Source organism: Cibotium barometz, chromosome 15 (assembly GCF_041138505.1).
Source record: "Cibotium barometz isolate CiBa-2024 chromosome 15, ASM4113850v1, whole genome shotgun sequence".
Classification (NCBI taxonomy): Eukaryota; Viridiplantae; Streptophyta; class Polypodiopsida; order Cyatheales; family Cibotiaceae; genus Cibotium; species Cibotium barometz.
In genome coordinates this window covers 31,262,419-31,334,507 of record NC_141060.1, presented here as the reverse complement: position 1 = coordinate 31,334,507, position 72,089 = coordinate 31,262,419, and positions in this window count along the sequence as shown.

Genomic DNA, 72,089 nt, shown 5'->3' with positions numbered 1-72,089 from the left:
CAGGAAATCCAGAAGTTAAAGCATAATCTGTTTGACATGTTTGATATATTTGTGGAACATTTTGAGGACTTGTGGGGCATAGGGATGCTTCCCTTGGAACAGAGCACCAGCCAATTTTACTTAAGAAGGATATGTTTATCCAATCCTTACATATAGATCTGAACGAGAAGGCAGAGTTGAAGAGACCTAGAAGTTTTGAGGAGGCCCCAAGGATATCCAGAGAGAAGGAGTGGAAGTTACAAAGGTTGGCCCAGAAGCAAAGGGAAGTTTTAATTAAGGGCAGAGTAGTGTCCCCTCAGTGACTTTACCCCAGGAGGATAGATGGTTATTGCTTTCATGTGCTATTTAGAAGTTAAGACATATAATATGTCAGGAGAGAAGAAGAGTTACCAAATCAAAAGATGAGGGAAGAGAGCCAACTAAGGAAAGTACTAGATGGATTTGGTATGTTTGATTTGTTTGGTGTACTTCATGGTAGAAGCAATGTGAAGGTTGGGGATCCTTGCATGAGCATTGTGTCAGAAGATGCAAGGGCAATGGATCACTGTGTTGGTGAAGTTGAAGAGAATGTAGGTTGAATGTCCTTAGACCCGAAGTTGGAGGTGATAGATGCTAGCAAGTAAATTGAAGAATTCCTAGAGATTGGTGAGTCTATTGTGACAGGGCAGAAGGTCCCTAGTAAGATGGAGGTCTTACAGGTGCCTGAAGTACATGAATATCTATCAAAGGATGCAAGTCTAGAAATTGCAGTTTCATTTGATGATGTATTGGAGTATGATATGGAGGATTTATCAGAGTTACCTTTCTCTGATGAAACAAGCAACGATGAAGCTACCATAGATCAGCAGGCATGTGTGTTTGAGTATATAGGTAGAGGTGTGGATAGTGCTATGGAATGACACCTTGGAAGGTGTTTGCATTTTGTTTGAAGAACTTGTGGGACTAGATGAAGTTAAGCTGCTTGATGCTTGGCCTGTAGATACTGCAGTGTGTGTGACAATGATGATGAGCAAGTTGATGCCCAGGTTGTTGAAATGTCAAGCTCGTATACAGCTGGAGGATAGCACATGGGTGCTGATAGAGTGATAGTATGGTAGATAGATATCGTCAGGTGTGTTTATGACCGCGTCCAGCTGGTCATGTGTGGTGTGGACATTACATTAGGTTTACTTTGTAGTGTGGACATAACACTATGTTGTGTTCTCCTTTGTGTGTGTGAGAGAGATGGTGACTATGGCTTCTCTCCTTCTTTATGATTGATGGATATGGATTAGGGTTTGATTCTCTTGTGTGTGTTCCCTCCTGCTTCTGTTTTTTATCATGGTATCAGAGCCAAGAGCTCATTAGCTGTGTTGTGAGAGTGAGTGAGAGAAGAGGGAAGAAGAAGAAAAAAGCTGTGAAGGGAGCCATTGGAGCTTGGAGCAAAGGAGAAGCTGTGGAGCACACATCGGCATCAGATCTGAGAGCTAAGGACCATTGGTGAGTGTAGCAAGACCCCCTCTGCGGATTGCAGGTATCAAAGAGCAAGTTCAGTGAAGATTGAAGTGCATAAAGCAAGCATAAAATTTCTGGTTTTGAAGCTTTCATGGAAAGCTTGTGAAGGAATGTATTTTGTCAAAAGTATTGGGGAAAATACAAAGGAAACATAGAGGTTCTCATGTATTGTAAAAGGGCACATGTATTAGCAACACTGGAGCAAACCATTGCATGAAACATTGATGTATTTCAGAAGATTTGTGAAAGAAAAATTCTGTTTTTTTGACTCCTGCAAACCAGAGAATATATGCCCCGTGGAGGATCAATTGTGGCAATTCTACTCAAAATTGGAGCTAGCCCTTCATACCCATGATAGATTAGGTCATTTCTAAGAGACCTATCAACTCAATAGTGATAACCCCTCTTCCCTAGAGCTCCAGGAGCAGGCGGCGCATGATGAAGCAGGTTCTTGGATAGGTTGCATAGTATTTGGTCTAATTCACTCACTACTACTCCATTTGATGCCATTCAAAGCTTGGGGAGTTTATCAAAGACATTGCTAAGGCCTTGTGATGCTTGGTTGCAGCTCATTTGATGTATTTGGAGCTCATTGAAGTGATTTATCAGAGGTGTGCAGGTTTGCAGAAAGTCTGTCCAGAAACAGAGCATTTTTAATCAAGGCATTAATCTTTGTCTATATCAAATTGGCCTAATTCCTTTGGTACAAGTAAAGTCCTATGAGTTGCTAAACTTTTTATTCAAAAAGTTTTGAATTTGGATGAGATTTGAAGGAGATAGAGCACTTTTAGTGAGAGGTGGTACCTGACAGATGCAGAAAAAAGCAAACAAGGGAGCTACAAAAATTGGTGGTTCTCATTCATCTTGAAGAATTTGATCAAACCCTTCTAGGATATGTTGGAGCAATGTGTTGGGAAGCCAATGCAAGTTGAATCATTTAATTTGGACAAGATTTGAAGGATTTAGAGCATAATCTTGACTGGTTACTGGCGAGAAATTACTGGCGAGAAAAAAACCAAATTTTTTTTTGTGAAGGAGTATCATTTGATTTCAACTTTGATCGAGTGTACATTGTTGGTGAATCATTGTGGGATGTTAATGCACACAATTTGCAAGCATTTGATGTGATTTGGAGAGATTTGAAGCCTTACAGGTCCGGCATACAACTTGTCAAAGGGGTACATCTACTATATTTTTGCAACAATGGGAGATGGTCCGATACAGATTGTTGGAGAGAAGCTTGATCGCACTAACTTTCAAGTGTGGAAGTTTCGAATGAAGAGTTTTTTGAAAGGCAAAGGTTTATGGAGTCTCGTCTCGGAGGAAGACCCAGAGCCATACCTACCTCCTCAACCAAATAATGCTCAATTACTGGCTCACAAGCAATGGGTAGAGCGGTCTTCGAAGGTGTTGCATTATTTTTCCATATGTGTAACAGATGCCTTGCTTATTCACATCCAAGATGCAGATACACCGAAAGAAGCATGGGGTATCTTGTGCCGAATGTATGAGACAAACAGTGGTGCAAGGAAGATACAACTAAAGCAACAGATTCACAGTGTAACACGAAGGAATCGGAGTATACATGAGTATGTTTAGGAAATCAAGGGTTATGCAGATTCCTTGTCATCAATCCATGCCCCAATGGATGATGATGATTTGGTTTCTCTCACATTGCGTGGTTTAGGCAAAGAATACAAATCCTTTGACACTTCCATCTCAGTAAGGTTGGGAGGAATGCCAGACTTTAATGAGCTTGTGTCATTGCTCATTGTGGAAGAATTGAAGCTTGGTCTTGGTGGTATGAGTGTTACAGGTGGTGCATCCTCGTCAAGCAATGATGAACATGCAAGGAATCAAGCTTTTTACTCATCTAGAGGCTTTCGAGGCAGGGGGAGATTTACCCCTCGAGGCCGTGGAGGACGTGGTTGGAATGACAGGTCTACTCAACCACAATCAAATCAGAATTTTCAGAATTCACAGTCATCATTTGGATCACGTGGAGGTCGTGGATTTCAATCCCATAGGGGGAGATTTGGAACAGGTGCTCGTGGTAGAGGACGATGGCAAGGTCCTCAACAAAATTTGAATGGGATTGAATGTCACTATTGTGGCAAACTTGGACATATGGCAAAAGATTGTTACAAAAAGCAGAATGATGTGAGGAATGGAAGACCACAACATGGAAATTATGCATCTACCAGTAACAATGATGGGAGTTCGAATCATCTTTTTGCAATGAAGCATGTTATGGGGACAATGGATTCTCAGAATGCTGGAGATGAGTCATGGTATATGGATTCAGGTGCCTCAAACCACATGACATGTCATGGTGAGTGGTTTGAGAAGATGCAACCATTGGATACAAATGGTTATGTGGTCACAGGAGATGATACTCAGCATCTTATAACACATGTTGGCAGTGTGCCTTTGAGGATGCATGATGGAAATGTGAAGAATATGTCAGAAGTGTTATATGTACCATCCATCACAAAGAATTTGGCATCAGTAGGCCAAATGGTTGAGCAGGGATTACAAGTAAGATTCAATGAGAATGGCTGTTTTGTGGAAGACTTTAAGCATGGCTGTAGATTGATTGCCAAGGGCAAGAAGGAAGGAAGGTTGTTCAAATTGGATGCAGGCATACCAGAATTGAGCTCAGCCATGTTTTCAAAGAGCAATGGGATTGTGCAGGACATTGACATGTGGCACAAGAGAATTGGACATGTCAATATACAGAGATTAAAGAACATGCAAACAAGAGGCATTGTCAGTGGATTGCCTCGATTCAAATATGATGGACATATGCATGTTTGTGAAGCCTGTCAGTTTGGAAAGCAGGCAAGGTTGAGGTTTCCTAGAGAAGGAAACATGAGTAATAGACCACTTGAGATAGTGCACAGTGATGTATGGGGCCCAGCACAAAACCCATCTATCAAAGGAAGTCTATACTATGTGACATTTATAGCAATTTCAGCAGGATGACATGGATATATTTTCTGAGAGAGAAGAGTGAAGTGCTGGAAAAATTCATGGATTTTAAGGCTCTTGTAGAAAAGCAATATGGCTGTTGGATTAAGTGTCTGAGAACAGATGGAGGTGGTGAATACACCTCAAAAGCTTTTGAGCATTTCTTGCGGAAGCATGGGATAAGGAGACAGTTGACATGCAGGTATACACCTCAGCAGAATGGTGTGGTTGAGAGAAAGAATCGAGTCATATGTGAAGTGGCAAGGGCAATGCTCAATGAAAAGAGCATGCCAGATTACTATTGGGCAGAAGCATGTGCTACTGCAGTGTATATCCTGAACAAAACACCTACAGCAGCCATTCATGGAAGCATGCCAGAGATGCGGCTTACAGGTTACAGGCCAGACATTGGACATCTCAAAGTCTTTGGATGCGTAGCTTATGTCCATGTGCCTGATGAAAGAAGATGGAAGTTGGATCCTAAGGCAGAGAAATGTGTATTTGTTGGATATGCACAGGATCGAAAGGCCTACAAATGTTATAACCCTCAAACTAGACAAGTAGTCATCTCACGTGATGTGGTGTTTGATGAGCTTGCTAGTTGGTACAAAGCAAGAGATGAGGGAGTCATTGACACACTTGAGGCTAATGTGCCTGTGAACTTGCCATCACAAGCAAGTTCTAGTTCTACTATTATGTCTGGGCCAGCAGCAGAAGTTGAGAGTAGCAGTGTACGTCCATGGTCAGGACGTTTGAGGCATGAGAGCGTGAGCACTGGGAGTAGTGCTATGGATAAAGGCAAGAAGAAAGTTGAAGGAATTGGGATCACAGGCTATGAGTCCTCTAGTTCAGAAAGTTTGGATGAGGAACTTGGAATACCTGTTTTACGCACACCTGGTGCTAGGCAGGACAGATATGTGCCACCACATGCTCGTGTTACAGGTGTACAGAGTGACCCGCATGCATTGCGGAGATCCCAGAGAGTCAGATATCCAGTTGAAAGATTGACATATAGAGATTTTGCTATGCACTATGCATACATGACATCTATGGTAAAGCATGTGGAACCTACATGCTATACAGAGGCTATTGGAGAGCATGTATGGCAAAAAGCCATGGATGAAGAGATGGATGCTTTGGACAAAAATGATACATGGGAATTGGCTGAGTTACCTCAAGGAAAGAATGCAATTGGTTGCAAATGGGTGTATAAGGTAAAGTGCAAGTCAGATGGCCGCCTAGAGAGACATAAGGCAAGGCTGGTCGCTAAAGGATATGCACAAACTTATGGTCTTGATTATGATGAAACTTTCAGCCCAGTGGCTAAGATGGCTACAGTGAGGTCTATCATTGCACTAGCAGCACAAAAAGGTTGGGCTTTACATCAAATGGATGTCAAAAATGCTTTCTTGAATGGTGAACTACAAGAAGAGGTGTACATGGAACAGCCAGAAGGATATGTACATCCAAAATATCCTAATTTTGTTTGCAGGTTAAAGAAAGCAATCTATGGTTTGAAGCAAGCACCTCGTGCTTGGAGTGACAAGATCAACAGATATCTTGTCAGTATTGGATTTGTGGTTGGAAATGCAGACTCTTCACTTTATGTGAAGAAGACACATGATGGTATCGTGATGATAGTCATTTATGTTGATGATTTGATTATCACAGGTGATTGTGGGAAAGGCATTGATGAGGTTAAAGCCTCTTTATGCAAAGAGTTTGATATGAAAGACCTTGGTGATTTAAGGTTCTTTCTTGGCATTGAGGTGATTAGAACAAGCAAGGGTATATGGTTGGTGCAAAGGCAATATGCACTTGACATGCTGGCAAAGTATGGTATGACAGCATGCAAACCAATGTTGACACCATTAGAGCAAAACATGAAGCTTAGGGCTGATTTGGGTGATGAGCTTGATGATATCACCATGTACAGGAAAATGGTTGGTAGCCTTATCTACATGACCATTACGAGGCTAGATCTCAGTTATGCAGTTGGTTTGGTGAGTCAGTTTATGCAAAGTCCTCGTAAACCTCACTTGGATGCTGTGAGACGTATTCTGAGATACGTCAAAACTACCGTGCATTATGGTCTTTTCTATGAGGCAGGAAAAGACATGCATGTCTATGGATATACAGATGCAGATTGGGCCGGTAGTGCATATGACAGGAGGTCTACCAGTGGCTATGTTTTCAACCTTGGTAGTGGAGCTGTGAGTTGGAGCAGTAAAAAGCAACCTACAGTTGCTTTATCTACCACAGAGGCAGAGTATCGTGGAGCAGCCATAGCTGCATGTGAGGCTATGTGGTTGAAGAAGTTGCTAGATGATGTCAGGTTACAGAGTGATATGAGAGTTGTCATTCATTGTGACAACATGAGTAGTATTCAGCTTGCTAGCAACCCAGTTTATCATGCCAGGACCAAACATATTGAGGTCCACTATCACTTCATCAGAGAGAAAGTACTAGATGGGCATGTTGATTTGACATATGTGCAGACAGATGAGCAGGTTGCAGATATCTTTACCAAAGCACTTGGTAAGGATAAGTTCGAGTATTTCCGTACTAGATTGGGAGTCCTAGAGATGGACATGTCGAGCTTGAGGGGGAGTGTTGAAATGTCAAGCTCGTATACAGCTGGAGGATAGCACATGGGTGCTGACAGAGTGACAGTATGGTAGATAGATATCGTGTGGTGTGTTTATGACCGCGTCCAGCTGGTCATGTGTAGTGTGGACATTACATTAGGTTTACTTTGTAGTGTGGACATAACACTATGTTGTGTTCTCCTTTGTGTGTGTGAGAGAGATGGTGACTATGGCTTCTCTCCTTCTTTATGATTGATGGATATGGATTAGGGTTTGCTTCTCTTGTGTGTGTTCCCTCCTGCTTCTGTTTTTTATCACAGGTGGACACTAGGGTATGTGTTAATGATGATGAGATTTTGGATGCTGTGAGAAGAGGTTATGGGATGAAGAGGTTGTGGGTGCTAACTAGGAGGTAGAACATATTGTTGTTTTGGGCTCTTTGAATGTCAATGTTTAGGATGTGGCTGGGAAGTTTTTGTGTAGTGGTGAGGATGAATTGGGGAAATGGAAAGAAGGTTTGATGGGGGGATAGAGAGCTGCAAAAACTATTCTGAGATGTGTGGTCTTGGAGCTTGGGGGTTCACTATATGAAAACTCTCTATATCATGTGCGTTTAAGGCCTAATTTAAAAACCCCTTATTTGTAATTTTTTCATGAATTAAACACACCCTTTTTCTATTCAATCTATAAATACACCCTTTAAATGGTACCCTAATGTATGTAAAAAATGTGTAAAAAAAGGATTTTAAAACCCCTTCAGTGGAACCCACATGCTACGCTTACATATTTATGAGTGAACCCCCACCCCACCCCCCCGCCCCACCCCGCCCGAGTCTTACAGTTGATAGGAATGGAAGGATTAGAAGAGGGAAGGACAGTAAAAATGTTTGTGTGATGCAACCAGATAATAGGGATAAGATTAAGGGGTAGTATGAAGACTGTGTTGTGTAGACATTTGATCCTGATGGTTGGTTTAGTCTAGTTAGATGGGTTTGGAGGCTGTTGCTATACCCATTTGGTCTTGGTGGAAGATCAATCAGAACTTTGAGCCAGCTCTATAGGGTTTGTAATAGTGTTTGCCAAATATCTGGTTGAGCATGAATGCTCTAAGCCGCCAGGGGGTTTTGCAAACTATGGTAGGTTTTTTCGAGGTCAAGGAACATGTTTAAAGGATGTGATGAATGTGGCATGGTAAGGTGGATTTGCGCAGATGCACAAAATTAAAATAGAAAGAGCGTGAGCTAATTAAGGAGATGGGCGGTGCAACAATCCAAAAGAAATCGAGCGGAGATGGGAAATCAATAAGGATAATTGAGTTTATTTTTGGGATGTTCTCCAAGTTGAAGGTGAGACTTAAAGTGAAGGTGTGGCGAGAGATCCTGGCTAGGAGTGGTGAGTGAAGACGGCAGTGGAGAATGTCTCCTGCAGGTCAGCTTTGTTGTGGAGATGTAGACTAGAGTTCCTACATATTTTGAAAGAATATAAAGAAGAGGCCAGTGCAGTGTGAGTGAAGTCAATTGGTTCAGAGCAGAGGGAGTGCAGAAGTCTGGAGAATTGGCCAGGTGGTAAGTCCCGTGGGTTCTCACAGAAGCATCTCTATTAGATACTTGATCCCCAACTCTATTTCTTCTCAATTGGAGGTGCTTGAAGGTGAAGCTTTGGAGAGCTATCGTCGGGGTATACTTTCAAGTGACCCATGAGTTTTGTGTGTTTCCTTCTTATGTTTATGCCTAGGTCTTAGGGTTATTGATACATTGGTATTATCTTTGGTCTTGATGATTTTGTTGTGATGTGTATGTGGTTTTGATTGAGAGTATGGAAATAAAACTTATGCTGGTGTGAGTATGATGGCTATTGAAGTGTTTCTAAGATTCAGTTAGCATCTGTTTTAGAAGATATAGAGTCTATTCTGTGTCATCTGGACATCAGTATAGTCAATTGATGGTGTAAGGATCTTGTTTTGGTTTGAATGAGTTGAAGGGAAGTGATCCTGAGTCACAGCAAGTAGAGTTTTGTTAGAGGTTAGCTGTCGGTAGAGTCAAAAGGCTTAGTGGTCTGATGGGGTTTTTGTGGCAGCTCTACAGGTAGGTTAAAGTCAACTAAGTGGCCATAGGGTAGGATTCTTGTTTGATTTGAATGTTTTGAGGGTCTAGAAGTGCTAGCTGATGCAGAGGGGAGAGATCCTGCATCAGCTCAATCAGTTGAGCAAGTCTTGAAAAGACAGTCGATTCAAAGGCAAGTGTGGATCAACTGTAGTCAACAGAGGGCTTGTTGTGTGATATCATTGCAAGTTTAAAGGTGCCTGAGGGCCTACTGATCTTAGAGGATACCTAAGGAAGGTTTCAATTTTAGTAGAATATTCTGAGTCAGCCGATTATGTGTTAGATTGCTAAGGCAAAATTCAGTCTACTACAATTAGAGGAGGGATAGAAGAGGGTTAGTAGCATGTTAAGTGTGGCTCTGGGGATGTGGATGTGAAGTCAGCTATGCTGATGCTGGAGGACAATTTGGGGAGGATAGGTTTTTGACTGGGGACTAGTGGAGGATTTTGAAGGCAGAATCAAATAGGTCTATGTCTACTAAGAGTGATTTTGGTCAGCTGAATGTTAGCTATGGTTAGGAGAGGATTATAGGTGGATGGTCAAAGGTGCTCAAGGTATGTGCTGACATGAGAGGATAGCTAAAGCAGTCAGCTAGATTGGATAGGGAGGTTGGGAGGGTGTTGAGGTGTCCCATTGAGTTCACTGAGGATCAGGGGTGGCCAGTTGGGTGTATTAGTGCCTTGATCTGGTGTTTTTGTTGGGTTGTGGTGTTGGTAGTAGTTTCCTCCTCATAGTGGTGTGCTTCAGATGGGGCTATAGAGGTAGGTTCTCTCAGAAACATCAGCGTGAGCCATCAAGCAAGTGGGGGGAGATTGTACCTAATGTGTGTGTCATGCATCTTCTCTTCTTTCATGTTCGTAAGTTTATTTCTCAAAATAAGCTATGGTGTTTTGAGAGAGGTAGAGTGGGCTTTGTCCATTATTTTATTGAATTTGTGCGTGAGGACCATAACTCTTCTGCAACAATGGTACCAGAACCAGGCCCACATCCAGGAATACTGCAACAACCAATTGTAATTGTGTCACCTGCTAGGTAAAGAACAAGTCCTTAATAAGCATGCCACGTGCTACGTAAAGAAGCATCTCATAGACATGTTGCATGATGGGAGCCAGCCCAGCTTGCAAAATGGAGTACACTCAATGGTAGCTAGGTACATCCTTAACAAAGGTCCACAAAGGGCCCAAGGCCCAAGGTTGTTGGGAAACATGGACCGAGATCTAGACTAAGCTATGGTGGATCAAACACAATGCTAAACATGATTACTTGATCAACTAGCAAGACCAAAAGAGAGAGAAAAATATGAACCAAATAGACTTACTTGATATTGATGCTTGAGTTGAGTTGTTGTGTTTACATTGCCTGAAGGTTCCCCTTTTATATGAGGTGGCTCCTAAGTTTCTTAAGAGCTCACGTGAAATAAATTAGCTTTGATGATGTGGCAACTTGCTAGGCTTTGCACTTTCTTAGCATAGTCAACTCACTCCCAAGGCACAGCCGCTGGCCTAGTCATCTAGAATAGAGTTGCCCCCAAGAACCTATTTATCTAGGGTACGGCTTTCACTTAATCTGTTGGAAAGCTACCTGACTAATCGGGTCCACCCGTCCATAGGATAGTGCTGTCGGGGCATTCCATCCTCCCACTTTCCACCCTACTCGCGCGTCAATTTGTTTTCTAATTAATCCTACCATACTGTTTGACATAAATAAACATGTTCCTTAATTAAGGCCCTTTTTCACAAGGTTTGTTAAAACAACCTTTTTACACAATACAATCATGCCAAAGACAAGATATATATATAAAAAGTTTATACATGAATCAATTCCATACAAGCCAAACCGGCTCTCTTATTCTTATATTGCCGATGATCTAGAATTCGGCCTTCCAGTCTCTACATGCTGGGCAAAACCCTACGGGACCATACACCTCATCGTCGGACGCTGGCGAGGACTCAAGCCGGCCTGTCGCCCTCTTAGGCTCCATCGCTCGATCCTCCCGACCCTCAGAAGGATGTCTGCACACTAGGGTGGGCTTATTTACCGCACTAGCCTGGGCCCTCAGAACTAGGCAGCATCATAATCTCTCGCCTCAATCGGCGATCCTTGTTCTGCCAATGGTATGAGGGATACCTTGGGCTATTCCCGGGCTTTGCTAACGACGTCGCCCGGCTACACAAGCACGGAACGGAGTTAGCGTTGAAGCTAGAAAAAAGATAACAATTTCAACGCAATTTATTGAATACAGCATCACATAATTCGTAACTTCATACAATTTTATGTCGTTATTTTAAAAGGAAAAGATACACATTTACTAACACTAATTTAAGGAAAAACTCTTCTTTAAAAAATAACCAAGCTAACCTGGCCACCATTTCCTTGAGGAGCTTGAAAAGGGAGGGTTGGAGCCGCATTGGGATCATCTTCCCTAATCTCGTTGTTGCGCGCTCCTCTTGAGGCAATATTTTGACGTCTCTGAGAAGAGGCCGTCTTGGGCGTCGCCTTGTAGAGCTCACTGCCGCGATCGAAACGCTTCAGTCGAATCTCAATTTTGAGATCGTTTGCTCATCGTATGAGCAAAATATTATAGCGCACGAACCCTTTCTTAAGGCAAAAAACTCTTATTAAAGTCTACACAAATGGGGGGGGAGAATTGTGAGATGTCCTTAAGAGCAAAAATGTGGAGAGAGCTGTGAGGGCTGCTATAAGTCTCTACACACAGGGGGGAGAGAAGAGTTAAGGACACTGCCTCCTAGCAACAGAGGGATGGAGGAAAATTGACTTATCTGAAAAGAGGCAAATGAGGGGGTGTGAGAGGGGTGGCTGCAAGGGGCGGCTGTACCACAGCAAGTACGCTGCACACGGACAGACGGCGGTACAACAGGGCATACGCTGCATAGAACTGTGTAGCCTCTGGAGCACCCCGGGGGTTTATATAGCTGAGGGGTATGGGTACGAGCGCTGCGCAAAGCAAGGCCGAAAGGACGGTGTACCTTCAAAGGCTATGGATCAGTGGCCTACATGGGTCTAGGGGAAAGGTACGGTGTCGGTTGTCAGGAAAAGGAGTGGTACGCATGTACATTATTTGGTCTGGGGCAGCATGGGTGTCCACGTAGCGGTACGTGTGGACCACACATTGGGCGGCCGTCCTTCGGTTCTTGGGCGGCCATCGTACGGGCACCCTAGTTAGTGTGTACGGCCCAAATTTTGGGGTGGGGTACCCAAATTTGGGACGCCCGTCTCGATTTACGTGCCGGACCGTCCCGAGGGGCGAATTCTTTTTTTGTCCGGGAGGTTCTCTTGGTCGTTGAGGTTCAGACCGTTCGTCAATCGGATGTCCGGTCGTGCATTTATTAAGGTTTAAAGGTCACCGTTTTTTAACTAAAATGACTGAAACTTGCGTATAGGCTTGATCCGGTGTCCGTTTTGGATGCTGTTAAATCCTATATTAGGGTAAAATCACGCGCAGATTCCAAATTTGGGCTCAGAATTTGAAGATTCTAAGTAGAAATGACTCAAATAATAAAATCATTGATTTTTATACCATAAAAACTCATAAATTTATCTATTACATGGACATTTCTTTATTAGCGAAGATGGGTATGTTACATCCTTCCCCCCTTAAAGAAATCGAGATGTCCTCATCTCGTCATGAATTCGAGATAATCTTTTAAGAGTGTAGCTTCATCTTCCCAAGTTGCATCCTCTTCAGGGTAATCCTTCCACTGTACTAGATGTTCTACAAGAGTTCTATTTCGGAGTTGCCTTTCCCTAGAATCTATGATGCTACTGGGCTGTAATTCAAGGACTCCTTGAGTAGGGATTACACCTTGTTCATCATCAAGAATATGATCGAGACTGGGTACATATGGTTTTAACAAACTTACATGAAATACATTGTGGACTTTGATATGGGCTGGGAGTTGGAGTGTATATGCACTTTTACCTAGACACTTGATAACTATATAGGGACCACAATACCTAGGGCTGAGCTTCTTATATTTTCCAAGTGATAGAGAACTTCATTTGGGTCGCACTCGTAGAAGAACTCTGTCTCCTTCCTTGAAGATCCTTTCAGATCTCTTGGTGTCAGCATAATGCTTTTGTTGATATTGGGTAGCTTTAATATCCTTTTGGATTGCCTTGGTTTGTTCCTCCATCTCTTCGAGCATTTTCCTGGATGCCTCAACTCTTATGGTTGGATCAGAGAAATTTAGAGGAGACAAGCATTCTTGCCCATAGAGTGCTTTGAATGGTGACATTCCTATGCTTTGATGATGATAAGATGCATTGTAGGCAAATTCTACCAGAGGAAGTATTGAATCCACCTTCTTGGTTCCCGTCCACAATATGCTTTGAGAATGTCTTCAATTACTTGATTGACTCTCTCAGTCTGGCCATCGGTCTCTGGATGATAAGATGTGCTAAAGCAAAGTTGAGTTCCCAGGGCTTGAAATAAGGACTGCCAGAACTTTGAAGTGAAATCAGAATCTCGGTCACTTACTATCCTTTTTGGGAGACCATGAAGTTTGAGGACTTCCTTGATGAATACTCGAGCAACATCAGAAGCTTTGAAGGTCTTCTTCGTTGGTATAAGGTGAGCTACTTTGGTAAGTAAGTCCACTACTACCAGAATGGAGTCATATCCTCCTTGAACAGTGGGGAGACTTGTGACAAAATCCATACTAATGCACTACCACTTCATTTGGGGAATATCCAAGGGTTGAAGTTTTCCAGGCATCTTGACTCTTTCAGCTTTGTTCCTTTGGCATGAGAGACATTGCTTCAAGTACCGAAGGACATCATTTTTCAAGCCTGCCCACCAATGAAAGCTCCTTCTTACGACATTTAATGTTTTTGCATAGCCTGGGTGTCCTGTAGAGCAGGACTATCATGAGCTTCATGGAGGATTAGTTTCTTTAAAGCAGGATCCTTAGGGATACATAGCCTGTGATTGAAATAGAGGCTTCCTTCATGAGTGGAGTGTCCCTTGATTAGATTCTTCTCTTTCTCTGAATTTTCCCCTTCTTCTACTAACTTCATCATTCTCTGATAATCTGGATCATGAGATGAGACTTCTTCCACCTTGACTAGTATGGGATTATTTGGCATTGAAATTGCACTCAAGAAAGATTTGCGGCTAAGTGCATCTGCTACCACATTATCTTTCCCAGGGTAGAATTTGATGTCGAAGTCATATTCTTGTAGAATTTCAATCCATCTCCTTTGCCGCATGTTGAGGTTAGGCTGGTGGGTGAAGATCCACTTTAGACTTTTGTGGTCAGTTACAAGCTAGAATTTGCCCCCCAAGAGATAATGTCTCCATAATTTGAGGCAATGAACAACTGCTAAGAGCTCCAAATCATGGGTGGCATAATTTGCTTCATATTGCTTCAGCTTGCGGGAAGTATAAGCAACTAGTCTTCCTTCTTGGCCTAAGACACCACCAAGTGCTAGACTACTAGCATCAGTAACTACTTCAAATTCCTTGGCGAAATCAGGAAGTTTTAGGATTGGGGCGATAGAAGTAATAATGACTTTGAGCTGATCAAAGCTGTTTTGATGGATTGGCAGCCACACTATTTTGCAATCCTTCTTAAGAAGATCCGTCAAAGGTGCAGCTACCAAGGCATAATCTTTGATAAAATTCCTATACCATCCCGTGATTCCCAAAAACCCACGAACTTCACGAACTGATTTAGGGGGTGGCCATTCCAGAATATCCTTGACCTTGGCGGGTCTACTGAAATGCCATCTTTGGAGACGATGAATCCAAGATACTCAATTTGATGAGTAAAAAAGGTACATTTGCTCTTCTTGGCATAGAGTTTGTGTTTGCGCAGCAATTGCAGAACTCTACGCACATCATGCTCTTCCATTGATTTGGAGTAGATTAAGATGTCATCAAAGAAAACAAGCACAAATTCATCCAAGCAAGGATGGAATATATCTTGCATTAGGTCATTGAAAGTTGCAAGAGCATTGGTTAACCCGAATGACATTACAGTAAACTCATAGTGGCCATAATGGGTATTGAAGGCTGTCTTAGGTATATCTGCTTCCTTGACTTTGATCTGATAGTAACCAGACCTTAAATCTATTTTTGAGAAGACTTTGGCCCCATGAAGCTTGTCAAGAAGTTCATCGATGCGAGGGATAGGATACTTATTCTTGACAGTGACTTGATTTAGCCCTCGATAATCTATGCAGAGGCGGAGAGTTCCGTCCTTATTTTTTTGGAAAAGAACAGGTGCTCCCCAAGGAGAGCTACTGGGGCATACGAATCCTTGCTCAATGAGTTGGGAAAGTTGCTCCTTAAGTTCAATGGCTTCAGGAAGGGACATTTTATAGGGCGTTTTTGAGATGGGTTGAGCTCTAGGGATCACCTCGATTTCATGATCGACTTCTCGAGGAGGCGGTAGCCCTGTAAGCTCGTCAGGGAAGATGTTAGAGAATTCTTGGAGCCAAGAGGATTCTGTCTCTATACTAGGTTCAATGGCTTTGTTGAGCTTGACTAAGAAAACTTGCTGACCCTTACGTGTTCCCTTGAGAAGATGTTTTGCCTTGACTACCCTAGATTTAGGTTTTCCTGTGATCCCCTGAACAGATATTACTTGGCCATGCTCATTTTCAAAAGTGATACTCCCCTGGTTACAATGAATGCTAGCTTTGTTTGCAATTAACCAATCCATCCCGAGGATTCCATCAACAATTCCTAATGGAAAGACTCTAAAGTGGCCATGAGTTCGCTCATTACCCAGCTCAAAATCAAGGTTTCCTATAGAGTGGCGAGATACTACTTCTTTCCCACACTTTACAATCATTCTTCTAGCTATTTTTTGACCCAAGTTTAATTTTTGCAAACACCTAGGAGAAAGAAATGAATGGGTACTGCCACAATCAATCAAAAGCTGAAATGGCTTACCGTGATGAGTGGCTGGGGTTTGGATTACACCAAATTGTTTATTCGGACCTTGGTGTTCTACTGCCGCATGGACGGTGGCGCGCTCTTCTTCAGCCATTTCCAAGGTCAGTTCTTCACTTAGAATACAGGCGGTCCTAGCAACTGCTCCTCCATGGCCTCTGCCACGCCCACCGCCTCTTGCACCTTGGTGGATAGGGGTTCCATGGCCTTGATTTCCTCTGCTACCTTAGGGAAATGATGTTGCCATCTTGGGACAGTTGGCCCTAAAGTGTCCCGGCTCATTGCACCCAAAACACAGAGGGTCTTCTCTGGAAGAAGCAGCATCCATACGAGCAAGGGACAAAAGAGTTGACTTGTCGCCCTCTGTTGTAGTAGGGAAAATTCTGTTGGGGTTTCTTGTAGGGTTGATCTTTTGGATTTGCCTCAGGGTAAGATCTCTTTTGATGCTTAGGTTTGTCAGTCTTCATTTTTTTCACAAGGGGCTTTGCTCGTAATAACCTAACCTGGCCACCATTTCCTTGAGGAGCTTGAAAAGGGACCCTTCCCTAATCTCGTTGTTGCGCGCTCCTCTTGAGGTAATATTTTGACGTCTCTGAGAAGAGACCGTCTTGGGCGTCGCCTTGTAGAGCTCATTGCCATGATCGAAATGCTTCAGTCGGATCTCAATTCTGAGACTGTTTGCTCACCGTATGAGTAAAAGATTATAGTGCACGAACCCTTTCTTAAGGCAAAAAACCCTTATTAAAGTCTACGCAAATGGGGGGGAATGGTGAGATGTCCTTAACAGCAAAAACGTGGAGAGGGCTGTGAGGGCTGCTGTAAGTCTTTACACATGGGGGAGGGGAGAAGAGTTAAGGACACTGCCTCCTAGCAAGAGGGGGATGGAGGAAAATTGGCTTATCTGAAAAGAGGCAAATGAGGGGGTGTGAGAGGGGTGGCTGCAAGGGGCGGATGTACCACAGCAAGTACGCTGCACAGGGTCAGACGGTGGTACGGACGACGATACAACAAGGCATACGCTGCATAGAACTATGTGTAGCCTGTGGAGCACCCCGAGGGTTTATATAGCTGAGGGGTATGGGTACGGGCGCTGCGCAAAGCAAGGCCGAAGGGACGGTGTACCTTCAAAGGCTATGGATCAGTGGCTTGCATGGGTTTAGGGGAAAGGTACAGTGTCGGTTGTTAGGGAAAGGAGTGGTACGCATGTACCTTATCTGGTCTGGGGCAGCATGGGTGTCCACGTAGCGGTACGTGTGGACCACACAGTGGGCGGCCATCCTTTGGTTCTTGGGTGGCCATCGTACGAGCACCCTAGTAAGTGTGTACGGTCCAAATTTTGGGACGGGGCACCCAAATTTGGGACGCCCGCCTCGATTTGCGTGCCAGACCGCCCTGGGGGACGATTTTTTTTTTTTGTCCGAGAGGTTCTCCTGGTCGTTGAGATTCAGACCGTTCATCAATCGGACGTCTGGTCGTGCATTTATTAAGGTTTAAAGGTCGTCGTTTTTTAACTAAAATGACTGAAATTTGCGTATAGGCTTGATCCGATGTCCGTTTTGGATGCTGTAAAATCTTATATTACGGTAAAATCGCGGGCAGATTCCAAATTTGGGCTCAGAATTTGAAGATTCTGAGTAGAAATGACTCAAATAATAAAATCATTGATTTTTATACTATAAAAACTCATAAATTTATCTATTACATGGCTTGGGCATGTTACAGGTTACAAAGTCTTGTTTGACTTTAATTTCTACATTCTCCTATGTGCTATGAGCAACTTTGGCCCATGTGCTACTTTTGCACTTCCCCCCCTCCTTAATGCTACTTTGGCTCTTAGGTGAAGGATAAATTTTAAGCTTGGGTACGTTATCCGTCTCAGGGCTAGTTACAAGCACTTTTTGTAGGAAGTTAAGATGGGTAGTGAGAGGATTTTTTATTGCGTGCTCATTTGGCCGCTTTTACAAGAGTCATAAATTTTGAATGAACAATTTTTATCAATGAAGATGATACGTTCTTGGTTGTTGTGACCTTCACTCCACTCTTTCCTTTGTCTTCTTGATGATGTTGTTGTCCTGGTTGCGGAGTGTTCATCACTTGGCCTTGCCTTTTTCTTGACGTACTTGGTGATCTCGTTGTTGGTGAAGATTCGGATGTGGAAACACATTGTATTTAAACCCATGTTGTGAATGAGCCAATTATGCTTGAAAAGAACCTTTGGTGTGAACACACCCTTAAGAGAGGATAAGGCCTTTGCAATATACAGAAATAATAAAATAATATAGTTTATCTAATATATTACGGGTGAGTTTCAATCAACGACCAGATGCTGTCTCTCCCAAATGCTGTCTCTCGTCTTCTTCTCCTTGGGCTCACAGCCTGTTGGCGATGATGCGGCTATGCTGATGCGCTTGTTGTAGTCGATTATGCTTTGCCTTGCTGCACGTTTCCTACTATGCTGCTACTTGATCTGCTCTTCATCTGAGAGATGTGAACATTGTTTGCATCTGCTTTGAGTGTGGGATGCGCTTACCTTTGTGTCGATGCCCACGATCATCACCACCGTAGAGCTGGTAGGAGAAGTGGCGAACTTTCCCAAATGGGAAGAAACATTGGCCTCGTGTTCCTTCTGCGTAGTCCCCAGCAGTAAATCCTATCTTGGGCCCTCACAGAAGAGGTTCTCTTCGTGAGCCTCCTCTGTGGCTCACTAGTGTCTGCTTCAGGGAGGTTTCCTTCCGCAACACCTTCTCACCCACCGCGGCGTCTCTAGCGTGCTACACCTTGGTTTTTGTCCAACCACCACTTGATGTAGGTGCTAGTTTGTGAGGTGCCTTTTGTTGCTTTTAAACTGTTGCCGTCTTTTACTTTTAACGATGTATTAGGGTGTGGTGCTCCTTCTTGTCTCTCTTTGCTGTGAGTTAGATGGTCAACCTTTGATGCTGCTTTGTGTTGCTACTACAACCTTCGACAGAGCTATGGTGCTTCTTTTCTTTTTATTATGGCTATGATACTAGTGGTGGCTATTGAAGGCTCTCGAGATGCGTAGAAGAGAGTGGATAAGAGAGGGTTATTGAGGCTAATGAAATATGCCTGTGCAAGAAAAAAGTGCATGAAAAAAAGCTAATGCAACCCTAATATCCATCCACCTTGGACAACGGCACTTCTATTTGGTGGCACCACTTTCCAAGAGTGGAAGAGAGAGATGGACCTAACCCTAATGACCTATCAAGCTAAGCCTAGCCATCTCAGCTTTGATACCATGTTAGGAAACATGGATCGAGAACTATGCTAAGCTATGGTGGATCAAACACAATGCTAAACATGATTACTTGATCAACTAGCAAGACCAAAAGAGATAGACAAATATGAACTGAATAAACTTACGTGATATTGATGCTTGAGTTGAGTTGATGAGTTTACATTGCTTGAAGGTTCCCCTTTTATATGAGGTGGCTCCTAAGTTTCTTGAGAGCTCATGTGGGATAAATTAGCTTTGATGATGTTGGAAATTGCGAGGCTTTGCACTTTCTTAGCAAATTGCGAGGCTTTGCACTTTCTTAGCATAGTCAACTCACTCCCTACCTCTTCGTTGTGCTCTTTGGCACCACGTATCTCAACAAAGGTCCTGTAGAGGAGTAAAGTCGTTAGTGGGCCAAAGGCTCCGTAGAGGATTAAGGTCATTAGTAGAATAAAGTGAGTAAAGTCCACAAGCTCTTGCCCTTCTCTTTCACCTCTTGGATATATGCAAATGAAACCAACACACTATATATACCCCTCTTCCCACTCCCCTTGTCTTAGCTTATGGGATTTGTCCTTTTCCTTCTCCCTGAATTCCAAGTGCTCGTCATTATCTTCTTCATCCTCCTCTTCACTTCCTTCTACCACTTCATGCTCGTAATCTTCCTCTTCCTCTTCCTCTTCCCCTTCATCATACATACATGCCATCAAGCACAAGGTAAGTGCAATACAATAAAAGACAATTAGATATTGATAAGATAAGGGTTGTTTCACTACTTACCTCATCTGATTGAGTCTCCAAAGTGGACTCGTCTAAGTGTATGCCTCACATACGCATCCATGCCTACAATTGTGTAGACGGGGGCTTTGCCACACTCATACTCCTCTTTTGTTGGGTTACGCCCAACAACCTCCCTCTATAAAAAACAATTAAAAAAATATACAATAAGTTAAAAACAATATTATAATAGAAAACATAATGAAAGAGGAGAAGAAAATGATTAGTAAAATAGGTACTTACAAAACGAGCAATGAAGGAGGAATTTCCTACCGTATTGAAGTGTAAATCCCCTCACTTCCGTAGTGGTGGGGAAGCACTCACCCCCTGCTTGTTGTTGAAAAAAGCATGAGGGTGCTTTCTTACAAAGCTACGTGAGTGCCTCCACTCCTCTTGCTGCGTGCAAATGCTGGGCTTTTCCAAATTATTCTTTGCCTCTCTCTTGATGTTTGCTCTCCTAGTAGAGAGCAAAAGCTTTTTTCTTCTCTTCATCCACTCCTCCGAGTAGAAAAGTCCTGCATGTGGAACAGGGAACTCTAACTTAAGCATATCAATGACATATTACTTTGAAAGCTCGTCTTGTGCTTTCCACTTTTTGAAGGAGTTCATGAGCTCCACGTTTTAGCAAGTACATGCATGCGATTCATGACTTGTTTCCTTCGTGCATCTATCACAAGGGCACCATCGATATCCACATTGTATGATAGGGTGTGTGGATCAAATGGTGGAATCAGTCTCCTAGGGACTGGCTCATAATGAGTAGATGGAGAGCCTCCCTGCTAGGGACATGTATCGGGAGACCTAGTGCTACTTTTTCCAAATCAAAAGCAGCTTGCTCCCCCATGCTAGCATGTCTAATAGCCCCCAATACTCCCGACTATGTTGTCGTCCTGGTGAAATGGACGTGAGGAAGCGGGGGTGGGTCTAGTCCAGGTAGGTGGTGCAGGCTCATCGCAGCCATACCGTGATGGGCCTGCACCACTCATACCCATGCCATTCGGACCTGCACCTATCAATGGCGTGGTTGTCCCCGACTCGCCAAGTGGGGTAGATTGCCCGCATGGCATTGACTGGCCCGATGGTAAGACTTCCTGCATATAAGATTGAACGATAAGACTTATAGAAAGCATAAAGGGTTAACTTTGTGTATGTGAAATGGTTTTGTTAAACCATACCTATGTCTAAGAAAATGGTGATCCAGCTTGCTACTCATATCTTTCGTTGATGATAAATAGTAGATGTGTGACATTTGGGTCTTGCAATGGGTCAAGCAACATTACCTATACATACAATCAAATCCAAATACATGCATAAGAGTCATGACCGATAAGCATAAACATAAAGGCATTATGCATAAAGCCTTAAGCCTAGAACCTCATGTGTAAAGCTCTATGCATAGAGCCTTATGCATAAAGACTACACATAGAGCCTTATGCATAAATCGTTATACATAGAGCCTTATGCATAAAGCTCTATGCATGGATCCTTATGCATAAAGACTACGCATAGAGCCTTATGAATAAATCTTTATACATAGAGCTTGCATAAGCCTTATGCATAAAGCTCTAGGCATAGAGCCTTATGCATAAAGCCTATGCATAGAGCCTTATGCATAAATCTCTACGCATAGAGCCTTATGCATAGATCCTACATATAGAAGCTTTATGCATAGAGCTTGCAAGAGCCTATGCATAGAGATAAACCTAAGCTAAACCTAAACCCAACACCCAAGGGTGAAATTAAGAAAAAACATGATGTAAACAATCAAAAGAAGAAGAGAGCTTACCGCTCTTATATGTGAAGCCGAAAGAGAGGATTAGTGCAAGAGCTGCAAAACAAAAGAGACAACAACACAAGAATTCTAAAACAGAAGAATGCTTAAAGTTTAAACAAAACAGGAAACATGTGATATTAGAACATTGTTGAGATCTTCTACAATACTGCTATATAAGAAAGCTTAAAGATTAAACAAATGAGGCAGCATGTGATATTAGAACATTGTTGAGACCTTCTACAATACTGCTTAGACAAGTAGGGTGGACAATGCCCCTTTTGATGATAGCTTATGAGGATTTTCCACATGCTCCCCACTATTAAAGAAAAAGACAACTTCTCTTTTAGAAGAGAAGGATAGTGTAAAGATTGAGGGCTCCCCTTTTACTATAACCACCTAGTCGTGGATAACCACTCCTAACCTACTCGCTGCTATAAGGTTCCACCCTTCCAAAATAGGGGAAACACTTAAGATAGGGGAAACACTTAAGATATTCTACTAAGTCTTAATTTGGAGAAAATTTCCTACTCGTCGACACCTTGACCATGCAAAGATTCAAGGATACGATTCGTAGGTAAGACCTAGTCCTATCTCTCGCAGTAGGGGAAGCATGGTCTTCTAAAAATCGAATCACTCATGGGATAATTGATCGTAATTTGGAAAACTACTAATCTTGATTTCTAGAGAACGCTTTTTGCCTCATCCATGCAAGACACAGCCACCCCACTGGCCTAGTCTTCTAAAGTAAAGTTGCTCGTGAATCTCTTTATCTAGAGCTTTCACTTAATCTATTGGAAAGCTACCTGACTAATCGGGTCCACCCATCCATAGGATGGTGCCGTATCATCAGGGCATTCCATCCTCCCACTTTCCACCCTACTCACGCATCAATTTGTTTTCTAATTAATCCTACCACACTGTTCGACATAAATAAACATGTTCCTTAATTAAGGTCCTTTTCACAAGGTTCGTTAAAATAGCCTCTTTCCACAGTACAATAATGCCAAAGACAAGATTTATATTAAAAAAACATTATACAAGAATCAATTCCAAGCCAAACCGGCTCTCTTATTCTTTTCCTTTATACTGTCGATTTAGATCTCTTAATAGAACTATTCTTGTCTTCTTATTTCTTTTAGAATTTTTGGAGTTAATATTTTTATTCTATCACTTTCCTAATGTTTCTAGCCTTCTTGTCTCACTCTTCTCTAAGTGCACTCTCTTTCCTTCTCGAAATCTATATTAAAAGAGACACATACATGGCTTGGGAGGGACCTTACAATCTCCCTCACTTAAAAGATTCGAGATGTCCTCATCTCGCGAGCTGAGGTGTATCTAAGTAAATCCTCCTATCTCTTCCAAAAAGTGGTGTCCCCACTAGGTAGAAATCTTCTTTTATATATAAACGTTGTTCCTAAAAGGTCCCTTATTTCATGTGTTTGACTCGTTTTGTTGTGCCCCCAAAAGGCCTTTATTATTCTAAAGTTAACTAGACTTATTTCCTAAGTTCATACATCCATATACCTCTCATACAATAAGAACCTTTTTTTAAAAAAATCCTTCCTTATTACGAATTTCTTATTCTATACCCCCATGTAATATAGTACTTAACAAACTATCATGGAAAAACAAAAGGGAATCAATCCTTTACGCAATCTAACCTATGATAGCAATTGCATAATCTTAGTATCATATTCTAGAATACCTCTATTCATTCATCATGTACATTACTTCACATAAATCTTGCACCAATCCTCTTCTATTTACTCATACTTGTTGAATTCGATTATCTTTAACCTTGCTATCGCTATTTCTTAACCTAATTTTGCTCTAGCTCATGATTCCTTGTAGCCAAGGGTGGACTTGATGTTCCTCTTGAATTAGGGAACCTCTTCTTGATTAACATGGAAGGACTCATGTTGTAGGGTTCCCCCCTTCTAAAATAGGAGAAACACTTAAGATAGTCCACTAAGTCTTAACTTTGAGAAAAATTTCCTATTCATCGACACCTTGACCATGTAGAGATTCAAGGATACGATTCATAGGTAAGACCTAGTCCTATCCCGCAGGGAGAGCGTGATCTTCTAAAAATCAAATCACCCATAGGGTAATTGATCATAAATTGGGCAACTACTAGACTTGATTTCTAGAGGCAACGCTTTTTTCCTCATCCATGCAAGGCACAGCCACCGCTGGCCTAGTCTTCTAGAATAGAGCTTCCCACCTATTTATCTAGCATAGGGCTTTCACTTAATCTGTTGGAAAGCTACCCGACTAATCAAGTCCACCCGTCCGTAGGATGGTGCCGTCGCGGCATTCCATCCTCCCACTTTCCACCCTACTCACACGTCAATTTGTTTTCTAATTAATCCTACCACACATCAATTTGTTTTCTAATTAATACTACCACACTGTTTGACATAAATAAACATGTCCCTTAATTAAGGCCCTTTTCACAAGGTTTGTTAAAACAGTCTTTTTCCACAATATAATCATGCCAACGACAAGATTGGCCCCATGAAGCCTGTTAAGAAGTTCGTCGATGCGAGGGATAGGATACTTATTCTTGACAGTGACTTGATTTAGTCCTCGATAATCTATGTAGAGGCGGAGAGTTCCGTCCTTATTTTTTTGGAAAAGAACAAGTGCCCCCCAAGGAGAGCTACTGGGGCATACGAATCCTTGCTCAATGAGTTAGGAAAGTTGCTCCTTAAGTTCAATGGCTTTAGGAAGGGACATTTTATAGGGCGTTTTTGAGATGGGTTGAGCTCCAGGGATCACCTCGATTTCATGATCGACTTCTCGAGGAGGTGGTAGCCCTATAAGCTCGTCAGGGAAGATGTCAGAGAATTCTTGGAGCCAAGAGGGTTTTGTCTCCTTACTAGGTTCAATGGCTTTGTTGAGCTTGACTAAGAAAACTTGCTGACCCTTACGTGTTCCCTTGAGAAGATGTTTTGCCTTGAGTACCCTAGATTTAGGTTTTCTTGTTATCCCCTGAACAGATATTACTTGGCCATGCTCATTTTCAAAAGTGATACTCCCCTGGTTACAATGAATGCTAGCTTTGTTTGAAATTAACCAATCCATCCCAATGATTTCATCAATAATTCCTAATGGAAAGACTCTAAAGTGGCCATGAGTTCGCTCATTACCCAGCTCAAAATCAAGGTTTCCTATAGAGTGGCGAGATACTACTTCTTTTTCCCACTGGCTAACTCTACAGTCATTCTTCTAGCTGTTTTTTGACCCAAGTTTAATTTTTGCAAACACCTAGGAGAAAGGAATAAATGGGTACTGCCACAATCAATCAAAAGCTGAAATGGCTTACTGTGATGAGTGGCTGGGGTTTGGATTACACCAAATTGTTTATTCGAACCTTGGTGTTCTACTATCGCATGGACCGTGGCGCGCTCTTCTTCCGCCATTTCCAAGGTCGGTTCTTCACTAATAATACAAGCGGTCCTAGCAACTGCTCCTCCGCGGCCTCTGCCATGCCCATCGCCTCTTGCACCTTGGTGGATAGGGGTTCCACGGCCTTGATTTCCTCTGCCACCTTGGGGAAATGATGTTGCCATCTTGGGGTAGTTGGCCCTAAAGTGTCCCGGCTCATTGCACTCAAAACACAGAGGGCCTTCTCTGGAAGAAGCAACATACGAGCGGGGGACAAAAGAGTTTCCTTGTCGCCCTCTGTTGTAGTAGGGGAAATTTCGTTGGGGTTTCTTGTAGGGTTGATCTTTAGGATTTGCCTCAGGGTAAGATCTCTTTTGATGCTTAGGTTTGTTAGTCCTCATTTCTTTCACAAGGGGCTTTGCTCGTATGAGAGCATCGTGTAATGTGCTTGGCCTCATTGCTTCAAGGAGGGAATCTAACGGTTCATTTAACCCTTGGCAAAAATGAGCCACTTGCTGGGAAGTAGTCATAGCTGGGGCATACTTCCGAAGAGTGATAAATTTGGAATAGTAGTCCTCAAGAGTTAAGCTGCACTACCTAAGACTAAAAAACTCATTCATCTTTATGGATTCATGGGATGGGAGAAGATATCTTTCCTTCACGGCTTGCTTGATGTCTTCCCATGTTTGAGAATTCTCGGGTGAATTCCTTGTCACGGCACCACTATTTCCACCAGAGTTTAGCATCTCCGATGAGGCGAAACCGTGCAAGCATAGACTGATTTGCTACTCCAATACCGGCGACAGAGAAATAATCGTCCATCGCTTCAATCCAGACTTCAGCATCCTTCTGAATCTTTGAACCTTCTCCTTTAAAGGAGAGAGGTTGCATTTTCTTGAGCAGGAGCTTCTTTTCCTGGGTATATCAATGTAAAGCGCATTGGGAAGTAGAGGGTGATCGTCCTGGCCATCATTGTAAAAAAAAAATTTACCGACGTGACAGAGAAATAATCGTCCATCGCTTCAATCCAGACTTCAGCATCCTTCTCAATCTTTGAACCTTCTCCTTTAAAGGACGAAGGTTGCATTTGCTTGAGCAGGAGCTTCTTCTCTTGGGTATATCAGTGTAAAGCGCATTGGAAAGTAGAGGGTGATCGTCCTAGCCATCATTGTAAAAAAAAAATAAGATTACAAGATTCATATTTGCACAATGCTTATTTTTGAAGAGTAAAACATTGAAATCGTTTTATTTCCAAATATTTACAAGGACGAGTTTTATTACAAAGATCTAAGACTAATATAATTAGTCTTATTTGCCATTAAGGGAAATTCCTAAGCTTGACTATGACATAAGGGTAGAGCGGTCCAGAGGTGAAATATGGGGGTTCCGCTGGAGTTTCTAAGACTAAAAACTGATGGTGGTAAGGGTGGCTGACTCTGGATTGGGGTAGGTCCAAACACAACTACTCTATCAGCAGGTAAGATCTGCATCACTTGGTCATACACCCAGCGATCCTGAGGTATGCGAATCCCATCTATAGTCATAGAGGTGTCGGCCCTGGTGGGGGTACCGACGACGAACCAAAATAAACGAATCATCTCTTCAACTTTTCAATCCAACGAATCCGCTTTAGGTCGGTGGTAAGGTTTCCAATTTGATCTGCTCGGATGAAGAAATATCTCGGCCCATGACTCCAGAAATCTCTACCCCATCCTCTTTCAATACGAGAGAAATGAGGGAGGGACATCTTCTCTAGTATCTGCACCATGGTGTCATGGAACTCGAAATTTGAGGAGTGACTAGCAGTCTCGAAGATGCATTGGAAAACTAGAAACTTCGAGTAGGCATCTTCCTCTTCTTACAATCATTCAAACATCAATTCAACTCATTTTTTTAGTAGGATGTTTTTATTAATTAACATTATGTTACGTAAAACATTAAAACAGTCCCTAAATAGTAATTCCTAGGAGCTAAGATCGGCTCAGATACCAATTTTAAGGTTTCCCCCTTCTAAAATAGGAGAAACACTTAAGATAGTCCACTAAGTCTTAACTTTGAGAAAAATTTCCTATTCATCGACACCTTGACCATGTAGAGATTCAAGGATACGATTCATAGGTAAGACCTAGTCCTATCCCACAGGGGGAGCGTGATCTTCTAAAAATCAAATCACCCATAGGGTAATTGATCATAAATTGGGCAACTACTAGACTTGATTTCTAGAGGCAACGCTTTTTTCCTCATCCATGCAAGGCACAGCCGCTGGCCTAGTCTTCTAGAATAGAGCTACCCAAGAACCTATTTATCTAGCGTAGGGCTTTCACTTAATCTGTTGGAAAGCTACCCGACTAATCGGATCCACCCGTCTGTAGGATGGTGCCGTCGGGGCATTCCATCCTCCCACTTTTCACCCTACTCACAGGTCAATTTATTTTCTAATTAATCCTACCACACTGTTTGATATAAATAAACATGTTCCTTAATTAAGGTCCTTTTCACAAGGTTTGTTAAAACAGTCTTTTTCCACAATACAATCATGCCAAAGACAAGATATATATATATATAAAGTTTATACATGAATCAATTCCATACAAACCGGCTCTCTTATTCTTTTCCTTTATACTGCCGACGATGATCTAGAATTCGGTCTTCCAGCCTCTACATGCTGGGCAAAACCCTATGGGACCATACACCTCATCGTCGGCCAATGGCGAGGACTCAAGCTGGTCTATCGCCCTCTCAGACTCCATCACTCGATCCTCCCACCCCTCAGAGGGATGTCTACACACTAGGGTGGGCTTATTCACCGCACTAGCCTGGGCCCTCAGAACTAGGCAGCATCATAATCTCTCGCCTCAATCGGCAAACCTTATTCTCCCAATGGTATGAGGGATACCTTGGGCCATTCCCAAGCTTTGCTAACGACGCCACCTAGCTACACAAGCACCGAACGGAATTAGCGTCGAAGCCAGGAGAAACTTACACTCTTAAAGATAACAATTTCAATGCAATTTATTGAATACAGCATCATACAATTCGTAACTTCATACAATTTTATGTCATTATTTTAAAAGAAAAAGATACACATTTATTAACACTAGTATTAAAAAAAACTCTTCTTTAAAAGATAACCAAACTAGCCTGGCCACCATTTCCTTGAGGAGCTTGTAAAGGAAGGGTTGGAGCCGCATCGGGAGCATCTTTTCTAATCTCGTTTTGTTGCGTGCTTCTCTCGAGGTAATATTCTGACGTTTCCGAAAAGGGGCCATCTTGGACGTCTTCTTGTAGGGCTCGCTGTCGCGATCGAAACACTTCAGTCAGATCTCAATTCTGAGATCGTTTGCTCACTGTATGAGCAAAAGACCATAGCGCATGAACCTTCTCTTAAGGCTTAAACCTCTTATTAAAGTCTACACAAATGGGGGGGAGAATTGTGAGATGTCCTTAAGACAAAAACATTTTGCTAAAGGGGAGAAGACTACTGTAAGTCTCTTCACACAGGGGGGGAGAAGAGTTAAGGACATTGCCTCCTTAGAGCAAGAGGGGGAGAGAGGAAAATAGCCTTGTCTGAAAAGGAAAAGTGGCAAATGAGGGGGTGTGGAGAGGGGTGGCTACAAGGGGCGGCTATACTACAGCAAGTACACTGCACAGGGACAGACGGCGGTACGGACGGCGACAAAACAGAGCATACGCTACGCAGAAATGCGTGTCGCCTATGGAGCACCCCGGGGGTTTATATAGCTGTAGGGTAAGGGTATGGGTGCTCTGCAAAGCAAGGACGAAAGGACGGTGTACCAGCAAATGCTGTGGATCAGTGGCCTGCATGGCTCTGGGAAAAAGGTACGATGTCGGTTAACAGGGAAAGGAGTGGTACTATGCATGTACCTTATCTAGTCAAGGGCAGCATGGGTGTCCACGTAGCGGTACGTGTGGACCACACAGTGGGCGGCCATCCTTTGGTTCTTGTGCGGCCATCGTACGGGCACCCTGGTAAGTATGTATGGTCCAAATTTTGGGACGAGGTTCCCAAATTTGGGACGTTGACCTCGATTTGCATGCCGAACCGCCCCGGGAGTAATTTTTTTTTTCCCGAGAGGTTCTCTTGGTCTTTGGGGTGCAGACCGTTCGTCAATAGGACGCCCGGTCATGCATTTATTAAGGTTTAAAGGTCGTCGCTTTTTAACTAAAAATGATTGAAATTTACGTATAAGCTTGATCCGGTGTCCGTTTTGGATGCTATAAAATCCTATATTAGGGTAAAATCGCACGCAGATTCCAAATTTGGGCTCAGAATTTGAAGTTTCTAAGTAGAAATGACTCATTTAATAAAATCATTGATGTCCTTCTCGTCTATATATAAAAAAACTTTATCAGAGTCTGGCTATAATTATGGCTTCTGAAATAGAGGATGGTTTTGCATTCTTGACGAGGTTATTCAAAGGTAGATTAAGCTTCCAAATGAATCGATGGAGAAGAGTTACCTCATCCATCTCTGGAGGTAATTGAAAAAGTTTAGCAAGATTTTGGTGGTATTCTTCCAGGGTCTTCCCTTCTTGGGCTAGCTCAAAAAATTCATTTATTTTATACTCACAAAATCCTGGAGGACAAAACCTTTCACGAAGGTGTACTTTCATGGCATCCCATAACTGATTTTGGTTTCAGTGGTTGGATTAACAACAGTGCTTCCATCTAATTCGGCATTTCTTACGATTTTTAGATGAGTAAGGGTGAACTTGCTTCTTTCATTATACCCATGAAAAGTTTAAAACTATCAAATACTTATCATAGCACCACATCTGAAGGCACTAAGGATTAATACATCTGAGATCTTCATTTTTTGAGAATTACACATCTGGTGCCTATTGAAATATACAAGTGAATAGGGTGTGTGCAGGAACAAGCCCTTGGCAAGAGGCTGTAAAAGAGAATTTGTAAATGTGAGAGAACCTGTGAAAAGGTGAGAAGTATCTACTGGGAGAGAATAAAGGGTAGCATGAGGAGATTAAGGAGGTGTGGAGATATTCTAGGAGAGGTGGAGAGAATCAAGCAAAAGAGGTGGAGTGAATCATCTAATCTTTGTTAATGATGTTGATTCTAGCATTTGGTCCACCATAGCTCATCACATTACTGTAAATTTAACATGGTATGAAAGCCTAGCCTAGAATCTATCAATTTGTGAGCCCATTATCTTGCTAATCACTTGGCTAATTAGGATTAGTAGATAATTAAGATTTTTTACCTCTTTTCAAGTAGCTCTTTGTACCCCAACCAGTGGAGGGGCTTGATCTCCCTTGAGGAGTAAAATTAGGGCAAAAGCTTCTAGGCATACATAGCCACCTCCTTGTGCTCCAACTCATTCAAACAACGTGCCAAATTGCCACTCACAGCTCTCGAAAATTGCGATTTAGCAGGCACCATTTTTTTGAGGGAAAAATGAAATGTCTTCTTCTCCAGATCGAATTTCTCTAATTCCTCTTGGCCCTAGGGGTTTCAAGGGTGCTCTACAAGCTGGTGAAGACAGATTTGGATTTGATCAAGTCTACAGTGAGATCCAAGCTCTTCATCAAATATGCAAGCGACTTTGGTAAAACAGAGATTAAGCATTCAATGTTTGGTCAAATCTTGTGTTTCTTGGCTTAATCAACTACTAGACTAATTGCTATTGATGGCCTTGAAAGGATTTGAGCTCATTTGAACTCTAAGGCCTCAGATCTGGACTCCCTGCATACTCTGTTTTTTGCACACAAAATAGAGGATTAATTTGCTAATCAGTGATTAATCAGTACTAGTCACTGTATTTTGGTGCAATTGAGGGTTCAAATTAACCATAAGGTATCTGATACAGATTCCTATAACTTCAGATTACAATTCAGAGATGGTTTGATACTCCAACCATTCCGTACAAATTTGTTACCCTTGATTTAATGTAATTTTTGGTAAAATCATGCTGATGAATTTGTGGTAATCATCATCTTGTATTTACCCCACACACAAATTCAAGTTATTCACAGCGTTTATCTTGTGCCAGAGTTGCATTTGGGAATGTGCATAAGAATGAATGCTATATGCATTATGTATTGGGCACATTACATCACTGTAAAAAAGGGATCAGACACTACCCTTGCCCAGAATAAGGCAAGAGGCAAGACCTCCCACATAGATTTGGGTTTGCTTTGCATAATGACACAAGATAAACATCAAAAGCCCAAAAGAACTGTCAACAAAACATTAAAGCATGTTGCTCACATGGAGCAAGAACTGACGGACAAGCTCGTGGCCCTAGCCATGAAAGAAGAATAACATCTCTTTCCAAGAGGAGGATCAACACGGAGAAGAAGAACTAGACGAAGCATTGAAGGAAGACATGGACGTGTGAAGAGAAGCTACCACGACAAGAAGACTGAAGACAAGAGAAGATGTGAGGCTCCAAGAAATGAGGAGCCATGTGAAAATCTGAGAGAGAGAGAGAGAGAGAGAGAGAGAGAAACCCCACAACCCAATGTAACGTGCCCCAACAGAGTAAAACCACCTCTGAGCCACCGATGATGTAGGCCATGTGGTAGATGTATGTGTGAGCACTTTAGTCAAGGTCGCGGGCACTTGTAGTAGCCTTGGACACATAGAGAGAGAGTGTGTCAAGGACTATGAGTTTAGGGACTTGAGGCACTGGTCGCGGACTATCAAGTAAGAGGGAAACTTGGTATAGGGTCCAAGTGTGCTAGGAGTATTCACTTGAGGGGAGGTGTTGAAATATACAAGTGAATAGGGTGTGTGCAGGAACAAGCCCTTGGCAAGAGGCTATAAAAGAGAATTTGTAAATGTGAGAGAACCTATGAAAATGTGAAAAGTATCTACTAGGAGAGAATAAAGGGTAGCATGAGGAGATTTAGGAGGTGTGGAGATATTCTGGGAGAGGTGGAGAGAATCAAGCAAAAGAGGTGGAGTGAATTAACAAGAAATCAGTGGGATTGGATGCTTGGATGTAAACTCTATAAATTGAGGCATTGGCCTAATGAGAATTTGCTGGTTTTTTATTATCCATGCCTACATTAAGCTATCAGTTAATTTCTCACTAATCATGTCTTAATTATCATCTAGTCTCTTTGTTAATGATGTTGATTCTAGCATTTGATCCACTATAGCTCATCACATTGCTGCAAATTTAGCAATGTCTTCGGATTAACACATCCAAAGATTATCAGGATTAACACATCTGAGATGATTAGTTTTTTCTAAAAATTATACATCTAGTATCTTGGGATTAACACATCTAAGAGCATGATCCTCTGGGAATTACACATCCGAAGTTAGACCCATGTTTGTCTAAGATGGGTTCAAGATCTTGGATGATCGTCCTAGTGTAAAGCATCCAATGGATAGCATTCACACGTCAACTATTCTTGTCTTCTTATTTCTTTTAGGATTTTTGGAGCTAATATTTTTATTTTATCGCTTTCCTAATGTTTCTAGCCTTATTGTCTCATTCGAGGACATCTGATAAAATTGAAACGATATATGAGAATAGAGAGTCTTCTAATACCTTCTCTTACAATTTGTAAGATTCCTCCCTAGCCTCTCAAGATGTGCAGTATCTTCCCCTGTAATCAAATCCCTCTTCAGAAATATAAAAGATCTTGTTTCTACTGGCCTAGAGAGAGAAAATATTCTAGAGAGAGATTATTGTGATTTTGAATATTTTTGGATGAAAAAATATCTCTTCTTATTAAAATAAGTTCCCCCAAAACAGAAGTTCAAAAATATTTTCAGAAGGTGCATTAGAAATCAAGTATAATCTGTTCAAGAGGCCTTATCCTAGGAGTCCAGATTTTTGAGAAAAATTTTAAATTAAGGTTCTAAGGGGCCAATCAGATTAATTCAAATGTGTGGAAAAGATAAATAGAAGAAATAAGGAAAATCCCCCCAAAATGGAGTAAATACTCACATAAGATGAAGAGTGGAGTAAGGACCAAAGGAAATACTTAAAAAATGGATTCTTGACCTCTCACAATGGGGATTCCCCCCCTCATAAAGGAGGCACCTATTTCACATGTGTGGTGGAGTTTTAAATTATCAAAAATTGAGATATTTCATCTCTCCTCTCTCCTAATTCAAGTCTAGTTCCAAAAAGTAAGCTAAACTGACCTAAAAATGGTCAAAAATTGACCAAACTGATCTAGAAAATTCTAGAATCAGTTTGCTTGGTTAGAAGCTCACTTTTTCCTATAAATAGAAGCCTCCCCCTTTGTTGAAGCTTAATAGTGTTTTATGCATTGTTACTCTACTCCTCCCAAGAGCTAAGAACTGTGAATTTCTTAATAATTCACTTGATTAGTTTAGAGTGCTTAAAACAATTTGGGGATAATTTTTAAGTAAATTAAGACAGGAAAAATTGAAAGATGGTCAGCCATACAAAGGAGGTTATGGCAAAAAAAATTTAAATTTCTTAAAATCAGTTTCATCTTTTATTATTCAAAAAGAGTAATCCCCATTGTTTGTGTATTCTAAAAGTTGTTATTTTCATTCTAGGCATAGAAAAATGCATAAGTAAAAATATTTTTATTATAAAAGTGTTATTTCTATTAGATATAAATTCTATGCATAGAAAGATGCATATTGGTTATTTTTTATTATTATAAAAGAGTGATATTCATTAGATATAAATTCTATGCATAGAAAGATGCATATTGGTTATTTTTTATTATTATAAAAGAGTGATTTTCATTAGATATAAATTCTATGCATAGAAAGATCCATATTCGTTAATTTTTTTTATTACAAAAGTGTTACTTTCATCAATATTGATTTTTATGAATAAAATGATGCATAAAAGAATATTTTTTATTATAAAAGTGTTACTTTTATCAAAATTGATTTTTATGCATAAAAGAATATTTTTTATTATAAAAGTATTACTTTCATCAATATTGAATTTTATGCATAAAATGATGCATAAAAGAATTTTTTTAATTACAAAAGTGCTACTTTCATCATTATTGATTTTAATGCATAAATAGATGCATAAAAGAATATTTTTTATTATAAAAGTGTTACTTTCATCAAAATGGATTTTTATGCATAAATAGATGCATAAAAGAATATATTTTTATTACAAAAGTGTTACTTTCATCTATATTGATTTTTATGCATAAAATGATGCATAAAAGAATAATTTTTATTATAAAAGTGTTACTTTCATCAAAATGGATTTTTATGCATAAAATATTTTTATTATTATAAAAGTGTTACTTTCATCAAAATGGATTTTTATGCATAAAAGAATTTTTTAAATTATAAAAGTGTTACTTTTACCAATATTTATTTTTATGCATAAAAGAAATTTTTTTATTGTAAAAGTGTTACTTTTACTAATATTGATTTTTACGCATAAATAGATGCATAAAAGGATTTTTCTTTTATATAAAAGTGTTATTTCTATAGAAGTTGGATTTTATGCTCAAATAGATGCATACAGAATTTTTATATCAAAATAAGAGTTCTCTTTAATCCTATGTTTAAATCCCATGAATATTGGTAAATGAATAAGTAAATACTCTGTGAAAGAAATTTCTACCGTTTCATATTCTCTACTAGGATGGTAATGAGAAAATTCAGAAAATCTATTGAAGTCGAAATTTTAGTTAAATGATTAATTTATCCCTCGTAGGAATTCGTGATTAGTTTTGAATTCAATTAAGCAAATACTCAATGAATGAAATTCTGTAAAGTAGTAATTGAAATATTACCCTTCGATAAAGATAGTTCAGAGAGAGAACCTTTCGAGACTTAAAACCTGAATCAAACTATGACCAAGACATAACTCCTTCGTCCGTTTCAAGAAAAGACGATGTGACCAGTTCAGTAATCTACACTCAAATCACCCACCGAATCTAAAACTAAGTCGAGACCTTGAAACTCATCTGAGGATCAAGGTTACAGAATTCAGGAAATTTTGTTGGAATTTTAGACTTGTGATCTAGAAGTATTGGGATACGGATTTATGATATACTCATTGTATTCAAAAGAAAAATCAAAACTGAAAACTTGCATAGAAACCCTATTTTCTTAAAGGACTGTCTTACGCTAGAATGCTGGAGGGAGCATTTGGTATGTGTGTTTTTCTAAGGGAAGTTCGGTTGCAACAGCTGGTCATGTTCAAAGGACAGCTCACGCGGCAAAAACCTGCCCAGGTCTTGACCAACCTGGGTATCATGTAAAATGGTGTGCTTCTGGTACGATGGGTGAGGGCCGACGAAGCGGTCCCTGAGTGAAGTGCCTGAGTGAAGTGCCAGGACACCTAAGGAGGATCCTGGAGGGTTCTGACCAGGCGATGCACGGGCTCGTGGTGCTTAAGACACCCATGCATATGTGGTGGAAGATATATATATATGTGTGTATGATGACGAGAAAAATTATTGTAATCTGTTTTTACTGGATCTTGTTGTTGACCTGCTAGTCTCAACGGAGAGTCCAGAGTGATACTCTTTTGTGAGAAATAAGGATTGAATGGAAATTTTGAGTTATGACATCTGTAACCAATGATTGTTTATCAATGGATTATTTTAAAGTTAAATTTTAAAGAGGAGTGTGTGCGTATCTGTATTCTAAAGCAAAACTTAAGAAAGGCATTCAACTATGGGTGGGTGAGTACTTCTTTGGTTCTACTATTCCAGTGGTTGGGCAGTGGCTAACCCATGGGCCGGATGGGGTAGGCTGGAATTAGTAGAGTTTGAATAATAAAATTGATCAATAGGAATGCACTTAGAACTCGAATAGTTAAATATTAACCTGAAGACTTCTCAAATGAATGGATCAACGACTGTGCCTCATTCAATTAGGAAAAAAGTGTTGATTCTTTCAAGTTAAGTCTGTAGTAGTTTTCCTTCTATCTGGTTTAATCAGATGAAGGTTAGTTCAGTATCTTGTCCTCGTTAGAAAAATTTGTTAAGAAAATAAAAATGGTGGAATCGTTCCCGTTTTTCGGGTATGGAAAATTTTCTCGGTTTTGGTTTTTGGAATGACCACTAGCTTACTCTCGTGCCTGGACATTCGAGGGTGAGGCCCCAAGTGAGAAACCCTTCCCTGCACAAGAGGAAGCTACTTCCGCTGCTGCTGCCATCCGGGAATCCGTTGCGCAGAGGGGGCAGTGGGATCTCACAATTGGTATCAGAGCGAATCTGGAAATTAATGTAAATTTGGGAAATAATGTTTTCGCTTGTTAATATTATGTTGAAAACTCATAAATTGAATTGGAAATTTATAGATAGATACTTCGAATCTATCTGGCATTCTTGAACTCTCCCAGAGTCAGGATATGATAGCCTTTGCATTTGAGCACCTCATCAACTCTGCTACGACCCGAATGAGCAGAGTGAGACTCACATGTCATTTTGAGAGTCTTTACTTTCTTGATCCTCTTGAGCGACATTGATATATTTGGTTCTGTGGAGGACGATGTATTAATGTCAGCACCAGTCAGCGTTAGAGGCTCAGGCAAAATATTTCCTTAGCCCCATGATTCTGATAAGGCTAGGTATTCAGGTTGTACAACTTTTTGATCATTCACCCAAGAACTTCAGAATTTCATACCGAGTTTTTAGGCTTCTTAGCCACTTTATCCCTAGAAGTAGAATTATAGCCCCTCTTTTTGTAATGAATCATGTGTATCATGGCATGTCTCCTTCGCAGTTTGCTTCTTTATAAGTATACGATTGAGGCAGTGATTTTGGGAGCCGTGATGCTCTATGTATATATCTCAAACTTTTGATAATAAACAATGTTTTGTAAAAAAATTCCAAATTATTTTCATGATTGTGAATATGGTTAATAAAATTATCAGAGTAAATCTTGTTTCATGAAGTATGATGAAATAATTATCTGTTTAAAGAATAAATTGTAAAAATTAAATAATCATAAATCTGTTGTCAAAGTTAAGTTGACGAAGATCTCATTTTGTCAGAATCATGAGGCGCACGGCCCGTGCAAGGTAACCGCATCCTCTAACCGATGACGAAGAGTTAGATTCAGATGTTCGAAAAGCGTTGCACAGATCCCAACCTGGTCCCTTCAAGGGTGAAGGGGAGCAGTTAGGTGAAGTAGTGGAAAAGTGGATTGAAGCTATGCAGGAATACTTTGATGTAACTGGCTACAATGAGAGAAGCAAGATGGCTCTCGCCAGGTTAAAGATTGTAGAAACGGCCAGGGTTGCTTGGAGGAATCACTGCGAGACTAACCGTCTCGACCGAAATACCCAGACCTGGACCGATCTTAAAGCTTACCTCAGAAAGAGGTTTTGTCCTCCGAGCTTCCTTGAAACTAAAATGAACGAGTTCTTGGGACTAAAGCAGGATAGCCGGATAATTGAAGAGTACCATCAGGCTTTTGCCCTTCTCCTTAAATATTCTCCTCAATTGGATGAAGAGCAGCTGATGGCCAGATTCATTCGAGGAATGAACGAGACATTGGACACCTTAGTGAAGAATGCCAAACTTGTCTCAATGGGGCCGAAGCAGTAAGAATGGCAAAGGACTTTGCCAAAGCCTTTGTTGTTAAGGTCCCGCCAAAACCTGCACTCTCTAACTTCAAAAGATTCCAAACCTCGGGAAGTACTTCAAACTTTCCTCCCCCAAAGAGGCAGCAAGGCCCAATTCAGAATCAGGATGCGGGAAGATTCAGAAGTGAAGGAAGACCCTTCCCCCAGAACACTTTCTTAGGAGGCCCACCTCTTTCAAGGATTCAAAGGGATGAGCTCAGAAGTGAGAAGCGGTGTTTTGGATGCCAGGGTTTTGGTCACTAGCTGAAAGACTGCCCGACTCCTGCCATGTCAAGGAGAGAGGGAAGTCAAGGATCGAGAGTGCAAAGACCAACCACTTCCTATCAGTCTAATCAAGGTCCATCTCGCCCAAATCAGGGAAATCCCAGGAGAACTCCAGCTCAGCCATCTGCCTCTGTCTAGAGTAGCCTCAGAACTCCTTCCAAAACTGGGGCAACCAAAGAGAAAGAGTTCCGCCTCAGACTGCAGCAGCCAGAGCAGTCACAATAGCAAAAGTAGTGGAAGAAGAAAGAGGACAGATTTACACAGCAATTGAAAACCAAGGGCCAAACTATCAATTCTTCGTTATCCATACTCCAGCTGAGTATCAGGGTAAGCCTTTTAAGCTTTTGATTGATTCAAGCAGTACTCATTCTTTCATTTTCCCTCGATGCTTGCGTAAGCTAGTCTTAGATCAGAAATCAGGGAAACCTATGCAAGTTGAATTCGCAAGTGGGAAGATTCTTTTCACTCACCTTGAGACAGATTGTATTCACTTCGATCTAGATGGGAATTTAACTGATTGTCAGTTCAGAGTTATACCTTTGGGAGTTTTTGACGGGATCCTTGGAATGGATTGGCTCCACAAAAATCAAGCTGACATTCATAATGGAACCATTAAATCCTTCCGTGACCTTCATGGAAACAAGGTTCAGGGAACCGGAATTTTAGGATCCCCAAGTCCGTAGTTAGTAAAAGCTTCTAAGTTACTAAAAGGACTTAGAAAGAAGCAATGCATTTATCTAGTCAAAATGAATCAAGTAGACTCAAAGTTTAAAGCTAAAGAACCTAAAAGGACTTAGAAAGAAGCAATGCATTTATCTGGTCAAAATGAATCAAGTAGACTCAAAGTTTAAAGCTAAAGAACCTAAATGGTTAAGTGAATACGATGATTTATTCCCAGCTGAATTAACAGAGATGCCTCCAATTCAGGAAGTAGATCATGTGATAGAATTGACCCCCGGAGCTCAACCAGTAGCCCTGCGCACTTACAAAATGCCACTTCCTGAAGCCATCGAACTCAAGGAACAGCTTAGACAGCTATTAGAACAAGGGTTTGTAAGACCCAGTGTTTCACCTTGGGGTGCGCCAGTTCTCTTTCAGAAAAAGAAAGATGGAACGCTAAGACTCTGTGTGGACTATAGAGGTCTCAATCAGCTGACAGTTAAGAATAAGTATCCTATTCCCAAAATTGATGGGCTTCTGGAGGACAGGTTAAGTAGAGCCCAGATCTTCACAAAGATAGATCTCAAATCAGCTAACAGTTAAGAATAAGTATCCTATTCCCAAAATTGATGAGCTTCTGGAGGATAGGTTAAGTGGAGCCCAGATCTTCACAAAGATAGATCTCAAATCAGGGTATTATCAGATCAGGATTAATGAGCAAGATATCCCAAAGACTGCCATAAATACTTGGTATGGCCATTATGAATTCAGTGTCATGCTGTTTGGAGGATTGGCAAATGCCCCAGCTACATTCAATCACTTAATGCAGGACATTCTCAGAGAATACTTAGATGATTTTGTTCTTGTTTTCTTTGATGATATTCTAATTTACTCAAAGAATGCAGGTGACCATGAAGCTCATGTCAGAAAAGTTCTTGAGCTTCTAAGGAAGCACCAACTCTTTGCAAAAAAGAGTAAATGCACTTTCTCTACCGATGACCATGTTGAATACTTGGGCTTTCTGGTATCCAAGGATGGAATTTCTCCAGACTCCGCAAAAGTCCAAGCAGTCATAGACTAGCGTGAACCTAAGATAGTGAAAGAAGTCAAAGGATTCTTGGGATTTATTGGTTGGTATAGAATTTTTATACTAAATTATGCTCTCATAACTTCCCCCTGACTAATCTTCTCAGGAAGAATATTCCGTTTCAATGGTCTGCCAAGTGCCAGAGTGCTTTTGATAAGCTGAAGACCACCTTGGTAACCAATCCCGTTCTGAAGCTGCCAGATTTCTCTCTACCCTTTGAGGTAGTAACTAATGCTAGTGGTTTTGCCCTGGGAGGTGCACTCATGCAGGAAGGTCATGCAGTGGCCTATGAATCCCAAAAACTCAGAACGCATGAGAGGAATTATGCTGTCCACAACCTAGAACTACTTTCAGTAGTATATGCCCTGAAGTTGTGGAGACATCACCTACTGGGTCAAAGATTCACTTTGATGACAGATCATCAGAGCTTAAAGTGGATCTTCACTCAGAAGGATCTCAACATGCGCCAAAGAAGGTGGATGCAGACCCTGCAGGAATTTGATTTTGAAATCAAGTACCACTCAGGCAAAGAAAATGTGGTAGTAGATGCCCGCACAGCAGAAAAGCCTCCTTGCTTGCAATTATTGTAGTGTCAAATCCTTTGCTTATTGAAGCAAGTGAGAAGATCATGCAGGATAGATTTACTTATGCAGGAAAGCAAAACTCCACAGGAGTTGAACCAAGTTCAAGGGTATAGCCTGGATGATGGAATTATGTATTATAATCGCAGGTTATGCATTCCCAATGATGAGGGAATTAAGGGTCAAATTCTGAATGAATCCCATGATAGTCTTATTGCATGACATCCAGGCTTCATCAAAACCTACATGTCTGTGAAGAAAAGCTTCTTTTGGCCTGGTCTAAAAAAGGATGTGCTTAATAATGTATGTCAATGTCTGACCTATCAGAAAGTCAAGGTCGAGAGAGTAAAAATGCCTGGGAAGTTACATCCATTAGACATCCCCTAGATGAAGTGGGAATGCATCAGTATGGATTTTATTACTGGATTACCTTCAGTGCAATCAAGTTACAACTCCATCTTCGTGGTAGTTGATAGACTAACCAAAGTTGCCCATCTGATTCCAGTAAAAGAAACCTACACTGTAGTGGATGTGGCCAGAGTGTTCCTCAAGGAAATCTTCAGATTGCATGGCCTACCCAGAAGGATAGTAAGTTATTGAGACCCCAAATTCACGTTAAGATTCTAGACTGCAATTTTTGAAGCAGTAGGAACTTTCTTGGATCTCATCACAACTTACCACCCTGAGACCGATGGTCAAACAGAAAGGGTAAACCAAGTAATCGAGGATATACATCGGTCATGCTGTGGGGCAGGGAACCCAAGAAGTGGCTAAGCTATCTGCATCTAGTCGAGTTTGCCTACAATGCTTCTTATCACCGAAGTATTGGGACGAGCCCAATACTTCGGAGTATTGGGATGAACCCAAGAAGTGGCTAAGCTATCTGCATCTAGTCGAGTTCACCTACAATGCTTCTTATCACCGAAGTATATGGAAAAGATTGCTTAACTCCATTAACTTAGTCCGACCTATTGATTAGGGTCGAGATGTCCAGATAGATGCTTGACAACATGGAATAACAGATGTAGTCAAATCGCAAAGATATAAAAGCTGCCCAGGATAGACAGAAGCAGTATGCAGATAAGAAGAGGACAGACATAAAATTATGGTCTTCATTCGAGTACGCCCCAAAAGAAGTTCTCTATCTTTTGGGAAGTATAAGAAGTTATCCACCAGATATTGTGGGCCATATCTGATTACAAAGAAAGTAGGTGACTTAGCCTACAACCTTCTTCTGCCTCCTCATCTCAAAGTACATAATGTATTTCATGTTAGCCTTCTTAAGTATATACCAAGCCCGAATCATGTGCTTGATGATGAAATCTTAACTTCTTCAACCCAAGGGCAGATGGAAATCCAGCCTGAAGAAATCCTTGATGTTTGATGTTCGAGAAAAGGTTCTAAGGAATAAAATTCTGAGAGAATTATTGATCAAATGGAAGTTCTATCCTTTTGAAGATGCCACTTGGGAGAAAGAAGCCGAACTGTTGCGGGATTACCCCCAGTTTGAGAGATGAGGACATCTCACGTTTTTCAAGTGGGAGAGAATGTAACATTCCTCCCCAGCCTCTCAAGATGTCTAGTATCTTCCCCTGTAATCAAATCCCTCTTCAGAAATATAAAAGATCTTGTTTCTACTTGTTTTGCACCAGAGAGAGAAAATATTCTAGAGAGAGGTTATTCAGATTTTGAATATTTTTGGATGGAAAAATATCTCTTCTTATAAAAATAAGTTCCCCCGAAACAGAAGTTCAAAAAGATTTTCAGAAGGTGCATTAGAAATCAAGTATAATCTGTTCAAGAGGCCTTATCCTAGGGGTCCATATTTTTGAAAAATTTTAAATTAAGATTCTGAGGAGCCAATCAGATTCATCCAAATGTGTGGGGAGAAGATAAATAGAAGAAATAAAGAAAATCCCCCCAAAAATGAGTAAATACTCACATAAGATGAAGAGTGGAGTAAGTACCAAAGGAAATACTAAAAAAATGCATTTTTGACACCTCACAATGGGGATTCCCCCCTCATGAAGGAGGCGCCTATTTCACATGTGTGGTGGAGTTTTAAATTATCAAAAATTGAGATATTTCATCTCTCCTCTCTCCTAATTCAACTCTAGTTCCAAAAAGTAAGCTAAACTGACCTAAAAATGGTCAAAAATTGACCAAACTGATCTACAAAATTCTAGAATTAGTTTGCTTTGTTAGAAGCTCACTTTTTCCTATAAATAGAAGCCTCCCTCTTTGTTGAAGCTTAATAGTGTTTTATGCACTGTTACTCTACTCCTCCCAAGAGCCAAGAACTGTGAATTTCTTAATAATTCACTAGCTTTTGACCATTCCCTCTTCTAAAGATTTGGTGGCCACTCTTCTTGCAAATAAGAGTAGATCCCTCAAACCATCAAGCCAAAGGAAAGCTCCCAGAATTCATGTAAGTTAGAAATCTTATATTTTTCTTTATTCTTTTAATGGTTTTCTAATTCTTGTTTTGTTTGAAATGATAATTGATGCTATGCCTTGTTGTGAAAAGGCTTTCTCCCTCTCTCATTCTTAAAATTAGTCCTTCTTTATCCTAGTTAAGTGATCTAATAGTTGAATTAAACTTTTCATATTGTTTCTCTTTTAAAAGTGAAACTTGATTAGTTTAGAGTGCTTAAAACCATTTGGGGATAATTTTTAAGTAAATTAAGATAGGAAAAATTGAAAAATGGTCAACCATACAAAGGAGGTTATGGCAAAATTTTCTAAAATTTTGTGAAATAAGTTTTATCTTTTATTATTCAAAAAGAGTAATCCCCATCGTTTGTGTATTCTAAAAGTGTTATTTTCATTCTAGGCATAGAAAAATGCATAAGTAGAAATATTTTTATTTTAAAGGTGTTATTTCTATTAGATATAAATTCTATGCATAGAAAGATGCATATTGGTTATTTTTTATTATTATAAAAGAGTGATTTTCATTCGATATAAATTCTATGCATAGAAAGATGCATATTGTTTATTTTTTCTATTATAAAAGAGTGATTTTCATTAGATATAATTTCTATGCATAGAAAGATGCATATTGGTTAATTTTGTTTTATTACAAAAGTGTTACTTTCATCAATATTGATTTTTATGCATAAAAGAATATTTTTTATTATAAAAGTGTTTCTTTCATCAATATTGATTTTCATGCATAAAATGATGCATAAAAGAATATTTTTTATTATAAAAGTATTACTTTCATCAATATTGAATTTTATGCATAAAATGATGCATAAAAGAATTTTTTTTAATGCAAAAGTGCTACTTTCATCATTATTAATTTTTATGCATAAATAGATGCATTAAAGAATATTTTTATTATAAAAGTGTTACTTTCATCAAAACGGATTTTTATGCATAAATAGATGCATAAAAGAATATATTTTTATTACAAAAGTGTTACTTTCATCTATATTGATTTTTATGCATAAAATGATGCATAAAAGAATAATTTTTATTATAAAAGTGTTACTTTCATCAAAATGGATTTTTATGCATAAATAGATGCATAAAATATTTTTTTTATTATAAAAGTGTTACTTTCATCAAAATAGATTTTTATGCATAAATAGATACATAAAAGAATTTTTATTATTATAAAAGTGTTACTTTTACCAATATTTATTTTTATGCATAAAATGATGCATAAAAGAAATTTTTTTATTGTAAAAGTGTTACTTTCACTAATATTGATTTTTATGCATAAATAGATGCATAAAAGGATTTTTCTTTTATACAAAAGTGTTATTTCTATAGAAGTTGGATTTTATGCTCAAATAGATGCATATAGAATTTTTATATTAAAATAAGAGTTCTCTTTAATCTTGTGTTTAAATCCCATGAGTATTGGTAAATGAATAAGTAAATACTCTGTGAAAGAAAATTCTACCATTTCATATTCTCTACTAGGATGGTAATGAGAAAATTTAGAAAATCTATCGAAGGCAAAATTTTAGTTAAATGATTAATTTATCCCTCATAGGAATTCGTGATTAGTTTTGAATTCAGTTAAGTAAATACTCAATGAATGAAATTCAGTAAAGTAGTAATTGAAATATTACCCTTCGATAAAGATAGTTCAAAGAGAACCTTTCTAGACTAAAAACCTGAATCAAACTATGACCAAGACATAACTCCTTCGTCCATTTCAAGAAAAGATGATGTGACCAGTTCAGTAATCTACACTCAAATCACCCACCGAATCTGAAACTAAGTTGAGACCTTGAAATTGATATGAGGATCAAGGTTACGGAATTCAGGAAATTCTGCTGGAATTTTAGACCTGTGATCTAGAAGTATTGGGATACGGATTTATGATATACTCATTGTATTCAAAAGAAAAATCAAAACTGAAAACTCCCATAGAAATCTTGTTTTCTTAAAGGACTGTCTTATGCTAGAATGCTCGAGGGAGCATTTGGTATATGTGTTTTTCTAAGGGAAGTTCGGTTGCAACAGCTGGCGGCGGGGAGTGTTCAAAGGACGGCTCACGCGGCGAAAACTTACCCAGGTCGTCTTGACCAGCCTGGGTATGGTATAAAATGGTGTGTTTCCAGTACGATGGGCGAGGGCCGATGAAGCGGTCCCTGAGTGAAGTGCCAGGACACCTAAGGAGGATCTTGGAGGGTTCTGCCAGGTGATGCACGGGCTCGCGGTGCTTAGGACACCCATGCGTATGTTGTGGAAGATATATATATATGTGTATGATGACAAGAAAAATTATTGTAATCTGTTACAAGATCTCGTTGTTGACCTGCTGGTCTCAACGGAGAGTCCAAAGTGATACTGTTTTGTGAGAAACAAGGATTGAATGGAAATTTTGAGTTATGACATCTGTAACCAATGATTATTTGTCAATGGATTGTTTTAAAGTTAAAGTAAGAGGAGTGTGCGCGTATTTGTATTCTAAAGCAAAACTTAAGAAAGGCATTCAATTATGGGTGGGTGAGTACTTGTCTGGTTCTACTATTCCAGTGGTTGGTGGCTAACACATGGGCCGGATGGAATCAGTAGAGTTTGAATAATAAAATTGATCAATAGGAATATGCTTAGAACTGGAATAGTTAAATAATAACCTAAAGACTTCTCAAATGAATGGATCAACGACTGTGCCTGATTCAATTAGGGAAAAATCGTTGATTCCTTCAAGTTAAGTCTGTAGTAGTTTTCCTTCTATCTGGTTTAATCAGATGAAGGTTAGTTTAGTATCTTGACCTTGTTAGAAAAATTCATTAAGAAAATAAAAATGGTGGAATCCTCCCCGTTTTCTGGGCATGGAAAATTTTCCCGGTTTCGATTTTCAGAATGACCACCAGCTTAATCTCATGCCCAGACATTCGAGGGCGAGGCCCTGAGTGAGAAACCCTGCCCCGTGCAAGAGGAAGCTACTTCCGCTGCTGCTACCATCCGGGAATCCACCGTGCACAGAGGGGGAGTGGGATCTCACAGTGATTGAAATAATCTGATCATCCCCAAGCTTTATCTTCTCTTACTCGTACTCTGACTTTTCTCTCTTTCAAAGGTCTATGGCAAAGTAGCCTTCTCTTGCAGGGCTATGGCATACTATTCTTTCTTTAAAAGAAAAGCTATGGAGTAGTAGTCTCTTCCTCATAAAGGTCATAGCAAGGTAGCTTTCTTTTCTAAGAGATTAGATAAGAATGAAGGGATATATACATCTCAAGGTCTAGAATCACCTTGTGGCTACTAGCTGCATTCTTAGAGTTTCTCTGTGTAGAGACCTTGATAGAACCAACGAATTGTTTCGGCTATAACTCTCTGATAACTAAGAGATTAGATAAGAATGAAGGGATATATACATCTCAAGGTCTAGAATCACCTTGTGGCTACTAGCTGCATTCTTAGAGTTTCCCTGTGTAGAGACCTTGATAGAACCAATGAATTGTTTCGGCTATATACATCTCAAGGTCTAGAATCACCTTGTGGCTACTAGCTGCATTCTTACAGTTTCCCTATGTAGAGACCTTCATAGAACCAACGAATTGTTTCGACTGATAACTCTCTGATAAAAACTCAGAGTATGGTCATGTAACCACTCAAAAGAACTAGAATGCATCTAGTCTATAAACCATTGTGTAGGTATAATAAGCAAAAATGTATGTATATAGCCGCAAACATGCCATCTTTAGAAACATGTTGCTTCTCCATATTTTTAGTATGCATAGACTCTAAATATGTAAAATTACTCTAAATACGACCTCCTATCACCTAAATTTGAATTTCTATTTTTGGAGATACTTATCTCTTAATAGAACTATTCTTGTCTTCTTATTTCTTTTAGGATTTTTAGAGCTAATATTTTTATTCTATCACTTTTCTAATGTTTCTAGCCTTATTGTCTCACTCTTCTCTAAGTGCACTCTCTTTCCTTCTTGAAATCTATATTAAAAGTGACACATACACGGCTTGGGAGGGACCTTACAATAACTACTCCTAACTTGACTTAACCAACATTCTAGATGGCCTAAAATAATGCCCCATATCTCTATGCATAACCCTAAACCCTAAACCTAACATCGAAGGGTGCAATAAACATGAGGTTGCATTAATGATTACATGAATACGAGAGCTTACCTCGACAATGTCAAGCCGAAGGAGAGGACAAAAATATAAGACCTACAAAACATAACATGAAAAAAAGTGATTAGTTACACATTTAAACTTTATGCACGCATAGCACTCTGCATCAAAAAAGAATCAACCCTTAGGCTTATGCATAAATTCCCCATATCTCTATGCATAAGCTTCAATCTCTTTGCATGAGCATAAGCCTTATGCATAAAGCTTGAGCATAATGCTTAAGCTTATGCATAAGCCTTAAGCATAAGGATTATGCATAATGCTTAAGAACAAGCCTTAAGGATCCATGGTAGAATGTAGATGTTGCGAATCTGCTCAATATCATCAACGAATGATATGGGTAGCAGGCTTGGACACAATTCACTCAGATATAGGTATGGTTTAACAAAACCTCTTCACATACACAAAGTTTACCATTAATGGATTTTTTAAGTCAATTCATTTAATCTTATATACATTTAATGGATTTTTTAAGTCAATTCATTAATGGATTTTTTAAGTCAATTCATTCAATCTTATATGCAGGGGCTAGTTGATTCTATATGTGAAATCTACCCCATATGGCCAGTCAGTGTCCATGGGGACACTCCACCCCTTTGATAGGCGGAGGTTCAAATGGCGCAAGTCTGAGTGGTGCAGGCCCATCACATTATGGTGGCTGTAATGAGCCTACACTACCAACATAAACTACATCCACCCCCGCTCCCTCACATCCGTCTTCACCACACACAATGACGTAGTAGGGAGTTTGGGGGGGATAGTAGACGTGCTAGAAGGGGAGAGGAGGCTGCTTTTCTTTTGGCAAAAGCAGCACTAGGTCTCCCGAGTCATCTCCCCAATATGGGGCTCTTCATCCACTCATTTTGAGCCACCCCTAAGAAGACCCATCCCACCATTTGATCCACGCACCCTACCGTACAATGTGGATATCAATGGTGCCCTCGTGATGGATGCACGAGGAAAGAAAGTCATGAACTGCATGCATGTACTTACTAACCTAGAGTTCATGAACTCATTTAAAAAGTGGAAATCCCAGGATGAGCTCTTAAATATATGTCATTGATGTGCTTAAAGACTGAGTTCACCATCCCATATGCGAGCCTTTGCTTCTCGGAGGATTGTATGAAGAGAAGGATAAAGCTTTTTATCTCTAATAGGAGGGCAAACATCAAGAGAGTGGCAAAATGCAATGACAAAGTCATATTTTCAAGATTCCTTATGGGTTGTGAGGAACCAACCATGTTTAATCAAAGTTGTGCCATGCCATGATGGAGCAGGACAAAAAGTACTCTCGTGGCCACAAGATGACGTCGGTCCCACCACCGGTTCCCTGCATGATTTGAAGTCTCAATGCAGACTCGGGAAAGGATGGCGAGAATCCCTAAGTGATCTAGAAGAAGGGAGAGGGAAGATCATACTTTTTTGGTGATAGGTGATCTCGTCAAACTATGTATCGCAACCATTCAAGAAGGAAAAATGTCCAATTTTTCATGAGGAATCTAGCCATGCCATCCATTCTTCCATTAGCCTTAATGATCATTCATAGTTGGGACATCTTGACTTGATCCAACCCCCCTTTTTTTATGATTGCCTATACTAATTTCAAATGCACATGGCTTGTACAACCAAAATTGTAGAAAATCTTGAATAGTTATACATAAAGTAGCCACACAGTCGGATTTCTCACAAAACCCCGCACTATAACACAATGGGGGTGTAGCAGCAAAAATAGCAGCACTTTTATAACTAGAAGGATAGGGAGATGTCGGGTACATTTGGCTAAAAAGATGCCATTTTTGTTGCAATAGGTTCACTGCTAAGCAAGGAAAATAGCAACGAAATATCGTTGCCAACAAGCAACAAAAATTGTTGAGAGTAGCCAAAGATACACCCAGGGGGAGTGAAAAACAAGCTACCTCCAAGTAACCTCTGAGCTAGAGAGTGTCCAAGCCAAACAAGAGCCTCTGAGTCACCCAACCAAGCTAGAGTTAAGGGGGGGGAATGAAATTTGTAAACCTCACATCCAACCACCTTGAGTAGCCCAAAGATTTGGCACCAAGGGGGGGTGTGCCAAAGAGCACAAGGAAGAGGTAGGGAGTGAGTCACATGAACAAGAGAAGAAGCATGCACATTTGAAAAAGGAATAGACTAAGGGTCTAATATCAAAGGTTGATTTGTATGGTCACTTGTAAAAGGTGAAGTCAATGGTCATCAAAAGGTGACACATGGAAAGCACAAGGTTGCACATGTAGTGTGAGCATTAATGAACACATGGTTGGCACTAGGGTGCACAAAAAGCATGGTTGGCACTAGGGTGCACAAAAAGCATGGATTGGATTCCTTCCCAAGACTATAAATATGGGTGTATGGAACTTGATTATTGCAATGTGATTATGTGATGTTGAGAACTTTCCTTGAGTACTTGTCCCTTGATTAGCATCTTATTAGTATTTACTCCTTGTTAATTATCTACTCATGGATATGCTTAATTTTGATCCTCCATAGACTTAGCCTAGATCCACATTTTTAACCACCACCTCTACCCAGACAGAATAGGCCTCAGATAGACTTTTATTTATATCAAAGAATGGGTCAAATGGGATTGCATACATCAGCCTATGATCCATAAAGAGAGGGGCTCTTGCAAACAACTCCGAGACGGCCTAGGCTTTAGTGAATAGGATAGTAAATAACCCCTTACCTAAGTAGAAAACCTAGGAGACAACTCTACCATGAAATACATCATCTTGCAGCCATTTAGCGATATCAGCTTTAGACACGGAGGCTTACCAGAGGAGAATACAATTGCGCTGCACAGATAAAACAACCCAACTTGACTCCTCATCAGCCTGGGTGAGACCTTCAAACATTTCTTACCACTCCTGGTCTGGGGTCTTTGAGCCTGAGCAATGATCCTATACGCTACCCACTCCGGAGTCGCCTTCTTTCGTTCCCTTCCCTCATCCTCCTGCGCTTGGGATCGCTTCATATCTTCAGAGCACTCCTCTCCCCAATCCCCCTTAACCCCCACATCCTCCTTTGCACATTGGATCCAATCCTCCTCCATGTAGGCAAGCCGTCACCCTTCTCAATGTACAGAGGCATGCACTCATGCGTGTGAGGCGATGCCCACTCACCCATGATCGCGACCACACACGACCTTAACTATCAATAATTCTCACTTAACTCCAAGGTACCTCCTAGTCTCCTCTCCCACTCTTTATAATCACGGAATTTCTCTAATTTTCAATGCTAAATCTTGGTTCCTTAAGCGTTACCTTTATTTCGATTGGTTGAAAAATAACACAATTTTTTTGTCGATTTAATTCGGCTATTTCTCAAAGTTCTAGTGGTATGTTGTTCCTCGTGCGTTTAATGCTTCGGCAGCGTGTCCGCCGGCGCACACCCATTTAGCTCTTACAGGCTCCACAAAACGGACGATCGATGGACATCACCATACACTAAAAATGACTTTATACAGGATCGTCGTCGCCTTCTCCTACGCCATTCGCTTGTCTTTCGATTCGGAAATGTCTGTCCGCAGAGTCGCACAGGTGAAATTCAAATCCTCCGTTTCCCACCCTCTCACGGATGCGCCCAGGGAACACTGGCATTTGAATTCAATGGAGCTAGATGAATGGCCATCTCGACGGGTGGAGGAGGTCACCGGTAGCGACCGACATTCCCACCGGTAGAATGGTGGTAGCGGGTGGCACAGATCAAGGGAGGGGAAGTGGGCTCGGTACGGGTTGCAACCTGTCATGGCCTCGTTGGAGAAGCTGGGAAAACCCGTTGTAACTTGTAAGCAAAGCGGTAATAAGGGGACAAGAAAAATGCCAAGGCAGGCAGCACATACCGCCAGGTGGCAATCCATAAAACGACCGCCCAGTATGCATAAATGCGAATCAAGAAAAGAGCGGTCAGGCCAACCAGTCTTTACCTCTACGCAAACTCCCTAGCATCTCACCCACACACAAACTTCCAAAATGCTTCTCTTTGCAAAATTGCTATTGCTAGTTGCTCACCACATGGCATGCTAGTTTCTCACCATGTGGCATGCTAATTTCATGCCATGTGGCACTTCTCCCTTAAAAAATAGTAGATGATGAGAAATAAAATATGTACTTGATGAGAACACAAAACTAAGCTACTTCAATTACAATTATCAAGCAACGTTCATCGATATTAAATGATATGAACCGACCTAAAGTACATGCTTGGGTAAAGAATATATTCAAAAAATAAAGTGCAATGATTTTATACACTTGGGTCTACCATTCTTGAACCCCTCTCTCAATACGACTGCTAACTTCACTTGGATGTCACAACTACACCGTCTCTTGTGCCACTGCGCTCAATGCCTCCTACCTTAATAGCTAGGGCATCCTACCCATCACTCCCTCGACGCCCAACTCGATTGGCATCTCGCCCTCAAAGCAAAGGTGGAGTCCTCCAATGGCACACTACCAAGTAGAACTCATATAGGATCCGTAAGTATAATATAGTATCTGTTTTTATGTCTCTCTTGGATTGGGAATCCTCATATAAGTATTGTGCCTGAATCATTATGGGTACGCATCTATCCAAGTTACAGATTTGAACAGCATTGCTTCATACCTTGATTATACATCCTTTAATTGGTGTGGCATCTTTAGTTTTTACTCTTTGATGGAGAACACCATTTTTGTTTATACAACTTTTTGGTGTCATTGCTTCATACCTATATACCTTGTTGGTGTATCCATCTTTACATCAAGTTTTTGGTGTGTCTATCTTTACTCTTTGATGTAAAGTATTAATAGCCGAATCAATTATCCCAAAATGGATTAACACTTACACACATACATGTGCACATCCTACTAGATCTAACGTTTGATAGTTAAGGTCTCTTTTTGCATATGAAACTAGGTGAACCTAGCTTATCTTCCTTTACAAATGGACTCTATGCCATGGAGATTGGTGGGGGCTTTTCTTCAACCAAACTACTCACCTTCTCACACCAATTCCACTTTCCACTTACAGACGCTTTCAACTCCCAGATCTCTAACCAGTCCTTTGTTCACTGGCTCCTACCTCAACCCCTCCAACGGGCTCAATGTTTGCGCTGATCATGTCACCCTCCTCGATAGCCTCAACCTAAAACTAGAAAATGTCATTGTGGGCATATAAATATAGCAGCCACAAACTTAAATCATAGTTTAATACATACACAATGTACACTCGCTCTCCTCACCCCTCATGATAAATTGGCCTTGAGTTGCATAATTAGCTGAAATAATTATATTATGTGCCTTTTCTTCTAATAATGTATAAATTCTTTTTTTTTGGGACCAATAATATATATTTATATTAACTATTCAAAATCAGTCATACATCACCCCCAAAAACACAACTATCTACTCCTTTTTGACCTCATTCAAGATTTTACAAAGAAATTCCCATCGTTCATCCTCACACAAGAAGCTAGACTGATCCCAAGAGATATGATACCCCAATAATAAGCAAGCCTCCATCATGGCCTTAGTGGTGCAACCCCGGGGGAGACTATTTTTCTAACATTCCCCCATGCTTTGACCACACCTTGACAATAGGTCTAGTGCCAACTGGATTCTCAATAAAGGCCACAAAAGTGTGATCTATCTGTTTTTCCTTGCGATACCAACTTTGAGTTTTAGGACCAAATCTCCTTTTCTTCTCAATCCAACACCTCACCTGCATCTAACAAATCAATATTAGGGAGAGAATCCTAGTATACATGAAGTTCAGCCAAAATCAAGGACATAATCAAGGCATATTCCTCTACAGATTCTGAATCAGCAAATCCAGCTCCAAAGATCTAATTTTATTTACATTACATATAGACCACAGCACATGCATATTCATTTATACATCAGCTCAGAATCCTGCAATCCTGTACATGTAGCCCTCAAAAAAATAATTTCATTTCTACTAGTCCATATTTCCCACAGAGTGTAAGTTTTGACAATGTTAAACACTAACCCATTGTGCTCATAACTGCCCACTTCCCAAGTAGCCAGTCCTCCCAAAAGGTTTGCATATTCAGACCCTTTTGTATCCACTTAGTCATTTTGCACTTAAGTGCTCCTCAAGGCTGGGCATTCCCAAAACACATGCTTGTTGCCACTTTCTATTATTGAAGAGCATCTAGGGAAAATGCCACTAGCCATGTTTCTTTTTTGCGGCTTATAACCAATAGTAGGTAGTGTCCACATGCAAACCTTCCACAGAAAAACTTGAAATTTCCTAGGGACATGACAGTTCCAGATCAAGTGCCATCTCTTTTTCCAGCTAAGAAGCACTCCACTTTACATTCCATATTTTGTTATAATACATAACATTGGCATCCCCTTTTCTCATTAAAGCATAAATATCCCTAGTTTTGCCCTCCTTTAATTTGACACCATTAATCCAAGACCATACCTTGATCCAGGCTGAAATATCAGTGGTAGTGGAGCACAATTCACTATGCAACAACTCCATCACGTGAGTCATCAAGTCTCTCTCTCTCCTGGTTAACTGAAACTCCTCAGATAGGAGGTTCACCTCTTTTCACCCAGCCACATCCTTGTCCCAACAGTCAACCAGATATCTAATACCTTTGTTATTAAGAATCTTTGCCACTTCAGTATCAAGTGCAGCTAAGGGGGTTAAACTTATCAGTCCACCATAACCCCAAGGATAGCATGAAATTACCAGTTACCCTCCCCCCACCATCCCAAGCCATGAAACCCAGATTATCTTTCTAGCAATTGTAGAGCATTTTAAAAAAATCTAAGCATGTGACTTTCAAAGGAGCATGTGAAAACAATTTATTTTTCCAGTTTATGTTCCACCATCTGTTAGCCTGCCCTTAGCCAACACCTCAGCCATTTCCACCAATTCCCTTATCATTAAGGTCCAAGTAGAATCTTGAGATAGCACCCTAGACAATATCAAAGTCCTTATGGCACACAATGAGTGGACAAGTGAATGATACCAGTACCCCCTTCCTTTCTGGGGCACTGATACCTTCTCCCACCAAGCCAACCAAACAGGAACTCTTTTTTTACCAAAACCATTTCTCCACAGAAAGTCTCTAATAGATCCTATGATTTCTTTCCAATGAGACTTCTGAAATTTTAATACAGGACTTAGAAACATGATATAAGCATTCAACACTGAGTTGTAGATATCAATTCTGTTATGGAAGGGAACTTTCAACCTTCCCACTTCTTCAATTTCTCCACAAACCTATTAATGACCCACATTACCAACTGTTTATTAGTAAGTCCAACCTCAAAAGGAACCCCAAGTAGTCTAACAATGTGTCCCTTTTGTCACATCCCCACCTTTGAAGACCAAAGTCATTGTTCTCAGTCAAGCTTATGATCCTAGACTTCAGAATGTTACATTTAGAACCTGAAGCATTGGCAAACTCTTGTACAAGTTCTAGGGCCAATCTCACATTGTTGTTCTCAACCTTTAAGAATAATAGAGAATCATCAGCAAAGCATTGAATTACCAATTGTTCACTGTGCTTGAGTTTTAAACTTGTGATTTTCCCTTCCCTGCAAGCAAGCTCTAGTGACAAAATTAGTAGGGGAGCTAATGGGCAACCTTGTCTGACTGACCTATTGTTTTCAAATCCCCCTACTACTCTTCCATTGAGAAACACTTTAGAATATCCACCCTAGGAGAGAGTATAGATACATGTAGCCATTTTATCTCCAAACCCCATTTTTTCCATCACCCTAGCAATGACCACTGTATCCTATAATAAGCTTTCTCAAGGTCCAATTGCATCCTAATGCATTTCTGTTGAGTTTTGATGGCTACATCTCTACCTAGAAGAGCAACAAAGATATTATCATAAATAGACCTAGCTTTAAACACTATATTCGTGAATTTGGGAATTTTCCAACTCCCATTTTTTAAATACTAAAAAGGTGGGACCTGGATAACATGCCTATAAGTTTCTCAAAACCATATCATGTGACCTATTGTTGGAAAGCGCTTGGAAAATGGAATCTAGTGAGCTATAGAGCGCTCAATTTGGAGTAACGGTGTTCAAGTTATGATTAATCCAAAGATTTGACCACGTGTCCCAAACTACTGGAAAATTCCCATATTCCCCAATATGGTGTTTTTAATAAAGCTGTTAACCCATGGCGGACATTGCGACATACTATATTTTACGTCATTAATTTAAATATTCTGAGTCATGGGCCGCGCTTGTCGGCACCATATGTCAAGGATGAAGGGATTGGGTGATCGCCGATGAGAGGCGCACCTTGGATATCAGTAGGATAAGGGTTAGGGTCGGCCGGCCATGTATGGGCGCCCAAGTGTGAACGGCCAAGTCACCTATATGAGTCAAATGTAACCCTAAAATCCTCATTCTCATGTGTTGTGAATAGAAGAGTGCTCTTGTCTTATCTCCTTGTTTTCCTTCTCCTGCGTGTGTGAGAGAGAGAGAGAGAGAGAGTGAGAGAGCGATCGAGCGCACTGTGTAGCGGCACGGCGAGACGGCGGAGAGGCGGTAGAGCGGCGACGGCGGCTCCTCCTTCACGGCTGCGACGCGGGAATCCTTCAAGGCAGCAGTTAAGCGGTGAGTGACACACCCTTTGGCATTCTGTTTGAGCTTCCTTCCTTGGTTGTATGCTTGTAGCCATTCGTGGCTCGCATACGGTGTCTGGCAAGTCCCCAGCTACGACCTGTGCGGCAAAAGCGCACATTTTTGGCGCCGCTGCCGGGGAGTTGCCCTGCACCAAGCTCCAGTTTGCAGCTCGGCTGCTGCGTGAAGTTTAATCTACACTATAGGAAAGGCGTCTGTGTTGCTGTTGAGGTGTTTCTGTGGTTTTCAATCTCTGTTTCTGCAATTTGTCTTCTGTATTCCTGTTTCTTTTGTTATATTTTCGCTCCGCGTGTGGGCGTACGTTCTGTTATCTGGTTTCTGCATGTGAGAGGGATTTCTGAATCCCCAGATCTGTGCTGTGTGTGCGAACTGCACCGCGGCCAAGGCTGAACCCTAAGGAAACCCTAGGAAACTTATCTCACAAAAAAAAAACAGAAAATAAAAAATAAAAAAATTATAAAAAATAAAAAAGAAAAAAATTAAATTTTATTTTCAAAGAAAGAACCAAACATGTGGAGAGGAAAGATTTTCTAATTGGAGAAAAAAATTTTGAAAAGAAAGAACCCCAATTGACCCACGACCCCGACCCCGACCCCGGCCCCGGCCTCGGCCTCGGTCTCGGTCTTTTGATATATATATACAGGAGAGTGAGCCTCCATAGCTTTCTCTCAAGTGAGAGCTTATGGGAAGTCGTGCCCTATATGTAGCCCACTCCCCAAGGAGTAAAGTGAGCATGTGGGATAAAGCCCTCACCCTTTCCTCCACAAGCAAATAGGCTTTTGCCCCTTCCCCCCAAAGGAAACGGACTATTTTGAGGACTACAGGAGCTCTATATAGGCGAACACGGTGTTGTAAAGCACACTAGGACCCTTTAAACGATACGCTCGTTTCGAGCTATCACACGCCCTAGTCCAAGTTCGACCGTAAGTAAGGGGGTCAAAAACGAGTTAAAAACAATCTAAAAACAAGTAAAAACGAGGTGCAAAATACCCTAAGAAACCACTTGTGTGAGTTTCAAGGGTAGTTACCAATGCACGAAGGGTACCCACATCACATGCATCTACGCTCTAGTCGGGTGCTGGAGTCTGAGCCACTAGAAAGCATTTCAGTCTACGCAGGCTCACACCATCCCTCCACGTTGGCATCTTGGCCTTCGGCTGGAACCCAAGGGAGTGCAACCCAAGATCCACGAATAGTGGATAGTGACTCGTCCTCTGACTCAGAAGCCATGGAAGGACACCCTACCAAGAACCCTGAGGAGACAAGCCAAAACATGCCAGTGTGGGCCCCACAACCCGGATCTAGCATGTTTAGTCGTCTAATAGAGACCTTTAGTAGAGCTACACGCTCTGAACATGCGACAAGCGAAGTAAATGAGGAAGGAGGGTAGTAGATTCGCCATTCACATCTTATGTAGACCCTACCCTCCCAAAGAGTGTCCATGTGGATATTCTACCCACTTCGTTTAATGAGGGCCCTACTGAGCTACCACATTCCGATGCTCCTCCTAAAGTAGAGGTCCCTAGGAGCCAATCCATAAGAAGTGGCATTGCGTCCACTTCAAGAGAACCGTTTGGCACACCAAGTCTGGATGGGATATTTCTCAATGAAAATTGGGAATATGATCTACACACAGAGACTCTAACGGACCTATACACGGGTTACACATATCATGTAGGTTGGTTAGAAGTCCTACGATCTACATCTAGCGCCACTAATCTAGAGGAGCAACAACACATGATATGTGAGGTGATTCATAGAATTATCCAAATTGAGAGGCAAAATAGGGGAGTGAACTTAGTTTCCACTGGCCCTATGAGATTTTTGGATACAGGCAAGGCAAAACAACCAACCCTATCACAATTGGAGACTCCCTCGGTGAGTCCCATAGACCCTTCATATGTTGTTTCGCCTGGAGTCTCAATGCAGGTTGAGCCCACGAGCAGTAACTTTAGCTTTCCAACCTTGGCTCAACTTTCCATTAGGGAATCTGCAATGCCTACCCCAATGATGAGCATAGCTGAAAGTGCACCTGTTGCCGCTGTAGTTAGTACGACACCGCTACCTAGTGGAACAGTACCTACAACAGTGCGTGCCAGTGCCTATCGGCCTTATGTACCTATTGTTACTCATGCTCATGTAGCTCCTACGCCTCCTAGTATGCCAATGGCGTATGCTCCAAGACCGCCTTATCATAACCATTATCCAAGGGGAGCTAGGCCTAGTCACATATCATATCCTACGTCATTTGCCAACCTACTCAGACCAACGCCAACTCCTATCAGCCAGGCTATCCCAGAAGTGCCTCCACCAACTATGCCTGCTCACCTAGGTGATCTCGCAGCGTTTGCTCAGACAATCGGACGATCTATTGCGGAAAACATGCGGGGTATGCCTGAGAGAGAACCTAGAAGCAAGGCAGTACAAGTGGCTAAGCTCACTCAAAACTTCAGTGGTAACGAGGATGTTAGGAAGCACATTGAAGTCTTTGAGCACGTGTGTGATTCCTTGGAAGAACACAATGAGCTGCATAAGTGTAAAGCCTTAGGCTTAACCTTGAGTGGGAAGGCCGGAGATTGGTATCGAACCTTAAGGGTTGAAGAGCGCACTCACTACCCCACTCTCAAGAGATTGTTCTTGAAAGAATACATACGTGAGGGTGTGCTTTGGGGGGTAGCATCTCAACTCCAAAAAGCTGAACGCGAGGAAGGGGAGTCAGTGAGAGACTTTATAAGTCGATTGAAGCATCTAAATTCTCGCTGCACTCCCGATGAACGCTTCAATAACAACCAACTCCTCGATAGATTCATCCGAGGATTGCACCACGAGGACATTTACAATGGCCTAGTCATTAGAGGTCTTACAACGTGGGAAGCAGTCACTGCCAATGCAATCCAGTTAGAAGACAACTTGATGATTGCAGGTAAAAAGGTGTCTTCAGAAACAAAATCCGTTAGTTCGCAAGTATCTGGGCACGAGCCAATGACGGTAAAACCAATTGCCAAGGAGCCCAAGATATCTGAAATGTCTGTGACCGACCTTACTAAGGCTCTCCAAGAATACTTCAGGGGTAATCGAGCTCCTCAGAATAGCCATATGTACCCAAGGAGAGAGCAACAATGGTGTTCGGTGTGCTTAGGACCACATAGCACGAGTGAATGTCCCACATTCAGAGTCAAATTCAATGGGAATTGCAATGCATGTGGTAAGTATGGCCATCAATCTAAAGATTGCCTAACACTTAAGCGAATGTTGGCAAACCAGGCACCACTAGCTTGGTCAAACACACCTCAAGTACCCGCGCTAATGCCTGCACAACCTATCGAGCAACCGTCACAGCACATAGTTCCAAGGAATCCGAATGTAGTCCAGTCTGTGCCGTTACCACCGCCAGTGCTAGGACCACAACCTCCACATCCAAGGATTACCCCTGTAAACCAGATGGGTTGTGAGTCACATAGTGCATGTGGGGATTATGAAGAGGAGATAGACCCCACTGCTCCATACGGGATTGATACGTTTGAAATGATTCCCCAGTACTACATGGAGGATCATTTCGGGCAAGTCAAGCCTGTATATCAAGCAGCTGCTCTTGCCACAAGAGGGCAAAACCTTAATACCATGGCGAGGAGACCACCTCTTCAATGTTACGAGTGTGGTGGACCGCATCGTGTAGCGGAGTGCCCTAATAGGTTACAAAAGATCGCTACTCAGATGCAACCAAATCAAGGGAGCACATCGGGAATGCCGGTACTTACATGTAATCGTTGTGGCATAGATCATTTGATCGCTCAATGTCCACATAATCCTAATGCACCCAAGATTACGCCATTGAATTTGGTTGAGGTCACCAACCAAGCACGAAGAACCACACCCGTTGTACCCGCGAATGTAGTTACACGGTCAATGCTTCAAAATCAAAACTACATTCTTGAAGAAAGGGATACTGCGTCAATCGCTCAGGCAAAGAAAAAGAAAACACGGCGGAAGAGATCGCTTAATGCCACGAGCTCCAAGCCTAGTTCAAAGACTAACATAGGGACAGGAGACGACCCCGTGTATATGAATGATCCTGAAGATGATTCCGATTCAATAGAAACCATGGGGACCAAAGCCACTACCTTAAGGGAGGAACCCACTCGGGAGCTCAATGAAGGAGAATCAAGCGAGTACAAAAATAAGGGGAAACGGAAGGAAACTTCCTCGGCCCCACAACCAAGTCAGTTAATGCCCCCTCGACCACCCAAACTGACTGAGACTCCCCAAGACAAGCCACGTGGGCCAAAAACCCTCAAGAAAAAGATTGGAACTTACCCAAACCCAGTTGAGGAGATTGAACAAGTGCAACACTTAAGGGGTTTGGTGGAAGAAACACAAAGAGAACTGGAGCCAAACCCGAGAAAAATCAAAATTCCAGACACAGTGTTTCCTACGCAAGTTCAGCCTCACCGGAACCATAAACCGTTAGCTATACCTAGTATCATTCGGGAAGAAAGTGAGGATAGGACATCCGGAAGTGGGCAAACACCCTTCTTGCTGGAAAGAATGTTTAGTGAGGGAATGCCTGACCCCATCGAAGAGGAAGTGATTCCATCTTCACCAGTCCCTAGTCAAGGGGCGATGTCTCGAAAAGTACCGTTGAATGTGTCCAAGCTAATGGATTTCATGTCCTCTGAAATCAGAACCACGATCATATCCAAATTATACGGAGATCCTGAGCTATTCTTAGCTCTTCGGGCATTTCTCAATGGAGAACTAAAGGCGGGACTACCACAATTTGCAAATATGGATAGACCCGACACGCTTCAAGATGAAGGAGAACATTGGGATCTACAACCCAACTTTGATGAAGATTCGGTCGTGGAAATACCTGTGAACAAGTTGGGACAGTACTTTGAAGGTGACGAATCTAATGCCACCCTCCCCATTACTACCAAGGGATTAACTCTAAAGGGAATCCTTGATGGTGGTGCTGGAGTGAGCATTGTGACTAAAAACTGTTGGGAATCTATGGGAAGGCCTCACCTCGAAGTCACAAACATAGTGGTTAAGATGGCAAACGGAACCATAGCTAAACCTATTGGAATGTTAAGGGACCTTAAGATCAAGGTCCTGGGATACAAGGTAAAACATACCTTCATTGTAATGGATTTCTCCAAGCATCCTATGTCATATCAAATGATCTTAGGACGTCCTTTCATGAGGGAAGCACAAATGGTGCATGACTGGTCGAAAAACCATGTCTACCTACAATTCCAGGACTCTGTCATTCGAGTTGATCTTGAGAATGGTCGTGCACATCCTTTAGGAAGCAAGGTTATCATTGATAATCGATCGGATACCACTATTCACTCCGCCCCATTAAGGTATTGCTATACATGCAAAAAAGAGACTGATGATGGGAAAGATTCTCCTTATATGGATGTCCTACCGGGTATGACTGAGTCGGATAACGTGGATTGGGTACACCTAGCGGCAACCATAGACACATGGGGAAATAGAGGCACAAGTTGGGTAACACCTGAGGGGCAAGATATGCCACCGTTAGTGCCAATAAACATGATAGGTGTTATGCACTTGACTCCTGATGGCGAGAACGTGGCAAACTCCACCGACACTGAAAGTAGCGAAGACTCTGACCAATGCAACTCTGAGTATGAATCTCAAGAAGAAACTGACCCTGAGCCTGATGGGGAAAATGAATCAAATATTCACCCAAAGGTGGAAGCAAGGTGCTCAAGGCCTAGGACAGTGACCTCTTGCAGTTCATCCGAAAGTGAAGATCGACCAAGTGAGTTCGAATCTGATAGAAACAAAAATCAAAAACTTGGTAAGAAGAAAACGAGACATAAGCGCCAACGCTATCGAGCTAAGGTACGAACTGCAATAAACAAGGAGCGATCCACTGCAGAATGGCTTAGTTATGTAGGAGCCATTGATGCTCATCGGAAGATAGCGGATAATTGGGGACAATACCTCCAAAGTGTCATGTGGTGTATTCCGCAACCTCATGACGTCGCCCAATTAGAAATCGAAGAGAAGCCAAAACTAAGTCGTACTGCAAGAAGGCGACAAAACCAAGAGTTGGCTCAGCAGCAAAAGGAAGCGGAATTGAAAGAAAAAAGTCTGGCACAACAGGAACCAGTAGACTTACACCCCGCACCCGAGCATTTCAAATCATTCACCACAGGGGAACGTAAAGTAGTCTACACAAAAGCCCAACGAACGCCTACCAATGGGAGTAGCGGTGTCTACGATGGCCCTGCGGTAGTTAAGGAGATAGACTTAGCAGATCCGGGTGAGGAGTCTAAACCAGTTTATATTGCTCAAGACCTCACCAAGGCGGAAGAAGCTGCACTTACGAAGCTTCTTAAAGAATTCAAGGACATATTTGCTTGGACATATCATGATATGAAGGGTGTTCCACCCTCGGTGGTGCAACACACGATTCCAATGATTAGCACTGCTAAACCAGTCCAGCAACGTCCCTACCCAATGAATCCTAAGTACACAAAGATTGTACAAGAGGAAATTGAAAAGCTGGTAAAATGTGGATTCATATATCCTATTGAGCACTCAGAATGGGTTTCTCCGATAGTCATCGTACCAAAGAAGAATGGGAAACTCAGAGTGTGCGTTGATCTCAAAAAGGTTAATGCAGCCACCAGAAGGGATCATTACCCCTTGCCGTATTCTGAACATGTGCTTGAAAGAGTGGCCGGCAAGGAGGCATATAGCTTTTTAGATGGGTACTCGGGTTACAATCAGATCACAATTGCAGTCGAGGACCAAGCTAAAACAGCATTTATCACGGAGTTTGGAGTGTTTGCCTTTCGCGTCATGGCTTTTGGTTTGACCAATGCACCTGCAACATTCCAACGATTGATAAACACGGCCTTTAAGGAATATCTAAGGGACTTCTGTGAAGCTTTCTTAGATGATCTTTGTGTTCATTCCTCTTGGGATGAGCACTTGATGTGTTTACGAAAAATATTTGAAAGGTGTAGATTATATCGCATCTCCTTGAATCCTTTCAAATGCCAATTCTGGGTTAAACACGGAGTGATCTTAGGGCATATAGTGTCCAAAAATGGGATTTCCACTGACGAGAGTAAAATCAAGTTCATTCTGGAATTACCCCCACCCACCAACTACAAGGGAGTCCAACGCTTTATGGGCCATGTTGGTTATTATCGAAGGTTTATTCTCTTCTTCGCCGAGATAGCTCGACCATTGTATAAGCTTCTCATCGAGTTTATTTGGACCGAAGAATGTGACCGTGCCTATGAGCTATTAAAGAAGGCCTTGGCGAGTGCTCCAATCCTGAGAATGCCTAACTGGGATTTACTCTTCCATGTGCATATTGATGCATCAAACTTTGCTATTGGGTGTGTGTTAACTCAACCTGGAGAACACAAGCTAGACTACCCCATTAGCTTTGCCAGTCGCCAGTTGAATGATGCTGAGATGAACTACACCACTACGGAGCGAGAAGGGTTGGCAATGATATATGCAGTAAGGAAATTTCGTTATTACCTCCTTGCCACCAAGTTTGTTTTCTATGTGGATCATCAAGCATTGTTGTATCTAGTAAACAAACCATGCTCCACAGGAAGAATCACACGATGGCTATTGATTCTTCTTGAGTTTGATTTCACTGTTGTTGTGAGACCTGGCAAAAAACATGTTATGGCTGATCATTTGTCTCGCATACCTAATGGTGAGGCTCCTACAGGGGTTGATGATGACTTACCTGACACTTCCCTGTTCATGGTGGAGACAATGCCTGAATGGAGTGAGAAGATTGTTAACTTTTTGGTTAATGGCTTTCCACCCAAGGAGCTTCGTAAAGATCTAGCTCGAAAGCTGATCAAAGAATGCGAACCCTATTGCCTGATAGCCGGGACTCTTTATAAAAGAGGAAAGGATGACGTTCTTAGGCGTTGTGCCCGAGAAGATGAGTATCTATACATTTTGCAAGAGGCACATATGGGTGTAGCCGGTGGTCACTTCTCAGGAGACTTAACTGCGCGAAAGATCTTACAATCAGGGTATTGGTGGCCCACTATGTTCCAAGATGCATCACTCTTTGTGAAGGGTTGCGATGAATGCCAACGATATAAGAAACCCCAGAGGAAAGATCAGATGCCCCTACATCCAATCAAAGTAAACCAACCATTTGAAAAGTGGGGTTTAGACTTTGTAGGTCCAATTAGCCCAGCGGCCCGAAACACACAATCTCGCTATATTATTGTGGCCACTGACTATATGACCAAATGGGCTGAAGCGAAAGCGACACGTAAGGCAGATGCGAGGACAACAGCCAAGTTCCTCTTTGAAAATATAATCACACGCTTCGGTTGTCCTTTTGAACTTGTGAGCGACAATGGAACGCATTTTATAAATGACGTGATTAAGGAGCTCACAACAAATTTCATGATATCCCATCACAAATCTACTCCTTATTATCCGCAAGCGAATGGCCAAGCCGAGAGTACAAACAAGACATTAATCTCTGTTTTGACAAAGACAGTTGAAGCTCATCGCACGGATTGGGATCTAAAGCTCACGACAGCTTTATGGGCCTATCGTACTGCGTACAAAGTGGCTATTAATTGCACACCATTCAAAATGGTATATGGCCAAGAAGCAGTCATGCCGTGGGAATTTGTCATTCCTAGTCTTCGTGTTGCTACTCAAGAGGGTTGGGATGGTAATCCCTTAGCAGAGCGTCTGTATATCCTTGAGCGACTAAACGAAGAAAGACAATTGGCTGTATACAATGCCCTTGTGGAGAAGGATAGAAGGAAAAAATGGTTTGATCGCCATCTAAAGGACAAGGACATCAAGGTTGGGGATAAAGTCCTGATGTATGGAGTGCGAAACGAAAAGAAGAAGCTCAAATATGCTGGTAAGGGACCATATAGAGTATGTGAAATTACACCGCAAGGTACCATCAGAGTGGAGACTCTCGACGGAGTTGAAACCATTGGATTCCTTAATGGGAGTAAATTCAAGAGATACTATGACCCCCTGAGCCAGGAGGAGTTACACGCAATCCATCAAAAGAAGGCAGCTAAAGAACAGGCTGAGCTTAAAAAGATACAAGCAAGAGTCGAAGCCAAAGAACGTCAACAGCGTGCTAGGAGACAACGAGAAGCCAACTTGGGAATTACGCAAGTATTTTTCGAGGAAGCAGAGGAGGATGCATTGGAATCTGACCCACCTCTAAGATACCCAATTGAGTTACAGAGTCCTTACGGGGAGGTGCTGTATAATGCATTATTGGATACAGGAGCTCAACACAATTTGCTATCATATGGCGTGTGGTGTCAACTGGGAAAACCACCTTTATCCAAGAGTTCTATCCAAGTTCAAGGAATCAGCAAGAAGAAAACCCCTGTCTCAGGAATTCTGCACACTCCGGTTGCTTATGACAAGGGAACCATAATTCAAAGCTTTTTGGTTATGCCTGCTGGTACCATGGAAGGGACTGTAATCTTAGGGCGTAAATGGATGATGGCCACCAAGTGCAATATCGATTGGGCAACCAGACAAGTCACAACGCAAGAACCAACACTAGGTCTGACCGCTCAAAATCCCGCACCTAAGTCATCCACTCAAATATTAGATAACGAAAAATCACAAAGTCCAGTGGCAAAACCATCTTCGATTGTTGGCCACCCCTCTAACGCTTCAACGCCAAGAGTGGAAACAGGCAAGGTTGTCCCTAAAGCTTCGCTTACTATGCCAAAGAGTACATATAAATGGGTCCCCAAAGCTTCGTTAACAGCTACTTCCCCTGCTCAATCTCGTTCAGCCACCAAGAAGCCTCGTAAAAGGAAAGTAGCTACCCACCCGAGAAAGGGCAATGTAACATTGCGGTGGATCCCTAAAAAATTATTAGTAGCCCAAGGGTACTATGAGGGGAATGACCAGATTTGGGTTCCTAAACATAAGGTGAATCCCTCTACATCACCTATAAAACCTTGCAAACCAATTGTTGCCACCCCAATGACAATTCAAGACCGTGGTAAGGGAAAGGTAACAGAGTGCTCCGCACCACTTCCAGAGTTAGTTTGGATTCCCAAACGATATCGATCATTACCACCTAGCTCAGGAAGGGGGGAGCCACATGAAGCTTCTAGCTCCTCATGCCAGGCACACAATCATATAGAAGTTTCTACATGCTCTACACCTACTCTTGTCAACACCCAACAAAAAACCGATGAGTCTACGTCTCCCCTTGTAATAGTATCGTCGGAAACCATTTCCTCCATTCGTCAATGGGAGCGTACACTACCATCTCTACAATTGGATGTGGCCACAAGGGTCATAAAAAGCTATTTGCCCACATCACAACCTATGACCCGCTGGACAAATTGGTTCCAAGAGGCTGCAACATCATTGCAAATAATATGATCTACCCAAGGAAAGGGGGAGCATGTACTCACGCTCGACATTCTAATGCTTCCTCCTTAACCTTCTCCCCTGACCATGTAATTGCCAAATTAAAGGGGATGTATATATATAGCTTCATACATAAACAAAACAAGGAAAACAAAATAAAAAAATAGTAAAAAGAGCAAGAGCACGTTAAGAGCAGAGATATCCGTATACAATCAAGAACTAGATTGTCCTGTCATAAACCTACTGATGCTATATCTGTGTTTGCAGATATGGCAGATGCCCGATCATCATACACTTCATCCACTCCTACCTTTGGTGAGAGGTATCATCTGTACCTTTCTCAGATATTCCACATGTGCTATCCTGTAATTGAAACTGAATGGGATCATATAGATGTACTAGCCAGAGAGGAAAATATTGAGGAATTAGAATGGATAATTCGCCTATTGACCATGACCGACCCCTACTCCGTAGAGGACATATCCCCGATAGCCCAATGCTTTCCTTTTCCACAAGATGACTATCCTCGCATGGTTACATTTTTGATGAGTTTATGTGGATGGGAAAATGAAAGTGAAATATCTGACAATGATGAATGGACGGATGAAACTCATGGCACTACTGAGGTTGATTTTATTTATTTGGATGATGCGGATAGAGGCTTAGCCTTAGGGCTAGAGCCAGGACTCTACAACATCCTCTTACCGTATCCTCAGTAGTAGTGTGGTGACTGGTAGGTAGGTTAGCGTTTCCAAGTTTTTTCTAGTTTAGATTCCTTAAACAAGTCTTGAAATTTTCACACTGATGTGCCTCTCGAGGTATAGTGCTTGTTAGTTGATTGTACAGGTTAAAAAGTTTGAGGTGGGTTCGCTTCCAAGTCCAGAGACTGCCGCAACGTTCATCAAAATATATCTACATCAAATTGCAAGCTGTCTCGTCAAATCAAGGAGATCTCCAATTACAGGTGTAATTCTTCCATACCCACTCTCTTTCGTTTTTACTGTTCAATCAATTGCATAAACTATAATGCATGACCACATGGAAATTATCAATGTACTACTTAGTTTTTGAAGTTGCTTGCATGCTAGTGTAAATCATTAATGAGCTTAACTTTATTGGAAATATTCCTAGGCAGCATGACGTCTTTAGTTAACCTTGGAATACGATTGTCTTAGGTCTAGGGTCAAACCATCTTAATGTTTGAACACCTGGCTGTGTGTGTGTTGACCTCTAGGACATAGATTTTACCCCTTGTCGAAAAGATGTAAGAACACATTTTAGTTCAGGAGCGAAGATCAAAACAAACTTTTAAAAAAAAAAAGCCTACAATAAATGGCAATACAAGTCTATGATGTGCTTTAATGTTGGCCTATCGCCTTATTGATACTTGGTAGGCGAGGAGTATTCTACTCCAGACCGATGCCTTGGTTGGTAGGGGGTAGCCTTGCCTAAAGTGAGCTAATAGATTCCTGGATAATGCCTTGTGTTAAACATGGTACCAGGATCGATGTTAGTTTTGCCTTAGGAAGGTCGCCATTGTGTATAAAAATTGTCATGTGCAAAAAAAAAATAAAAAAAATAAAAAAAAAATAAAGGCAAAAGGCTCCTGTAACTCTGATGTTTCTTGTGTCCCTAGGCTCGTGGTAACTACTTGTTCTTAGAGTAGACATAGTATGGTCATCTGTTTATTTATTAAGCTTGGTTATTTTCCTTGACTTAGGCCAGTTATAAACCTTGATTAACCTTTGACACCTTGCTAACTCTTGAATTCCTTTCAATAATTTTAAACTCCTATTAATTTGCTACACTAGCTCACTCATGTACCCTTAAACTAAGTTCTAATAGCATCATCCATTGTGGTCTCACACGCTTGAATTTATACACTTTATATCTTTTGAATTCCAGCATACCTTCACTCTACTTCCCTGTTTTGCAGACGGTCTACGACAACAACCCTCTCGAGCTTACCATACCATAGCTTCCGAGGACGGAATCTACATCAGGAAGGGGGGCATGTTAACCCATGGCGGACATTGCGACATACTATATTTTACGTCATTAATTTAAATATTCTGAGTCATGGGCCGCGCTTGTCGGCACCATATGTCAAGGATGAAGGGATTGGGTGATCGCCGATGAGAGGCGCACCTTGGATATCAGTAGGATAAGGGTTAGGGTCGGCCGGCCATGTATGGGCGCCCAAGTGTGAACGGCCAAGTCACCTATATGAGTCAAATGTAACCCTAAAATCCTCATTCTCATGTGTTGTGAATAGAAGAGTGCTCTTGCCTTATCTCCTTGTTTTCCTTCTCCTGCGTGTGTGAGAGAGAGAGAGAGAGAGAGAGTGAGAGAGCGATCGAGCGCACTGTGTAGCGGCACGGCGAGACGGCGGAGAGGCGGTAGAGCGGCGACGGCGGCTCCTCCTTCACGGCTGCGACGCGGGAATCCTTCAAGGCAGCAGTTAAGCGGTGAGTGACACACCCTTTGGCATTCTGTTTGAGCTTCCTTCCCTGGTTGTATGCTTGTAGCCATTCGTGGCTCGCATACGGTGTCTGGCAAGTCCCCAGCTACGACCTGTGCGGCAAAAGCGCACAAAAGCCATGTTATTTTTTGGAGATAACCTCTTGCAACACAGGAGTAATTATGAGGGCAATCACCTTAGCTAAAATTTTATACATCACAATCAATAAAGTAATAGGCCTTCAATTCCCAAACCTACTACAAGCAGTCTGTTTAGGGATGAGTTTCACAAGTCCTTCTTTAAAAACCTTGTCCCAAAGACCCAATTTAAAAGCTTTCTTGTAGATGTGAGCCACCACCTCTTTTAATGAGGGCCAAAAAGCTATGAAGAACTCAGTTGAGTGACCATCCCAACCAGGAGCTTTCTCCCTTCCCAACTTTAGTAGAGCACACCAGCACTCCTCATCCATCTTAATATCTCTTTCTAACCACTTGGCTTTATCATAATGCACCTTTTGGCTAAGAAGGCCAAGCAACCTATTTTCAGCTTGTAATCTCCTCAAGGAGTAGTCCTCTTTCAGACTCAGGGTTGATCCCAAGAACTTAACGCATTTTAGAGCAAGTGATTTGGTGTCATGTATAGGATTAACTGTTGAAATATACAAGTGAATAGGGTGTGTGTGGGAACAAGCTCTTGGATAGAGGCTGTAAAAGAGAAGATGTAATTGTGAAAGAACCAATGAAAAGGTGAGAAGAATCTACTGGGAGAGAATAAAGGGTAGCATGAGAGAATTTAGGAGTGTGGAGTTATTCTGGGAGATATTCAGGGAAAAGAGAAGAGGTGGAGAGAATCAGGCAAAAGGTGGAGATATTCTGGGAGTGAATCATGGAGAAATCAATGGGATTTGATGCTTGATGTAAACTCTATAAATTGAGGGATAGCCCTAATGAGAATTTGCTGGTTTTTGAGTATCCATGCCTACATTAATCTATTTGCTAATTATTCACTAATTACGTCTTAATCATTTCTTAATCACTTTGTTAATTATGTTAATTCTAGTGTTTGATCCACCATAGCTCATCATTTTGCTCAAATTTCAACATGGTATCAGAGCCATGCCTAGAATCAATCAGATTTATGAGCCCATTAGTGAATTAATTAGGATTAGTAGGTAATTAGCAAAAAAATCAATTTTTAGTGAGTTTTTCATCTTCCCCCTCACCCCCAGTCAGTGGAGGACTCCATTCTCTTTGCACACATAACATTAGGCTAAGCCCTTTTAGGCACTTATAGTAGACTCATAGGGCTACACTCAACTCAATTCTTGTGGGCCAATTCAGCGCAGAAATGCAGATTTTCGCAGAATGAAGGGCGCCGTTTTTCTGAGGGATTTTTGCCATTGCTACTTGCTCAAATCAAATTGCTTCAATTCCTCCTAGCCCAAGGGGTAATCAAGCATGCTCTACAAGCTGGTGAAGATAGAAATCAATTTCATCAAGTCTACAGTGAGATCCAAGCTCTTCATCAAATCTGCAGGTGACTGGTAAAACAGAGATTAAGCTTTCATTATTTGGTCAAATCTTGTGTTTCTTGGCTTAATCCTCTACTAGACTCATTGCTATTAATGCCTTTGAAAGCATTTAAGCTCATTTCAAGTGGAAGGCACCAGATCTGGGCTCCCCGCATACTCTGTTTTTTGCACACAAAACAGAGCATTAATTTACTAATCAGTGCTAATCACTGTACTTTGGTGCAATTGAGGGTTCAAATTAACCGTTAGGTATCTGATACAGATCCCTATAACTTCAGATTGCAAATCGGAGTTGGTTTGATACTCCAACCATCCCGTACAAATTGGTTACCCTTGATTTAATGTAATTTCTGGTAAAATTGTGCTGATAAAATTTGTGAAAATCATCATTTTGCATTTAACCCTTGGTTAATGCCGGTAAATCTCACTCAAATTCAAGATTATTCACAGCCAGAGTTGCATTTGGAATGTGCATGAGAATGGATGCTATACGCATTATGTATTGGGCACATTGCATCAGTGTAAAAATGGGAACAGACACTGCCCTTGTCCGGAATAAGGCAAGAGGTAAGGTTTCCCACATAAATTTGGGTTTGCATTTCATAATGAGAAAAGATAAACATAAAAAGCCCAAAGGAACTGTCAGCAAAACATTGAAACATGTTGCTCACATGGAGCAAAAAGACCTGACGGACGACCTCATGGCCCCAGCCATGAAAGAAGAAGAATATCTCTTCCCAAGAAGAGGATCCACACCGAGAAGAAGATTTGAAGGAAGACATGGACACGAGAAGAGAAGCTGCCACCACGAGAAGAGAAGCTACCCCAAGAAGACTGAAAGAAGAGACGGACGCGTGGAGAGAAGCTGCCACGACAAGAAGACTGAAGACAAGAGAAGATGTGAGGCTCCAAAGAGTGAGGAGCCATGTGAAAATCTCAGAGAGAGAGAGAGAGAGAGAGAGAGAGAGAGAGAGAGAGAGAGAGAGAGAGAGAGAGAGAGACCCCACAACCCAATGTAACCTGCCCCAATAAAGTAAAACCACCTCTGAGCCATCGATGATGTAGGCCACGTGGTAGATGTATGTGTGAGCACTTTAGTCAAGGTCGCGGGCACTTATAGTAGCCTTGGACACATTGAGAGAGAGAGTGTCAAGGACTATGGAGTTTAGGGACTTGAGGCACTGGTCGCGGACTGTCAAGTAAGAAAGAAACTTGATACAGGGTCCAGGTGTGCTGAGATAACTTGAGGGGAGGAGTAGACACTGGTCGCGGACTATCAAGTAAAGGGAGGCAAACTTGGTATAGGGTCTAGGTGTTCTAGGAGTATTCACTTGAGGGGAGGTGTTGAAATATACAAGTGAATAGGGTGTGTGTGGGAACAAGCTCTTGGATAGAGGCTGTAAAAGAGAAGATGTAATTGTGAAAGAACCTGTGAAAAGGTGAGAAGAATCTACTGGGAGAGAATAAAGGGTAGCATGAGAGAATTTAGGAGTGTGGAGTTATTCTGGGAGATATTCAGGGAAAAGAGAAGAGGTGGAGAGAATCAGGCAAAAGGTGGAGATATTCTGGGAGTGAATCATGGAGAAATCAATGGGATTTGATGCTTGATGTAAACTCTATAAATTGAGGGATAGCCCTAATGAGAATTTGCTGGTTTTTGAGTATCCATGCCTACATTAATCTATTTGCTAATTATTCACTAATTACATCTTAATCATTTCTTAATCACTTTGTTAATTATGTTGATTCTAGTGTTTGATCCACCATAGCTCATCATTTTGCTCAAATTTCAACATTAACATCCTCATCCAAGATGTTCCCCATAATCCTCCACGTGGTAACTTTTTTAGGCCTGTTTATATTTCTAGGTATTCTAGGCTCTGGACAATGTTAGTTAAGTGGTAGCTTCTAGGCTCTGACAGTGTCAATTAAGTGGCAGCTTTATTTCAAATTTCAAACTCTAACCACATGCCAGCTCATTTTTGAGAGAGAGAGAGAGAGAGAGAGAGAGAGAGAGAGAGAGAGAGAGAGAGAGAGAGA